Below are 71343 nucleotides of genomic sequence, written 5' to 3'. Positions count from 1 at the left end.
AATCACAAACTGCTATTTTCACAAAATGGCATGCGCAAAAGTACCGCAAATAAAACCAACAACCAAAAAACATGACAGAAAGGCACTAGCAAGCTATAAAATAATTGACAGGAGCAAAACTTGTTTCCCAAAGGCCTGACAGAATAAAAACCCCTTTTTACGACATTCCTTTTTTAAAAAATGCAGTCATATTCTAATCATGTTCTGAGTTGAAGAAGCAGTTTTACTCTTAAGCACTGTATATACAAAGAGTGACTACAGAATCCTAAATACATATGGTAGTGACTGGAAAATTATACATAGCTCTGTGTCTAAGAACAGACACGGTTTTCTGGACCGGCTTATGACAAAACAAAACAAAAAAACCCAGTTAGCCCAACTGAGGAGTTATAGAAAGTGCCCTGTCAAATACCCACAAGTCAGAACAAGCATTTTCCCTCTTCTGCATCATGGCTTCCTTGAATGAATCCTAGGAACTGCAGTTATTTTAAGGGTTCTAAGAGTTGTTAGGAGACCCGTATTTTTCACAAAGAGTTACAATTTCCAGAGTGGTTTAACAATCAGTCCCTCTTCCCAGGAAACTCTGGAAACTGAAGCTCTCTGAGGGGAGTAGGGGCATCAGACTCTGGCAAATTTAGCCTTGCAATATTTTTACACACACTGTGCAAGGAGTACTTAAGTTCCAAATGTCATCAACATCTGAGATCTTGCAATGGTACAGCAGGTGCTTGGCTTTCCACTTAACTCTGGCTTCTAACCATCCAATGTCTCTCTTTCTCCCTCTCCTGAAGGCACAGAATGAGGTGGCACAGCTTCCAGAGCTCCCATCGACCCAGCTTAAGCTCAGCACTGCTACAGATTGACTGCCAGTCTGTGGCACAGATGAACCTTCTGCAGAAATATTCCCTCTTGAAGTTAACTGCCCTCTTGGAGAAATATACACCTTCCAATAAACATGGCTTCAGCTGGTAAGGAGCTGCATACATCTCTGGGAGGCTAGTCAGAACCTACAAACAGTAAAACATAAAGTGTTCATTCCTTTCTGCCAAAAACCAGTCGACCTTTTTTTCCTTTTTTTAGGTGTGCACTGCCTTTGAAAGTTGCTTAGGCTTGGGGTTTGGGCATGGATGAATGGGTGATAGGTAAAATTGAGAACACCCTCTTATCTTTAAACATTGAGTTGGACCATATTCATGTCCAGTTATCCTTTGCCAGATAAATGCTTTCGGAAAACCCTGCATTGCCTAATCTCTGTTGCTGGTCCTGTAGGATTCTGAAGCAGTCAAAAGTACAATATAAGTTCTGTGGGGTGGTATTTGGTGTTTTTTTTGTTCCCAATTCTACTACCATCTGGTCTTTCTCCTCCTTCCTTTCCCTGGGAGTCACAGAGAGTATTTAAACTCCAGCATCAAAGCTCCTCCTGTTCAAAGACTGTTATTATGGGAGCTGTGCTAAATACAGAAGTTGTTTGTTCTGAAAGACAGAAATAAGTATTGACCAGTTTATCCTTGCATGCTTCGGATTCTCTGCAGATGTCGTAATGTGTGTTTCTTTTTTGCATTCCACTGCTGTGTGTTGTGACAAAATGCAAACTATGCGAGCGCATGTGTCAATAGCGCCGTATGTTGAAACCCTGTGGAAATGCAAATGAGGTGGGGTATTTGCACGGGGAGGATTAGTCATTCATAAACCTAAAATGCTGTTTACGTAGCTGTAGTGTGATTTTAGAATTTTATGGGTTTTGCCTGCTATGCTAGTATTTGCTCTGCGCGCCAACTTGCTTCCTAGCTGATCTCAATTTAAAACTCAGAACGGTTTTATTAAGTGAAATAGCAGGGCTCTGGAATTCTTGTGGGTAGATTTTTCCTACTCGTCAAAACCAAATGGAAAGGCCTTTTACCAAAGTGGGTGGGTGAAGTGATAGAGAAGGAAGGTGCCAGGGTGGGGTGGGGGGTGGGGAGAAACACGCCTGAAAGGTCATTTGTTGAACTGAAACTTGTTGCTGGCAAACGCCAGCTTATTACATCAGTTTCCTGCTGCAACACAGGCTGGTGGGTGGTGGGATGGGTTGGAGGGCTTTCTAAAGCGAGTGGTTAACATACAAAAAGCTCATTGTTCACATGTCTATCTTTCCCTAGAGCCCTAAAGAAGTCAGATTATAAAGGGTCATTGACTGCTAGATTTGCGTTTGACTCTTACAGGGGTTGACATGACCACCCTCATTCTGCCTGGTACCTTTTAGGCACGGCAGATTCTGGTACACAAGGTTAACTAATTAACTGAAAAGATCCATCTGCTAGTGGAAGGATTCGTCTAATTCGTTGATACTATCAGATTTATTCTGTAGCTACACGGTTAAGCATTTTTGATGCAGCCAACTTAAATAATTTGACATGGCCATATCACCAAGGAGTCGTCACCTGGGTGGCATAAATCAAATGGTTTCGTAGCAAGAGATGGAAAAGATAAGAGCTCCCACCTGCGCAGAAGTCTTGTTGCTAATGCTGATCTTGCGAACATTTTGTAATACCCTTTATTCCGCCAATCTGATGGAAGTTGATTTCCCAAATGAGGGAGGAAATTATATTACCTGGGATGCAAAGACGTTGTCTCTGTTGACGTTGGAATGTTGGCTACAACTTATTTCCCAACTTGACTCATGAGCCAACTGGGGGGGGGGGGAGGTAAAAATATAGGAGCGACCTAGGATGGGAAGATTAATCTCCTAAAAGCATTAAATTGGTGGAGATGCAAAATAAGGGCACATTTGTTTGTTTGTTTGTTTGTTTGTGGTGACTCTTCCAATACGTTGCAGTAAAAGAGAATAAAAAGCCATTCAAGTTGTCATTCTAAGTGAGATATAACCTTTGTTTTGTTATATCTCACTTCCTTCAGCATTTGGGATGGGGCAGTAGTTCTGATCAGTACATAGGTGGAAGACATCCAGGAATCCTACATACACAGCCTTGAGCGCCATGCTGGAGGAAATGCAGTATATAAAAATGCAAAAATAAGAGTAATAAAAAATGCATGTTTATTTAAGTTTTAATTTAATCAGATAAAAAGCAGGTGTCTAAATCTAAACTATAGTCCTTGTTCGCATGTCTGTCATTGGCAGCACCTGTAAAGCCCTTTTAAAATCTGTTATGCTTCTTTTCCTTACCTTGTGCCCCCCCCCCACCTTTAACATAGTGGAATGTCAACTCAGTGCCACAGTCAAGATTTCTATATTGATATTCTCAGTGAGTTTGTGTTTTCTGGTGTGCTACTTATTCGACAGCCCACAGATAGAAATAGAAATGTGAGATGTTTTGGAAAGAGACAGCATGACACACATGCACACTTGGAAGGTTGTTAGTCTTGACCGTATTCCTTCTCTTCTGCAGGGCTGTGCCAAAGTTTATGAAGAGGATAAAAGTTCCAGATTATAAAGACCGAAATGTGTTTGGCGTTCCCCTCACCATTAATGTCCAGCGTACAGGACAGCCTCTTCCTCAGAGCATCCAGCAAGCTATGCGATACCTTCGCAACCACTGCCTGGATCAGGTTAGAGTATTTGCTGTACTCCTGGGTTTCAGCCTGCCTCATGATCCCTGAACTTCATTTTCACAGGTGTTCTCAGTTCCTTTTGTTTTCTTGTTTAAGTGAGTCAAACAAATAGGTTTGGAATTGGACTATGAGCTTCAAACTCAAAAACAATTTCTGCCATTCTCCGTCCTATATCAGTGTATCCCACAAAAAGAGCTACACGTTGTAGTACTTCAAACTCTGGGGATGATGGTGGCGGCGGCATATTTGCGTGTTCTTCCACATGTGGATCAACTACTTACCTTTGGAAAGGTTTTGGTGTCCAGGAAAAGCTTGTGTGATACCTTCTTGCCTGATTGTTTGACATGGCAAACAATCAAACACATACTCTGCCACTTCTGTTCGGCAGAATATGGGAAGGTCTGCATTTCCTGCTATTTCCTCACAAAACCAAATGTTGATTTTGAAATACGTCTAGAATTCTGGTTTCAGAATCTTCACGCATTATTAACTGCAAGCACAATATACCCTCAAAGAAATGTCCCTGTTCTGTGTAAGGGGTACCTCTTTTTTGTTACATAGGTTGGGCTTTTTCGAAAATCTGGAGTCAAGTCAAGAATCCAGGCGTTGCGACAAATGAATGAGAGCTCAACAGGCAAAATAAATTATGAAGGGCAGTCTGCCTATGACGTGGCTGACATGCTGAAGCAATATTTCCGCGATCTGCCAGAGCCACTCATAACCAACAAACTTTCTGAGACTTTCCTACAGATCTACCAATGTAAGTCCTGGGTTGTTCGTAGTTTCATTTGTAGCCATTCTCAAGTAGCCGCCTCTCCTTACAATGCAGAATATGTCCCGTTTGGGACTGAAAAACAAATGTTGCTTCATACTGTGTAAGTAATTAAAAATATTTACAGAAGGTCTGACCAGGTTCTTAGACAGTGCAATAGAACGAGGCATGTGCACACCAGAATAATAACACCAAAAAAAGGCTGCAAGGAGAAATATAAGTGTAGGCTAGCTAATTCTGATTCAATTGTTGTGTTCGTAAGCATCAACAAGCATCTTACAGTTACTATTATTGCCATATTTACTGCAATTTACTGGCTCTCTATAGGTAAAGGGTTTAGGCTTTGTGTCACCAGATCATCTCCCAGCTACTGAATTCTCCCATAGTTCGGCTTTGTATACCAAGATACTCAGGGATGCTGTGTCATCTCTACAGAAACTAAAAAAAAAATCTTTCAGACAATGTCTTTCGGTATCCTGTGGTAATTCTGGGAACAGCAGCATCCCATGGAAATGATGGAGACAAGTCAACTTGTCACTCTGCTGAATAACAAAAAAAAACCTCTGGTGTTCTTGTGTGGCCTCCATCCATTGACAGAAGGAACCCATTGGTGAGACAGACAGTGAGAGGGAGATAATTTTGAGTGATTTTTTTCTGCCCTGCATCCCTTTCCCCCCATCTGCTCCAAAGGATCCCCCAATCCTCCTTAGTAGATTTAGGGTGGCTTTCAGGGGCCTGAAGTGCTGTGAGGGAATTGTTGATTCCTTACATTCGCTGAGTCCACCCTTTTAGTTTCTGGCATCTGTTGTACAGTTTCCTCTGAGCTGAAGTGTTGACGCAGTTTGCCATGTGAGAGGGCTTTTCAAACTACAGTGGTACCTCAACATACGAAGATAATCCATTCCAAAGGCGCCTTCGTAGGTCGAAAATTTTGGAAGTCGAAAAAGTGGCTTCCCCTTTAAAAACAAAACAGAAACGGAAACATCCACAAGACGAGGAAACCGCATCTAAAAGCGCCGCGGTTTCCCTTTGGAGGTTGAAAAAACGTAAGCGCGCAGCCGTTTTTGCCGCTCGTATCTTGAAAAATACGGAAGTCGAGTACTTCGTAAGTTGAGGTACCACTGTATATAAACAGTTGCAATCAAACAAAACTTTAATCACAGATTAAAATCCCATGCCTCTGCCTGGTTGATCAGTGGATCTGACACCAAGCAAAGGTTTGCAGAGCTGAGAAGACTGACCATGCAGATTTGTGTCCATTTGCAGGACGATTTCCCACCCCCCACCTGGTTTGTATCTATATCTAGGGCAGAGTTTACCTTTCAGATTGAAACTAGTATAACCCCCCCTCTCTCTTCTAAATCTAATAATATTTTCCCTGCTGTGAAATGTTTTTTTCTGGGTGCTTGGTAAAGCAGAAGGGTGACTTTTAAAATAATGGCAATAATATCTATTTCAAAATCTAAGAACCGCAGATAACAGAAGCAGGCCGTGTTCAGTTTACATTGCATTGCCCTCTCAATGACATGGGAGGGATTGAGGAGGCAGTAGAAGTCAGTTCACTATTCACCACTTTTCTGAAAGGATAGTGTGTCTCTATGGTCAGTGGAGATGCAACCTGCCTAGTCTCTCAGTTTTCATCCCTTAGTATCCACCTGCAGTTAGCAAACATGCACTTTGGTCTGTTTTTAAGTATGTAGTATCAATGTGCATATTATGAGAAATTCACATGCCCCATGATGTGAGGAGTAGGCAGAAGTGGCTATTCCTCATTTGTTTGGAAAACAAAACCATAGTGCTAGGATAAGAACAGATGTATCTTGTATCATATGTGTTTGTCCAGAGCAGTCTTGCCCAGCCTTGGCTCCATCATCTCAGCCAGCTTGGCCAATAGTACGGTAAGGGATGGTGCACATTGTAGTCCCAACAATAATGTCCAGGTTTGGATATGGCAGGTCTAGCGTTCCTCCTGCTTTCTCAGCTTGCCCACTCTTTCTAAGCCTCCTCTGCTTTCTGATGCACCCCAGTCTGGTGCCAACCATCTAGGCAGTGGGTGACCTCCATGCTATGTATCCAACATTTGTGGATTGGGGCACTAATCCCACATTGGTGGGGAGGGGAATAAAATATGACCCATCTTAAAACACACAAGAACAGGAAAGCATAACCTCATGACATCAGCTTGGGCTGATATGGGTCAGGTGGTGGGGGCACCTGCCTTCATAAATCCAATGAGAATTCTCTACTACCAGACTCCACCTTCATCATCTGAGGCTCTTCTTTGTGTGCCTTCTCCACATAAGGTCCTGAGGGTGGCAACACGAGAGCGGGCCTTTTCTGCAGTGGCCCCTCATTTGTGGAATGCTCTCCCCGGGGAGGTTCGTCTGGCATTCCTTCTATATCTTTAGGTGACAGGCGCAAATGTTCCTCTTCAACCAGGAGGCCCTTGGCTGATTAATATTCTACAGCCTTTTAAATGTGTGGGAGAGTGAGGTTGTTGTTTTGCTGTTTGTGTTCTAGCTACCGGTATCTGTTTTTGCTAATATCTCATGATTTTTATCTTGTGAACTGCCCTGAGATCTTTTGGTGAAGGTATCTAAATCAAATAAATACTAGCAAACATGTGGCCCACCCCTTTGCGTCTTGGCTGATGATGAGAGGCAAGAGCTACTTGCCTCCAGATCTATCCTTCCCTGGATTTTTGTGTTCCTTTCTTCCATGTACACAACTCCCCCAAGCGGAGCACACTCCACAATTTGAGACCACTTACATGAGTCCCTTGAGTGGCTTTTGGATATTTTTCAACCCCTGGTGCATCAAAACAAATCAAGATTTTGTCAGTCGTCCTCCCCACCGTTGTTGTTTTTTAAAAGGACATTTGCTATTGAAAGTATTTGTTGTGCTCTGTAGCCATGGATCTGTGTGAGAGTATGTGGCGGTACATTAGGGATGACTCCCCACCCAGTCTTCACTGACTACATCATTGTCCGATGAAGCAATCCTCTCTGCTTATTGAAGTACCGTCTGGATATTTTGTGGTGCCAAAGTTGGGAACCGTTTTTAAGGGCTATTTATTTTAATTGCCTCCCCAGTTGAGGAGTGTGTTTCACTGGCGTGTATAAATTTTTGCTGGGGTCCAGGTTGGCTGAGCTTAGTGTTTGCATTTTCATCACCACCCATGTTAATAAACCGAAGAAGCCCCCCCCCCCCCAAAAAAATCTAATTTAACAGCCCTTTTAGCGAGTCTGCAGAAGTGTGTGGCTCTCGAAATGAAATTCTAAATTTAACTCTGGAATATGCACAGCTTTGTTTTACTGTTGAGTCTCTTGCTAGGCAGGAAATACCTGAGGGCAGTTAAGCTGTTGACTAAAAAGGGGGGGAGGGGGAGGGAAATCTACTCGTTTGTACCATGAATGGTATGCAGCGCTCTGAAGGAAATCGCTTCAGACTCGAGTCAGAAATATTTGAAGCTAAGAGTTTGCTTTGGGACGCATTCGTGCTATATGTGTGGAAAATCAATGACTTGACGAGAGGGTTGCTAATCTTGTGCAGATGTGCCAAAGGACCAGCATCTCCAGGCGATCAAGGCAGCCATTATGCTTCTACCAGATGAGAACAGAGAAGTCCTACAGATCCTCCTATACTTTTTGAGTGACGTCACGGCCGCTGTGAAGGAAAACCAGATGACACCGACAAACCTGGCTGTGTGCTTAGCGCCTTCGCTTTTCCACTTGAACACCCTCAAGAGGGAAAATTCTTCCCCAAGGCAAGTCTCCAGGTAGCTCAGTCCTCTGTTTCTTCCTGGTGGTTTGTCGGGCACTTAAATAAGCCTTTCCTTAAGACGCTTTGAACTCTTTCCCCCTTTTTAAAAAATCCCATTTACCTTTGGGCTGGTGCAAATTCTTCCCACTGAACAGTGGAAACAGGTTGAGGGGACTTTTAAGGGAAAGGTGCTAGTGATTATGCCTGTGATGATCACGCAAGTCGTTTTTTAAAATTCTGCATTCAACATGATGATGAACATGTGTGCTAAATTCATCCGGCCATTACATTACAAATGAGCAAGATGGTTAAAAATGAAGGTCACTGTCACGGTGGCCGGAAAAGGCTACTTCAGAGTAACGACTCTACACAGCTCTGCATTTTGTCTTTTATTGGTGCTGAGTATTTACAGTGCTAATGGCAGTGCTATTTACAAAGACACATCTGTTCAGCTTGAATCAGAACCTCCAAGTGGCTTTTGGCGCGTCTTGCGCCAGCATAACAACTTGGGGAGACCCATCCTCTTCCCCCGACGCTTTCTGCGAAGTTCCGGAGTTGGGGGGACTGGCCTGCCCCCCTTCCTTCCCCCTTCCTGTCCCACCTGGGACGATGGCTCTTCTACCCTGCCAGAGCCTTGGACACCACTTCCTGTTTCCCCACTTGAGCTGGAGCTTTCCCTCTTTTCAGCCTCGCTCGGGGCTGGGCTGGAACTCAGGAGGGGAGGGGCTTCGTGATATCCCTTGCCCCTCACATCCACCCCCCTCCCAGGCCCCCCTTCTCCCCTCCCTAGAGGCTGCACGGGTGTCGGTGGTGACTGAAAGCCTAAAAACTCCGTGCTGTCCGAGCCGGTTGGTGTGAACACCTCCCCCCAGTCCCGTTGGCCCCCTCCTTCCTCCTGGGAAGAGGGAAAGCCCAAAAAGTCCGTGGCCTCAGAGCTGGTGGGGGTGAAAATCTGCTGCCAGTCCACCTCTTCTCCTGACTGAATGGACCTCGGAGATGCCCATATCTCCTCCTCCGTGTCCTCAAACTCTGCTTCCCATCTCCATGGTGAACTGCTTTCCCCCTCCTGTGCTTCCTCCTCCTCCCACTCCCGTTCCATGTGCCAGGGCTTGGGCCTGTGTGGGAAGAGGGCGTGGAATTCTTCCACTAAGAATTCCTCTTGTATCTGGGTGGCTGGGACCCATTCATTTTGGGATGGCGGGGCGTCCTCCCATGCCATGAGGTACTCCAGGCCCCCCACCCCCCTTCGTGAATCAAGGATGGCCGTTGCTTCATTGAGTGGCTCCCTGCCTCCACTCTCCCCCCCTCCCTCGGGGGTCTGTGCGCTGCCTCGGAACCTGCTACGGGTGGGCGGGTTGGGGCCGGTTTGTGCTAACTGTGCCTGGCTGCTGCCCCTTGTCTCCTGCAGCCAGGCTGTCTCGTTTCCCTGCTGTGGTGCTACGTCAGTGGGGGAGGGCACAACCGTTCCCGCCTTTCCTTGCCACTCCCTGCGGTGTGGGCAGTCTTTGACGCGATGCTGGGGGGAGTTGCAGAGAAAGCAATTCCTGCCTCTTCCCTCCTTGCGTCTTGGCGCCGCCAGGGTTTGGAAAGCCCGCGCGCGCGCGCGCTCCACCGATCTCCATCGGTTCCGGCTCTGAGCTTGGTCTGGGCGGGACTAGGGGTGGGCCCTGGGGTGGGGTTTGGTGAAGTGGTCTGTCCTGGGAGCGTGGGAACCAAGGCTTTGCTGCGCGCGTCGTTTGTTTGTCATTCCATCTGGATTCCTGTCTCACCCCCACCGCTAGCGCCGCTTTGCTTAACTCATCCATAGTCCGCGGTTTGGGACCTCTCGCCAGCTCATCCTTAACGTCTGAGTGCAACCCCAGGTAGAAGGCTGATTTCACTGGCTCACTGTGCAGATCCCACCCCAGTTTGTGCACTAGCATGGTGAACCTCGCCCAGTAGTCCCGAACTGTCGATTTTCCTTGTGTTAAGTTATGAAGCTCTTCTTTTGTGGCTTCCATTTCAGAGTCACTCGCATACATGATTTTTAAAGCTTCTAAGAATAGTTTTGCGTTCTTCATGCAATTATTTTTTTGCGCGATGAGCGGTCTGACCCATTCTCTGGCGGCCCCCGTCAAATGCTCTATGATAAAGGAGACTCTGTGCGCGTCATCTGGGAATTCTGCCGCATGCAGTTCCAGCGCATAATTTATTTCTGTCTCAAAGCCTAGGTACTCTCTCGGGTCGCCGCTAAACTTGGTGACTAGGGTCTGTCCCCTCCTCACTTGGACTAGCTGGGGCTGGGGCACCCCCCCACCTCTCGCAGCTTTTTCCTCATCCAGCTTTTTCTGTAACTCCACCACCATCACCCTTAGTTGCTTCTCAGTTTCATCTTTCGCTCTCACCTGCTCTGCCAGCTTGTTCAGCTCCTCCCGCGTTCCTCGCGCTTCCTCCTGAGCGGCAAGTAATTGCTGGTGTGCCTGCGCTGTCAGGTTCTGTAATTTCTGTAATTCCTGTGCTGCGGCTGCGGCCTCCAGCCTCCACTGCTCAGCGTCTTGCGCGCTCATCGCGGCCGCTCCAAAGTAGCCAGAGAGACTTGGAGGTTGCTGTCACGGTGGCCGGAAAAGGCTACTTCAGAGTAACGACTCTACACAGCTCTGCATTTTGTCTTTTATTGGTGCTGAGTATTTACAGTGCTAATGGCAGTGCTATTTACAAAGACACATCTGTTCAGCTTGAATCAGAACCTCCAAGTGGCTTTTGGCGCGTCTTGCGCCAGCATAACAACTTGGGGAGACCCATCCTCTTCCCCCGACGCTTTCTGCGAAGTTCCGGAGTTGGGGGGACTGGCCTGCCCCCCTTCCTTCCCCCTTCCTGTCCCACCTGGGACGATGGCTCTTCTACCCTGCCAGAGCCTTGGACACCACTTCCTGTTTCCCCACTTGAGCTGGAGCTTTCCCTCTTTTCAGCCTCGCTCGGGGCTGGGCTGGAACTCAGGAGGGGAGGGGCTTCGCGATATCCCTTGCCCCTCACAGTCACGTTTAGACCTGGAGCGCAAGATTTATTATCAGCGTTCAGGCGTGGCCCCTAGCTTTTTCATTTCATGTTACTTCATTCACACAGGAAAGCACACCTTGGTGCTCCCAATATAGTCCTGACAACTTTCTTTCATCACAACTAATTAATGGTGATTGCGTTAACAGGGTGATGCAGAGGAAGCAGAGTCTGGGGAAACCTGATCAGAAAGATTTAAATGAGAATTTGGCTGCAACGCAAGGTCTGGGCCACATGATTGCAGAGTGTAAGAAGCTGTTTCAGGTGAATATTCCACTATACAATTCTTCCTTGGGTCTTTTAATATCATGCAATATGCTAAATTGCATTGTCTAGTTATTGACCTGATAGTGCCCTGTTTGGCAACCAGTCGTATCCTGTCTGTACTTTTGAACCTCCCAACCATTTTATCCTTCTTGTTCCCATACCCTCAGATCCCTGAAGAAATGAGTAGATGTCGGAATTCCTATACGGAGCAAGATCTTCGGCCTCTGAGCTTGGAGGAACTAGGCAGAACTAATAACTCTGAGCCTGCCAACTACCGTTTTTACATCCAGGACTGTATGGATGATTTGCTTAAGGAGATTAAGGATAAATTTAAAGGCTGGGTCAACTGTTCCACCTCGGAGGAAGCAGAGCTTGCCTACAAGAAGGTATATTAGCACAACTCCAGGACTGTTGTTAAATCTCGATGCATTTCACATAGAAGGTAAAATCAGAGAGAGAGAGAATACATTTGAAAAGGGGGGAAAATAATGACTGCCTTAAACTTGGCAAACTTCAAATAACATTCCCACTCGCTAGGGCTTCTCCCAAAAGTGAGAAAGATGGAACAAACTGATCTGATCTGAAATCATTTTGCAGAGCTGGTTGCCAGCAAAACGTTAAGCTAGAGCCAATGATGAAATCATCCAAAGTTATTAACATTTCAGAGAAGGTCAAACCAATGTAGCATTTTATGGGCGAAAATGATATGTGGACTGAGGGGCAGTATAGAATTTAAGGCCTTTGCCAAGCAGAAAATTCAGGTCTGGTTTATACATGGAGTCAGAAGCCTCCAGTTGACTGCAGCAGAGATATTCCAGCTCTCCTCCTGAACTGCCACCATGGTCTACTCGCTTGCCCTCTAGCAACAGTCCTGCTGGCAGGATCAGTAAAGACAAGGGAATTGCAACCAAAGGAAGATAGTTTCTGCAATCATCAAGGGGCTTCTGAGCACAGCATTTCTTATGTGGTCCATGGGTTGCACTCTGTTCACCCCCTGCAATTCTTTAACAGTGCAGTCCTAAGCATGTCTATTCAGAACCAAGTCTTTTCATACACAGTGGGGCTTATTTCCAGCTAATTGGAGTTAGAATTTCAGCCTCAAGAGACTGAAGTCAGTGGGTCACTTCGGAATAGGAATAATTTATTGGCCAAGTTCCAAGCATACTTGGAATTTTGCTTCGACTACATTGCAATGTAAAAAACGTACCTCACACAAACACTATTCCGCTCACAATACAATACAACAGCACAGCTAAGGAACCCCACCCCACACCTGGCCTCCCCTTCCACTACCCAACTACGGGTTTAACAGTTTGATGGCACAACGGAAAAAACTGTTCCTGTGCCTAGCCGTTTTTGTGTATACAGTCCTGTAGCGACGTCCAGATGGAAGTAAATCAAACAGATGATGACCAGGATGCAAAGGGTCCGCAACAATTCCTTCTGCTCTCTTCCTAGCTCGGACAGCATAAAGTGTCTCTATTGAGGGTAAACTAACACCAATTACCCTTTCTGCAGTTCTTACTGCTCGTTGGAGCCTTTTCTTATCCAGCTTGGAGGCTGTGCCATACCAGGCAGTAATAGAATTACAGAGAACAGATTCAATGATGCTTCTGTAAAATTGGATCAACACTTCTTGGGGCAATTTAAATTTTCTTAGTTGTCGCAAGAAATACAACCTCTGGTGGGCCTTTTTAATACTATTGATGTTGCCTGAGCAATTTAAGTTATGAGAAATTATAGAGCCCAGAAACTTAAACAACTCTACTTCTACAACCATGTTACCAAGGATGGAAAGTGGCGGCAAGATGGAAGAGCGCCTTCTAAAATCGATTACCATTTCCACTGTCTTTTGGGCATTTAGGAACAAGTTATTCCTGCCGCACCACGAAACAAGATAGTTCACTTCCCGCCTATATGCAGATTCATCGTCCTCCCGGATAAGCCAAATAACTGTTGTATCATCTGCAAATAAGTGCTTTGTGGACAAATTCCCACAGATACTATCCACCAGTCATAACTTAAGACATTTGCACATTAACTACTATATATTAAAAAGAGGCTTGATCCCTTTCTTTGTTTTCAACTTGGCTCAATTTTGAATTTACACTTAATTTACAAATTAATCAGGCTTAAAGGGCTAGCTTGTCAAGAATTGTTAACTGTGTAAGCATATATGGTGACAATGGTGACAATGCTTTCCAGGTTTCCGAGGGGCCACCTCTCCGGTTATGGAAATCCACGGTTGAAATCCCTGCCGTTCCTGAAGAGATCTTGAACCGTTTACTTAAAGAACAGCATCTTTGGGATGAAGATCTTCTGGATGCTAAAGTGATTGAGACGTTGGACAGCCAGACTGATGTATACCAGTATGTCCAGAACAGCCTGGCACCCCACGCAGCCAGAGACTATGTCGTCCTAAGGTAATCTTGCAGATTTCACCCCTGACAGATTTATGAAGGACAGAGCCTGCAAAACCCTTTTATAAATACAGCTAGCTAAAATGTAGATATATTGATTCATCTACTGATTTGTTTATTTTTTAAGTACGGTACCTCCACTACCTGAAATGTATGACGCCTACATTTAAGCAAGCTCTTCATTTAAAAAGAAAAAGAAAGAAATAGGTCAGTCTGCTACGTTAAAATTAATGGTTGCTGGCTGATACATACAAACTTGTTTTCTACAGGGTAGATTTATATGTACTACTACTAGTAGCAAGAATGTTACAACCTACATTTTTGTTTACTGCAAATGAGATTTTTTAAAAAAATTATTTGGAGACATTCAGAATTTTAAGCTTTGACAGCTTGCATTTCTGGATGTTTTTGGGGTTTTTTAACGTCCTCTTGGATTTACTTGTTCTATGTTGTAAAGGCTACAGTGGAACCTCGGTTTATGAACACCTCGGTTTACGAATTTTCATTTTACGAACGCTGCGGACCCATCTGGAACGGATTAATTCACTTTCAATTACTTTCAATGGGAAAGTTCGCTTCAGTTTATGAACGCTTCAGTTTATGAACAGACTTCCAGAACCAATTGTGTTCATAAACCGAGGTACCACTGTATTGGCAGCAAACAATAAAAACCTGGCTGGCTGGCTGGCGTCTATGCAGTATTTTGTTATAAAGCTGTTCTTGTTCCTAACAGGACTTGGAGGACGAATTTATCTAAAGGCGCTTGTGCACTTTTAAGCTCCTCGGTGGACCATGACTGTGCTGCAGTCCTTGGCGTTAGAGTGAATGTGCTCTTGTCCAGGTATCTCATTGAACCTTCTGGATCAGGAAAATCCAAACTCACCTATATGTGCAGAACTGATTTAAGGTAAGCCTTTTTTCTTCACTTTTTCCTCTTCCGTTGTTTTAACCTCCAAACTCTGTTAGAAGAATTAACTGTCGTATGGCCCAGAATCAGCTGTGTTGTCCTTCCCCTTCCTCATTTGTATAGTGCAGAAGAGATGAATGTTGGTTTTAATTGATTTAATTTAGATGGGCAACTTCACAAATGATTCACATAAGAACTCCTTGCAATCCCCTCGCAGAGACGTGCAACATGTTCAAAAGCAATTCCTCTTGAAAGTTTGGTCCCTCCATCACACACCCCGCTAGTGGATTTGGGGTGCTTTCATTTGCACTTCCATATATTTTGTTTACAGTTGGTGTGCATATTTATGTGAATGCATACCCTGCTCATAGTTGCACTGTAGCATGTGATGTGGCATCTCAAATCATTAACAGAACAAGAATGTGGTTGTCTAAGGTCCATTGCCAGCTTAATGGTAAAACACCTTCGTTGCATGCAGAAGGTTCCAGGTGGGCATCTCCAGGGAAGGCAGGGAACGCCCCCAGTCTGAAATCATGGAGAGCTGCTGCCAATCACTGTAGACATTAGGCCAGGCATCCCCAAACTGCGGCCCTCCAGATGTTTTGGACTACAACTCCCATGATCCCTAGGTAACAGGACCAGTGGTCAGGGATGATGGGAATTGTAGTCCAAAACATCTGGAGGGCCAAAGTTTGGGGATGCCTGCATTAGACAGTTAGATGGACCAATGGCAGCTTCCAAAGTTCCCTATCCCTGCTCCCCAGCAACTGAATACTTGTTCCAGGGATTCCTGTTCCATCTCTTGTTTCTTCCAAGTTATGTCAGCTGTGACCAGCTTCAAGCATGCATTTTCTTTCTTGGAAACAGGGGCCACAAACCCGATTGGTACACAAAGGCTTTTGGACACTTGTGTGCAGCTGAAGTCATTAAGATCAGAGACTCTTTCAGTAATCAGAACCTGGAGACGAAAGAAGCGAAGTCCAGGTGACGACTGAAGCAGACCAACGTGGCCGCAACGTGAACATATACTTCCAGGAACTGTTGATTGTTACAAAACAGGCCACAGGGTGGCCTAGTAAGTCTTGCCATGAAGAAAGTATGTCTGGAATGGGCCCGGGATTCTCACTTCCAACGTCTGTGGCAAACAGTACATTTTCAAAGCTGCTTCCTATTGTTATTAGGCCTATATACTGTAGGCCTTGACTGGAATATATTGGATGGTGCAACCTTTTTTTTGTTTTGTTTTTTTAAAATAATACTATACTATGTTGCTTAGACAGTGTGAATTGCTTCTGAGAAGCAAAACCCTTAAGACTTTAAATATATATTTCTGGATTGTAGTGGAAATGATTCTTTCCTATATAATGTTAGGTTTATTGTATGTATCTGTGTGCCATTTGTTGAGGGACTGTTTCATCCACTGGATTTGTTGGCACTCGTCCATGGGGGTCTCGCTAAAGCAAGTGAAGGAAGGTTTGCACAGAGGCAGAGGTGTGAATGACTGTGTAGTTGTTGAGCGGAGTTGTAGAAAACAAGAGTAGGGGAATTGGAAGTGTCTGGGACACCCAAGAGCATTTGGGAAGATTTTAATCTGTGAGGGGGAGGTAGGCCTAGGAGCTTTTTGTCTGTCCAACAGACCATCGCAAGCTAGTCTTTGCTCATGTGTACTGTTATTACTTGTGTATATCAGAAAAGGAAAATAGGGGAGCTGCCCCAAACATGGCAAGGAAAGCTGAAGCTCAACACTTGCAAATGAAGATGGCTGAAGCGAATAAAATGAATGCCTGGTGCATTTCAACTTGTGTCTTTTCATGGACCTTGGGTTGTATTCCATCATGCAAGGACTTCTGTTTGCACGACAGAACTTTGCCTTCCTCTTTTCTCCCTACACATCCCCCCAAATCTGCTCCAGAGAGTTGGGGGAAACCTCAGAACAGATTTGGAGGGTTCATGGGGGGGGGGGGGAAGAGAGAAGAGGAGCTCCATTGCACTAGCAGAAATCCTTCATGAACTTTGTTGGATACCAACCCAATCCTCCTAAAGATGAGTTTCCTATTTTAAAGTTCTCAGGGCCTTTTCACCTTCGTTACACCCAGGTAAATCTGAGTCTACAAAGAGTGTGTGTGAAACCTGGAGTTGTGGTTGTTGACAGCTTCCTCAAAAGGGCACCTGCAGAAGACCTGTATTTGCCATGCCCATGTTTTATATTGGGGCTCTTCAAGCTTGGGTTCCCAGAGATGAACTGTAACTCCCTATTATTCTCTGCCAGCTAAGCCACCAATCAGAGGAGAGGAGTTGTAACTCTGACAACATCTGGGGACCCAAACTTGAAGAACACTGCTTTCCATTTGCAGCTGCACTCACTTAGAAGCCTCTTGGGCATGTTTCAAAAAACAAAATGCGTGTGAAGCTTGACAGCACCCATATTTCTACTTCTCAGATGGAGAATGTCTTGGAGTTAAGGCCCTTGAAAAGGATATACGTTGAAAGGTATTGGATTTTTTTTTTTTACTTTTAAGCGTGAAATTTCCTCTCATTTTTGCTCCACAGCCACCTTCCTGCACAAGTGCCTGTTGAAAGTATTGGCCGTGGTCTTTTAACAATCCTCTCTTTCGAATGAATCTCATAGGAATGGACGGAAAGCTTGTGGCATGAGCTGAAAATGCTTTCAGTGGCTTGAAAAGTCAGCACTGGAATATGTCATAACTGGAGCATTCTCAAGTTCTAAAGCGATTCATTGTAATAGAATACCGTGTTAGGAGTTCGAAAGTCTTCATATATTCCGCTCCACTATAACCATATAACCTCATTTTATCCACTTAGTTTGAAGGGAGGGGACCTCCAAAACCTTCAGAGGTTTGGATAAGAAAGGGTACTGTGGCTATCGGATTATGTGGTGTAGTGTAAAGGACTGCAGGCTAGGATAAATGGGAGGGTCAGAGTGATGAGGCCTAAGATGCTTCAGGTCAACCACCTAGACCTATAAACTCTAAACATCCTCTCTGGGGGAAGCAAGATAGCCATAATAAAAGAGCAACGATATCTAGGAAAGATGTGTATAGAAGATGTGCTGTTATTTTGCCTTCCTTAGAAGCTGTAGATGCAATTGTCTGGTGCTGAGGTCATGTTTGCGGGCTTCTCTTAGGCATCTGGTTGGCTGCTGTGAGGACAGGATGCTGGACTAAATAGGTCATTGGCCTGATCCAGGCAGCTTCTTATATTCACATACAGTTCAATGCATTCCAAGGGGTTGGGTTAAATGACCCTTTGGATCCATTCCAACTCTTCATTAATTTTGTGTTTCTGTGAATGTGGAATATGAAATACAGTGATACCTCTAGTTACAAACTTAATTTGTTCCGGAGGTCCGTTCTTAACCTGAAACTGTTCTTAACTAGAGGCGTGCTTTTGCTAATGGCGCCTCTTGCTGCTACCGGCACACAATTTCCGTTCTCATCCTGGGGCAAAGTTCTCAACTCGAGGTTGAGCAGAGTTTGTAACCTGGAGTGTTTGCAATCTGAGGCGTTTGTAACTCGAGGTACCACTGTATCCCCCAAAGCGGGGCTTGGACCCTTGCTGGGACTATTGCCTTCTTCCTACCAAAACCCAACCTAGAGTCCCATGTAGGTCGCGGGTTCGATCCGCATATGGAACAGCTGCCTATTCCTGCATTGTAGGGGGTTGGACAAGATGATCCTCAGGGTCCCTTCCAACTCTACAATTCTCCGTGATTCTATGTAAGGGTTGTTCTTTGGTGAAATGCAGTATTAGCACAGAGATGTGCTGAACCAATGTAAGGCGAGACTGGGGTGGGATGTAGATTGGAGAATGATTCTGTTCAAAGAAAAGTCTTTTTCTGCAGTTGTCCATAATATCTCTACACTCGGACTCTGCCCCTGGAATCCAGCCTTTTAGCCCTCCCTGCAAAAGCTAGAACAGGCTGCTCACGCTCACACAGGTGAGTCTTACGAAAGATGGAGTGACCTGCTGGACAGTTGGTTCTGTTTTGCTCACCCTCTCAACCTAGAAAAGGCCCTTGTGACCTTGTGGTTGCCTCCTTTCCCCATCCCAGGGCAGTGATGCAGCTGGAAGCAGCCCATAGTTACCATTGACAGTGTTAGATATATATTTTTTACTTTTTAAAAAAAGGGGGGGGGGTTGTGTGATGAAGAATTATGGTGCGTTGGTGGACTGTGTCTTGTTCCTACAAATCACCTATGACCACATTATTGGCCCATTTTTATTTCATTGTGTTTTATGTCACTGTGTCTCTCGTTTGCTTCTCTCTGTTCACGTTCTGCTCTTTGTATGTCACAGTAGGACACACATGCAAAGATCAGGTGAGGAACTATGAGAGAGAGAGAGAGAAGATTTGCAGTGAGGGACACCCGGCAGGCTGGGGGACTTCTTTGTTGATCTGCTTGCAGCATTTCAGGGAGAAGTTTCCAGGGACAACAGTCCTTGTGATATCTGTCCAGAAATCATGAAGAACGTAGCAGGGATTTTACTAATTCTCTGGATGTGGTTTGCGTCTCTCTACCAAACCCAGAGGTTAAATCCTTTGCCCTTGCAAGGAATACTGCCAAGGATCAGATATGGGTTGGAACCAACTGTTTCAGATGTGACCTGAGGGGAAAAGCTGTTCTAGATCAGTAGTCTTCAACTTTTCAGACCCAGGACTAGCCTTTAACCCAAACATGCATGTGGAGAGCCATTGCTCTCTCTCTCTCTTTTTAGCATATATTTGGATGGTGTTAGTGCTATTATTGCGACCCACTATAGACCAGGCCGCAACCAAGTAAAGGATCCCAACCCACCAGTTGAAGACGACTGTTCTAGATCATACCTTTAACCCTTACCCTGGGGGGGGGGGCGACCCAAAAAGTTTATTAGGCAGTAAATCCAGTTCGCTAGTTGAGAGATTACTGCCATGTATGTGTGCTAAGGATTGCACCGGTAGCATATCTCACCAATAGGGAAGCCTTGTGTATTCTTTGTATACTTTTTAAATGTTCAAATGTGTGTGTGTAAAAAAAAAAGTATGTTGTACATACCAGTCTGTTGTAAACATGTACACTTGCTCACAGTTTATTGTCCAACATAGATAAAGCATGAAAATAATTATTTAAAATATAGTTGTATTTATACCTCAGATATTCTTTTGAGGGGCAGGGTGTTTGTACCTCAAGTTGGCTACCCTCCCCCCCTCCCCTGTAAATACGTTCTATACGATTAAGGTCGTAAGTAAAAGAAGAAAAGGTTTATAACTTGCTATTATATGTCTGTACAGAATATAATCAATAAATGCACTATTAAATGTTCATGTTTGTGAAACACTTCTTTTCTCCACCTCATGGTGGATAAGGCTACATGACTACTAAGCTGCTATGGCCTATGTTCTTTCCTGCACTGTTGGAGGCAGTACATGCCTCTGTCTACCAGTGCTTGGGGATCTCAAGGGGCAGTGCTATTTTTCTAGAAAAATAGGGGCCAGAACTGAGTTCCGATGAGTTCTGGCTGGAAAAAAGCCCTGTCAAGGGAGCCGAGGGCTGTTTGCACTCAAGCCCTGATTACGGCTTCTTACGGGCATTTGCTTGGCCAATGTGAGAATAGGGTGCTGGAATAAAGGGGACTTTGGTCCAACAGGGATCTCCATGCACACTTACTCATATAATGTTGCCTATTTTTCTCGCATGCTATGAAAAGCTGCTCCCTAAACCAATGACAGGCAACGTCCCAAATATACTGCGCAGGCAATGTCTAGCCGCTCATAGCGAGGAACGACTGAAAGCAAGCTGTTTATCTAGCTATGCAAAAGAAAAAGCCTGTTGTAGATACAGCTGGTCTTCGTCTCGGGATTCCTCTCTTCATGCCCATCTAGCAAAATCCCCTCCTATTTTGGTTTAATGATCTACTGAGGCCTTCAGCTGACAAGCACTCTTGTGTGAATCAGCCCTTTTCAGTAATCTATGGATCAGATTGCGAGTTTCAGTTTATCAAACTGGGTCAGCACAACATTACATGAGGGACTTACTCCAGCTAAATCCCAATTTAAGTCCGTCCGTTACTGGCAGAGCTGTTAAAAGAGGTTTTCACAGCAGAGAGGAAACGCTGTTGTCCTGTCCAGGAAACATGTAGGTTCCTTCAAAACAAAAGGGACAAAAGACCAAATGATAAATCGGAGAAAGTTTAATGTTTGCAAAGGAAGGAAGTCGAGAACTGGAATGTTGGGCTTCATGTGTCACTTTGCAATGCTGTCAAAGAAAGTAGTCAATTAAAATGCTACTTTTGTGCCTCTAGAAGGAGAGATTCCGTTTTTGTCGCCTCCTGCGGTAACATTCTGAATGCCACATCGATAATTAAGTAGCTGCTGCTGTGCAGCAAAGAAGGCATCTCCTTTTGCTGCTGTTTTTCCAGCTGTGAATCCAAAGAAATGTCAGAGCATCCTCTTCCCCCCCCCCACACACACACCAGCACCCCACCTCCCCATCATTTCAATGGGATGTTATGGAATTATAAGGTCCAAGATATAAAATAAATGTACCAAGCAAACACATACATAAATACCGGTATATAAACCGCATGTCTGAAACAGTACAGGAAAAAGTCCTGAAACCATTTTGTCTCTCCCAAATTGACTTCAAATGTTTCTTTGCAAGGAGGGAGGAAATGAGAAAAACCTCCCCATTGTCTCCCTGCTCACAAATCCTGCCTTAAGGGCACATATAAGGTATGAATAGGGTGAGCCTGTGACCGGGACTCAGGAATTAAGTATTTATCATAACAAAAGAATAGCCAGGCTAGCCAGGTAAACCCATCAACAGGTTTAGTGTAAGACAGGATTCTGTTGTAGACCGCCCCTTCTCTGATGTATGTATGATGTATTGGGGAGTGGTCTTGGGCTCCAGGGTGGGCAATTTCAAAATGTCTACAGAAGGGCTTGCACGCCATTGTTCTGGGTCCCTCCTGCCTCCAGCGTATGGTTGTGAGCACCCTGTTGCAACAGTTAATAAAGATCAGGCTTACTAGCTACTTTGCTTCTCAATATTCTCTGGTTGGCCTCTGTTATTTTCTCCTACCGATGGAGAACCTACAAAAGGACTCTATATGGGCTCTTGGGTACCCCATAAGGGAAAAGGAGCAGTTTTTTCTTATAACAGGGACATGTCCTTCCAACAGAGGAGCTCAGGAAGGCGATAGGGGAAAGTGGTGTCCTAGATGGGTAGCCTTTTAGAGATAATTGTGATTACTTGGGAAGAGGATTCTGTTGTGCTATGAAATGACTTCGCCATTCACATAATTGCACTCATCAATCTTTTTTTCAAAGGGTAAACTTGATGCTTCCATATGGGCAGCAATGAAATTGTAATAATGAACCTTTACAACCAATTTGGGAGTTTTGTGTTCCTAAGCTGGATAAGTGAAACACAGAGTCTTGTGCAAAAGGGGAAACACTTGGTGCAATGGCAGGGCATCAGAAGTCCCCAAAAGGAACCATGATGTCGCAGCCCCCACCCAATAGGTAAAGAATGGGGAACTGGATGAAGCCCGTCGGTCAGATCCAGAACTACTACCCCTCCACCACCCACTGGCCACTTTGATAAAGGCCACCCACCATAGCTGCCAAGTTATCCCTTTTTTAAAGGGATTTTCCCTTATGCTGAATAGGCTTCCTCGCGAGAAAAGGAAAAACTTGGCAGCTATGCCACCCACCTGCCCATCACTTAACATCACCATGACATCAGGTGATTCAACTCTTATGTTCATATACAGGGTGAGTCTTTTAAAAGAGGCCCCGTGGAACATGTGTACTCTGTATCCACGGGGCCTCTTTTAAAGAACTCACCCTGTATAATGATTATGTGGTTATTGCCCAGTATCTCATTTGCCCAGTATCTCATTGTTGTGATTTAATTATTAGAAGCTTGTGATGCATACACCAAGAGAAGTGGCCACTGCTTTCTCTAGGCAGAAGAAACCCTATTTGGAAGGGCTGTAGAACCACACAGCTCTATTGCTAACCTGCAATAGAGATCAGCAAAGCAGTACACATACGGCATGATTGACTGAATTGAGCGAATAGATTATTTTAAATCCTGCTGCTGAGTAGATTGCATTGCAAACCAGCTGAAATGTGAGTTCTGCGGTCAGGGTGGAAGCATTGCTCCAACGATATTTGTTCCTAAACATATGGGAAATTGTGCAAATTCCTTATACGTTCATTGCTCCTACAAACCAATGCTTTCAAAGTGCCTGGCAACTCAACCCTGGCAACATCACCTCGGACAGATACGCTTGTGAAGACAGAATGTCATTTCTTTGTTGCCAGCATAGAATGTCACGGTTTATGACAACGTGTCACCTGCAACGATGGACACACCTCAACCTAAGCAATTCCGTCCATGCAGCAATTCCAAAGCAACATGGATATTGTGAGGGACAGGGGATATCGCGAAGTCCCTCCCCTCCTGAGTTCAAGCCCGTCCCCGAGCAAAGGGGAAAGCAGGGAGAGTTCCGATTCCAGTGGGGAAGCAGGAAGTCGTGTCCGAGGCTCAGGCAAGGTAGAGGAGCCAAGGTCCCAGGTGGGACAGGAAGGGGCAAGCAAGGGGGGAAGACCCATCCCCCCAACTCCAGAATTACGCAGGAAGAGGAGGGGCAAGAGGATGGGTCTGCCAAAGCTTTTGTGTTGGAGAAAGACGCGCCAAAAGCCATTAGGAGGTTCTGAAACCGACTGACAACATCGCTCCGTGTAAATAGCAATGACTTGAGCACTGTAAATACGCAGCACCAATAAAAGAATAAAATGCAGAGCTGCGTAGCGTCGTTACTCTGAAGTAGTCCACTCCGGCCACTGTGACAGCAACCTCCTAATCTTTTTTGGGCTACTTTGGAGTTGCCGGGATGAGCGTGTCAGAGGCGGAGAAGTGGCGGCAGATCGCTGAGCAAGCCCAGCTAGAACTGCAACAGCTGTCGCTGCAGGCGCAGGGAGAATTGAAGGCAGCTAAAGAGGAGACTAAGAAGGTCCAGGACGACCGGCTACAACTTGCGGAACAGGTGAGAGAGCTTCAGGAAAAAGAGCAGCATTTAAGGGCGGTGGCGGTAGACCTCCAAAACAAGCTGGATGCAGAGAAAAACAAGGCGGGAGGGGCACCCCAAGTCCAAGTGCTGCCAGGAAGGAGAGCCGGGACCCTAGTAAGCAAGTTCAACGGAGACCCGAAGGAGTTTCAGGGCTTTGAGACTGAGATTGTGTATGCTCTTGAGCTGCACCACGATGAGTTCCCTGATGATGAGCACAGAGTAGCGTTTATTGTGGAGCACCTTACAGGGGCGGCCAGGGAGTGGCTAAGACCGTTAATTGCAACAAGGAATCCTTGCATGAAGAATGTCAAACTGTTTCTAGAAGGTTTGAAAACGATGTATTCGTCCGATAGTCATATGGACCAGACTAAGGAGGAACTTCATAATTTACGCCAAGGAAATATGACAGTTCGCGCGTATTGGGCGAAATTCACCATGCTGGTGCACAGATTGGGGTGGGATCTGGAGTCGGCCCCGATGCAAGCGGCGTTCTACTTGGGGTTGCATGAGGAGGTGAAGGATGAGCTCTCGAGAGGTCCAAAGCCCAGTAATATGGATCAACTGAGCAAAGCGGCTCTGGCGGTGGGGGTGAGGCAGGAATCCAGGTGGAGCGACAAGCAAGCAACGCGCGCAAAGCGGGCTTGGTTCCCACGGTCGCAGGAGAAGCCACTCCCTCAACAACCCTTTCAAGCCACGCCTGGGGCCAGTCAGGACCAGGAACCCATGCAGATTGATAGCGCGCGCGCGCGCGGGCTTTTCAAACCCCAGCGGCGCCAAAGCGCAAGGAGGGAAGGGGTGGGAATTGCTTTCTCTGCAACTCCCCCCAGCATCTCGTCAGAGACTGCCCACATCGCAGGGAGTGGCAAGGAAAGGCGGGAACGGTTGTGCCCTCCCCCACTGACGCAGCACCACAGCAGGGAAACGGGAAAGCCTGGCTGCAGGAGACAAGGGGCGGCAGCCAGGCACAGTCAGCAGACAACAGCCCCAGCCCACCCACCCACACAGAGAGGAGCAGAGCCAGCCCACCCCTCCCAGAGCAGGAGTGGTTCTAGAAGTGACGCTCACGCTCCCAAATGGCTATCCCCTGACAGTCCTCGCCTTAATTGACAGTGGGGCGTCAGCGAACTTCTTCTCGAGGAACTTTGCAGAAGAGCACCAGATCCAGCTTCTGCAGCTGGATTTTCCTCTGCACGTGGCAACCATTGACGGCAGAGAGCTGCTGGGAGGGGCCATCACTCATCAAACCCCCCCCATGAGAATGACGGTTGGAAGGCACTCAGAGACACTGGCATTCAACGTCACCACCATCTCAGACCCCCCAATCGTTTTGGGCATGAGCTGGCTGGCGCGCCACGACCCCTCCATAAGTTGGCATCAGAGATGCATCACTTTTGGATCGGACTTTTGCCTGGAACATTGCATGCAGCACCAACCAGGGGAGGGGCCTCCGATAGCCACGGTGGCCACCATGCACGTCAAAGGGGGTGAGGCGATACCCAAACCATACTGGGACCTGCAGGAGGTCTTCAGCGAAGCGGAGTCCGACCACCTGCCCCCACACCGGCCTTTTGACTGCCAGATCAACCTGGTGCCAGGGGCAACTATACCCCCAGCCAAGCTGTACGCCATGTCAGACCAGGAACTGGAGGATCTGCGCGCTTTCATCGACAAGAACCTCAAGCGGGGGTTCATCAGAGAAAGCAAGGCAGCAGGGGGCAGCCCGGTCTTCTGGGTGGACAAGAAAGACACGCAACAGCGCCGTCTTGTGGTGGATTTTAGACGGCTGAATTCGGTGACAGAGCCAGTGGCTTTCCCCATGCCCAGAGTGGATGATCTCCTGACAGCGGCACGCAGGGGCAAGATTTTCACCAAGCTAGACCTGAGGGGGGCGTACAACTTGATCAGGATCCGGGAGGGGTGAAGGAGAGCTTGGGAGGGGGGTGGATGTGAGGGACAGGGGATATCGCGAAGTCCCTCCCCTCCTGAGTTCAAGCCCGTCCCCGAGCAAAGGGGAAAGCAGGGAGAGTTCCGATTCCAGTGGGGAAGCAGGAAGTCGTGTCCGAGGCTCAGGCAAGGTAGAGGAGCCAAGGTCCCAGGTGGGACAGGAAGGGGCAAGCAAGGGGGGAAGACCCATCCCCCCAACTCCAGAATTACGCAGGAAGAGGAGGGGCAAGAGGATGGGTCTGCCAAAGCTTTTGTGTTGGAGAAAGACGCGCCAAAAGCCATTAGGAGGTTCTGAAACCGACTGACAACATCGCTCCGTGTAAATAGCAATGACTTGAGCACTGTAAATACGCAGCACCAATAAAAGAATAAAATGCAGAGCTGCGTAGCGTCGTTACTCTGAAGTAGTCCACTCCGGCCACTGTGACAGATATGTTTCCTGCATATTCATATAAAGTGAATTCTGCAAAAGGAGGAGCCAAATGTGCCGATTCTCAGGTTTTAAAATCTATTGTATAGGATTAAAAATTTTTTAAAAAAATTCCCTTTGTAAAATACGTGCATCTGTGTGTATGAAAATGCAACATGGACATTCCTAAAGCTTTGGAAATTATCAGGCATCCAATACCGGTCTAGTCAAACAGCAACAGCTGATGGGCATGTACCAGCACTGTGAAGTGGATTGGGAAAACTCCCATGGCACACAAAGGGAGACAACCAATAGAGTTTATAGTGGATGGGTGTGGCTTGAGACTTGTGGAACCTACTTGTTTTTTTGCTTGAACCCTGAGATCCACCAATTGCAGCCTGGCACCAAATAATGGTTCAAGGGTGGACATACACTTACAATTAAGGGACAGGGTGCCTCTGAGCACCTTCAAATGTTTGGCAGTGATATGGAGAGGATACAACAGCGATGGGTGTGTTGAGCAACCTCCCAGTGAGTGTGTCTTAGTTGCATAACTGTGGGCTGTGACACAAAACTCTGGCATCAGTGTGGAGGGGATACCAGACTTGGGGGTTTGATTTGATTTGATTATTTCATTTCCATATTGCTTAATATATTTTTAAAAAAATATATCTCTTAAGCAGTGTACAAAAACCTGAAGCAACGACAGACAACTTAAATAAAATATTACAAAAATGTGCAGCTACGTATAAAAAGGTTACATTCATACAAAGTTACTAATATGTATAAATCAATATCAAGTCATTTTCCTGCTGACACAACGTCCCTCTCAGCCTCCAGGTTCTCACTCATGGTCCAGCAAATTCTCCTTCTGAGGTGGTTTGTGGAACAGAAACTCAGTGTATTCTTTTTTAAAGCCAGTGGCACACACACCCATATCCTAAGAGCCCATTGGTTAGGCGACAAGATTTATTATGCAAAGCATCATCTGGAATTGTGATGAGCTTATTGTTGTTACTAAGAAGTCGATGCACGTCAGGTAAGAAATATTACGTCCCAGACTCTTGATCACCAAAAGATGGGAGCTTTGACTATTCTCTAAAACAGTCTGGAAGAGGTATTAATCCTCTGTCAGGCAAAGCAAGAAAGCTAGCAAGAGCTAGTTGATGTTCTAATGCCTTCTGAATTAAATATACTGAAACTAAATTCTAACTTCTCTCTCTTGTATATTTTTGTGCCTGGGAAAGCGATCTCTTAGAGAAGAGCCGTATTACAAATCCTCCTCAATAGGCTGAGCACCCTCTAGTGGAAAATTATGTCTGTACTGCTGCCCATAGTTATAAACTATGCTATTGCACTTATTACTTCCCAAGAGAAAGTGTTTACTATGAGAAGGCTCTGCACACTTGTGGCGATTGGCATCTATAAATGAACTTTCACATATCCTGCACACACCGCAGGCATAACTTTTCAGACCATGCCCCAAACGCAATGCTGTTTCATTGTGCACATGTTCACCTGTGTGTCATTCATTCAGTGCTGACTGGCAAAATGGTGATAAATCAAGTTATTTACATGTAGGTGTGAACCACTCTCATATTATTATGAGCAGGGTTTATTTTTGAGAAATTGTGGTTTGGTGACTAAACACTAGAACTATGGGAAGAAACTAAATCAGCAAGCAGATGTCTGCAAAAGCTTCACAGACAGCCAACCTATTCGGGTGGGCATTCCGGGTCATCCCAGTTTCCAGATGGACAGTTGTTGTTTTCTCATAGCAGAGGTGAGGAATCTGTTGCCCTCCAAAGATTATTGAACTCCAACATCCATCATCCCTGACCAGTGTCCATGATGGTTCAGGGTTGATGGGCATTGGAGTCCAACCACATCTGAAGAGCCACAGATTCCCCATCCATGGCTTGTACCAGCAAAGAATCCTATTGTATATTTAATGCATTGTGACTGATGGCATATGTAAGTCATAGTTGCTGCCAATGTTTTTAGCAAAACACACAAACACTCTGATTTCATGTATGTGTATTTTTATGGTTGCAAAAATTCGGGCGTGTCTGGGTGCCACTGAGCATGTGCAGGGTTTCTTTCAGTTAATACTGAATTTTAAATCTTGCAACCCACCCTGGGACCTGCTGGTGTAACAAATACAATAAGAAGCAACAACACCATTCAGATACCATCTGTTGGCAACACCACCTTTTTGTGAGAAAAGCAGTGATTTATTTAAGGATATCCAATTTGCAACTGCCCTGAGGGCCACACTAGGCTTCAGTGCTCTTCTGAGGTCTTATAGGGAATCTCTCTTCCGAAGGTGCCGCAAGCTTGTGAGGCCAGATGCAATACCAATAACTTTCAAATAGCAGCACTAGCTGATGCTATTTGCATTAAACACACAAACAAACATACTGCATTATTAACATCAAGATGCATTTAATGTCCTGCCCAATTTGATCTTGATGCACTCATATTTTGCACTCGGCTATTTGAAGTAGCCCTGGGGGAGCAGGAAAATGCTCATCATCACCATTCCAAATTATCCTCCCGGAAACATTGTCTAGTGTTGGTAGAATATGACACTCTTGATCTTAGGGTCATAGATTCGAGCCCCACGTTAGGCAAAATATTCCTGCATTGCAGGGGGTTGAACTATGTGGCCCTTGGGGTCCATTCCAACTGTACGATTCTATGATTCTATGTAGTTGTATCTTGGTAACCTTACCATAGATGTTACATTGAAAAATCCACATTTGTGCAGCAAGGAAGCCAGTCTCAGATGCTAGAGTGAGTTATCCTTTGCCCAACTACGGTACAACTAAGAATTTATCAGTGGGTTGGGGGGCTCTTAAATATGTACAGGTCTCTTTTCAACTCTCTTCCATTGCATCAGTGCTATTATTAATGCTAACCTAAAGCCTCTTACAGGCCTCATCCTATATTTTCCCAGGTTAAATACTGAGCCAAAATGACAAACAACCATTTTTCAGTTGCCCTGTTTGTAAATTGATTAGCAAATGTACCCTTTCAGTCCAGAAGAGGGCCACCTAACATTAAGTATCCCTTTGACTTGAAAGCTTATTTATGCTGTGCTACACATGCCTCGCAGCACCTCCTGACAGCGAACTAGAGCCACAGATTTCTAGCCACCATCGCCATCAGATCATTTCCATCTGCCAAACATCCAGAGCATTTCTACTGGAAGCGCAGGACAACTGCTGAATCACCTCTTAGGTCTGCAATCCAGGTGGGTGCATGGAATAGTCTTGCTTTCAAGCCCAGAGTTCTAAAGGAGTTCGCTGCTGTTTCGAAGCCCTGAAACAAACGTGGACAAACACTTTGAATGACAACTGAATACAAGTCCCCTGGATCAGCCAACGAAATGATAACTCACCCAGACACACATTTATTTATTTTTATTGATAACATAAATAATCTTTATTAATGTACCATGGAATAGCTGAAAACCTGGACATTTAAAGTTCAATGATGTATCATGTTCTAAATGTCAGTGCGGACAGTTACAGTACACTATTTGGTATGCATTACAACACTGAATAGCTGCCAGGCTTCGTACAAGGCAAAGAATAAAATGTAATGCATTGACATTTAGCTCCGAGGTTTTATATTATTAATTAAAGTCCACACTTCTGCTGCGTTACAGGTTAATGAATATTAGCTTCTATCAGTGCATTGCTTGACCCTGCAGGGTCTAGTGTAATGTCCAACTGGGTTTTGTGCCCAGTAGTGCAAATGCAGTTGCCAAAGTAGTGCAAACAAAACCAAGCCCAATTGCTCATTAGCGCTGCCTATATCTCACGGCCACAAAAGAACTGCAAACAAGCACATGATAAATAACAAAATGTCAACACGTTGCACAAAGAATAATTGCAGCTTTGACAGCCTATTTGTGCTTTCAAGATCATCTCCCTCTGCAGCTCGGAGGGAACCAATTTAATTGCATGTTGCAGAAAGCCAATAGCTTTCCTCACGTATAAATATGTACATCTACAGGTTCATTAAAAGTAATGTAATCTGAGATTCGACATAGGTAATTCTGAAGGTGAGGTTTGTTCCACTCTAACCAAGGATGCTTTTATTGCAAGTGGCTCTTCTGGATGAGGAAACAAAAGTAGCTTGGGAACAACAAAGACAGACCATTGCTGGTTTTTATTAATATATTGCCTTTTAAGCTCAATTCAAAAAGCTGATCCCAGTATTTAAAAATCCAGCAGATTCAGACATCACTTCCATGACCCACCATGCTCTCTTAAATACAACCCATGCCAAAATAAATGCCAAAGGGCATGCAGAGAGGATTCTGGCACATAAGATGCAACTTTGGGATTGTCTTCCAGAGATCCACCAAAACCGAATCTGCACATTTTCTGGAAATAGTTATAGATTAGAGTAATTAGCATATTGTAACTCATTCCCCTATCCCTGGGACAGGGCAGACTATGCCAGATAAATACACACACTGAAGCAATACATTGAGAATAGCCAGTATGCCATGCTAGCCATGGGGACAGATCGCCAGGCTCCTGTTATCATGCAGGGTGCTGTAGGCAAGGAAGAACACTGAATGAAGGGCATTTACATCCAATGGCAGGAATCAAGAGGTGAGCTCCAACTGAAATCCGCGGAAGAAGCGACATGATCCTACTACTTTTTGGACAGGGGTGCCCAAACTTTTTTCAAAGAGGACCAGATTTGATGAAGTGAACATGTGTGAGGCCCAATCAAAGTTGCTGAGCTTTTTTTTACAATTTTTACAATTTTACCCCAAAGTTGTTGAGCTTTTTTAAGAATTGAAGTTGCTGAGCTTTTTTTTAGGATTTTACCCCAGGAGGACATATACTGCCACAGGGACCGAATTAAATCAACTGGTAGACCTGATTACGCCCCCCGAGACGGACTTTGGACATGCCTGTTTTTGGACATCGGGATGGCAAGCAAAGAGGTAGGTTGCATATCTCATGACAACTCCTGCATGCCCGCCTGCCCAAACCATTGTGTGACTCTTGAAAAATGAAGCCAGAGCACTATTAGTCCAGCAGGGCTCCCCCCACACAAAGAACATGCCGCCAAAGTACATTACAGAATCCTGCCCCTGGTAGGAGACCCACAGAGGTAAAATAGATTGCTGGATTCCCCTCCCTTTTGGCAAGTGACTGTACTGATGGGTTGGTGATGTACTAGTGGCAAGAAAGTGGAAGAGTGAGATCTTACCCACTATATTGGAGTGGCAAACACTTATGCTAGAATACGTACAACTGGCTAAACTCACTGACTCAGTAAGAGAATCATCAACACAAAAAGTATCCAAAGAGTGGAAGGTCTACAAAAAATACCTAAAAATGTATTATCCTAATAATTCCATATTGGTAGGAGACCCACAGAGGTAAAATAGATTGCTGGATTCCCCTCCCTTTTGGCAAGTGACTGTACTGATGGGTTGGTGATGTGATCGTACTGGACTATTTATTTTAAATGTTTGTAAATGATGCCAATAAAGGTTTTGATTGATTGACACAAAGAAAAAGAAGTAAAAGACAGCAAAATGATGGCCATGGTGTTGTAATAGTGCTCTGACTTCATTTGCACTCACTTTCTGCAGCGTTGCTAAGGGTAAAGGTAAAAGAACTTGGATGGTTAAGTCCAGTCAGACTTGACTATGGGGTGTGGTGCTCATCTCGCTTCAGGCCGAGAGAACCAGCGTTTGTCCACAGACAGCTTTTTGGGTCATGTGGCCAGCATGACTAAACCACTTCTGGTGCAACAGGACACTGTGACAGAAACCAGAGCACAAGAAAATGCCATTTATCTTCCGGCCACCTATTTATCAACTTGCACTGGCGTGCTTTCGAACTGCTAGGTTGGCAGGAGCTGGCACAGAGCAATGGGAGCTCACCCCATCGCAGGGATTCAAACCACCAACCGTCCGATCACCAAGCCCAAGAGGCTCAGCCAAGAGGCACAGGGCCACCTGTTCCTTTCAGGACATGCCTTCAGCAGCAGCAGACCTACAGGCATTTGCTAGTAGACTCAATAGACCTCACTTCTGAGTAGGCATGCATAGAATCACACTGCAAATTGAAAAGGAGACTATATGGCTATTATTTTGTAAGGCTCACCCATGGAAGTTGCTGCCTGTTAACTGCGGGACTATCTCACAAAAACGCAACAGGGGCATTCGACAGCTGATGATGTGGGAAGATGTAACATATAAAGGATGTGGCATCAGTTTGATTAGATGGAGGCACTCATCAGAAGGGCATTTCTATTGCAGCAAATCTCCATTTAAAAAAATAAATAGTGATGATATGAAGCAATCTCCCATCAAATTGTCAAGTATAATTCAGCCATTGAAAAGGCAGTTAAATCTCAGATACCTATGGTAAGTTATTTGCAGAGATGGAGGTCCTGGAATATTTAACCCAACTGATTTTAAGGATCCCACTCTTGGATATAAAAGCACCGGCAATCAAGTACTTCTTCACATTTATGCTAGTCATCACTTCATTGCCCAAGAAGTACTATCATAATGTACAGGATGACTGAACAAGCAAAGCAAGAGTTCATGTGAGTTTTAAAAAGAAAAAGAAAACTCAGTCTAGCTGGACTAATGGAAAAAGACTGCAGAGAAAAAACACATCGGGTGGTATTCAACTACATTTTATTCATAGTAAGTCCACTGAAGTTTATGGACCTAACTTAGCCATATTCATTTATTTTAATGGCTCTACTCTGAGGTAAAACATAGCTGAACATTGCCTACTATCTACATCCATCCATGAAATTTAAGGAGTGTTTTGTTGAGCACTACATGGAGAAAAGAAAGACAAGTGCTAGTCTACGAATAAATCAATTCATCAGCCTCCCTTAGGAAAGCAGAAATGTTTTAAGGGTCCATTTAAAGTACGGAAGACAATGTATTAAGGACTATGCAATCCAACTGCTAGGGTTGCAGCTTTGGTCTTTCCCATGAAACATTTTGTCTGCATTCAGACACAAAGCTAAAATTATGGTTTCATGCTATGTGAACATTATCACATGCAACCTCCTGTGTAGCTACCAGGAGATCAACAGTTTCAGCTTTCAACTAACGGTGATTTGTCATTATGTGTAAAACCAGACAAAATGTGCTTTGTCTTAACTGTGGTTTGATGAGATGTCATCTGGCCATCCAGACATTGTTAGATTCCCCCCCCAACTCCCACTAGCCTCAGCCAAGATGGCCAATGGCCAAGGATGCTAAGAGATGCAGTCCAGAACATCTGGAGGGCACCACATGGCCTCCCCTGCCCCAAACCGTAACAAAGCCCAACCAAAGTTCTGGGTTTTTTAGTTCACAACTAATCAGTTAGTTGAAAATGGAAGCATAAGCTTTTGCTCTTCTCACAGCCACATCGTAATTGAGCACTGTCTTAACCCAGATGCACAAGAGAATAATACAGTGATTTCATATAAAGTTCTAGTAGGCTTATCTCCCAAACACACGACACACCACACAGGCATTTAGTGTAGTGATCACACATTAGACTAATTACTTCCGAGTTCCTGGAAGAGGTCGCTCTCCCCATGGTTCATCACAGGCCCTGTTAGTTTAGCAAAAACCTCCCTTAACTCTATTCAACTCTGAACAATGACCTGGTTCAACTAAACTATATTTTAGTTGGCAGGCAAAAGTCTCGAGTTTTTGCTCCCTTTCGATCCTCTGTTAGTACAGCCATAAGATCAGAAGCTTTTGCTTCCCTTTTCAGTCCTAGTTCGTTATGTGTGAACCAGAAACTGTGGTTAGGCTTACCTACGGCTCGGAGTAGAGACAGGGAACCTGTGGCCTACCATATGTTGCTGAACTACAGTTTCTATCATATCATCATTGGTCATACTGGTTTGGGGCTGATGGGAGCTAAAGAACAACATCTGGAGAGCCAAAGATTATCTAACCCTGGATTAGAAAAAACAACCCAGAATCAGAAACCATAGCTTAAAGTTGTGTGCTTCCATAAAACCATAGTTAATCCTAACTACAATTTGTTTCGGTTCATACATAACAAGAAACCACAGTTAGCTGAAAATGAAAGTAAACCTGTTTGATCACCCCTCTGTGGACACACCCGAGATGAGACTCATTCATGTAACACAAAAACCATGGTTTTATGTTATGTCTGAATGTAGCAAAAAAATGTTTAGGGGGAAATCAGCTTGGTCCAAGTTGCAAAACAGGCCTTTTAGGCTGTTTCCATCATCATTACTTGAGTGAATATGATGAGCACAGTCGATAGCCTCAGTTTATATATGCATCACTTCAGGAAACAGTGAAAGACACCCAGAAAGACATTCCTTCTACAGGGCATGTTTGATTTTCTCGGACTCTTTTTACACTTCTTTTATCCCTCTGGTTGTCTTGATTTTTCAGTTCATCCCTCACATGTCTCTAAGATCCCACAGGAAACAGCACCTGAAACCCTCATTTTACAGTGTCCTTTTTGCTACAGTGAAAAAGTATCCTATGTATGTACAGTCTATTTGGATAGCAACATTGAAAAAGAAAAGAAAATAGAAAAGCAACATAAAAAGCAAAAGCCTTCAAATACGATGTGTGTGCTCCTCTAAGCAAAAGTCCAGCAAGTAAAATGCATGCAACATATTTCAGTGCCAATAGGCTAAGGGCTGATCTTTTCATTGGGTGAACATTCATTCATTTATTTTTGGGTAACTAAAAAAAATGCCCCGTTCCTCATCTTACAAAAGGCTTTATTTATAAAATGTTCTTAAAAACGCAAAACAGATTTCCTAAAAGCAATATAAAACTATGATGGGTGTTTGCAGAAAGCCTGCATTTCTGCAAAATGGCAAGTACCCTTTTTCACAATGACATCCTTATCCACACATTTGTTCCCACGCACAAAAGAATGGGAGATCAGATATGGGGGGGGGGGTTCTCTAAAATTCCATAGGAAGCGATATCTGAAGCCCTTGAACTATGCATGCTGTTGTTCACCTGCTTTCTTCACAATAATGCACCAGTTACCATTATCATAGCTTGAACTTATTATGTGAACCTCAGGCACATTATCCTCAAGCAGAGAGCACAGCTCCCCTTCCCGAAAAACATGGTAATAGCGCATGAAGGCTTTTGTATCCTGACCACAAGCAACTCGGTCTCCCACAGCCACAGCCGCATCTACAATAGACTCACTGGAGCTCGCCGATGATGTCCTTTTCAAGTGTTTGCCTGCAAAAGAATGACTATTTCCTGGCGGGATGTAGCTGTTGTTTACATTTTCCACAGAGCTATCCAGGAATGGCATTTCCCCATTTTTACTTTGGACTAAAGCAGGTGGCTCACCGTTGAAATCTCTCAGCGACCTTGAGGCCGCCAGCCATTCCAATCTTTTGCACGCCATATGCTTCATAAACACGTCATCATAATTATCTAGTTGCTGCTCTTTCAGCAATGGTCCTCGACAGCCTGAATCTACACTGCAGTGCCTTGATGGCTGAATAGAGACTGCATTGTTTGTCCATCCAGCTGTGCTCTTCAAAGGCTGCATCTTCTCATTCTGCTTCCCCAAGGCAGACTCGTCTAGTGATCTGGAGGAAAACCAGGAACGAAAAGATCTCCCAAGAGCACTGTAAACTCGTTTCTCTTCCTCTTCAGAGATTTTCACACAACAGGCTTCAGCTAAGCAGCTGCCAGTAGTCCTCTGGGGATATTTCTGGTCAAGGGTAATAGGGTAGCTGTATTTGGAACCCATCAGCTGGTCCGGGGACATGGTCTGAGATGTTACGGTATGAGCTGCAAGCTCCCTCTTACACGCACCCTTGCTGCGTTCAGAAAGCAACCGGGAGCAGAGGGCTTTGTTCCATGGAACAAACACATCTTGCTTCTCAAAATGCCGATTCTTTTGTTCCATGGCCCACACATAAATCATCATCTGGCCGCCAGGTACCAGCACCCTGGCCATTTCTTTTATTGCTTTGATTCGTCTTTGTTGTGTGGAGAAATGGTGAATCACTGGGGAGAGAAGCAAAATGATATTTTACATTCGTGGATGTGGGGACTCTGTGCTAAAAATATTAAAATACTGTGCCTTTTACATGTGTGTCGATGCGACTTTACAAGTGAGATGACAATTTTCAAGTTATCTTTGCACCTAATGAATAATTTCTATAATGCTGAATTTAAACAAATGTTTTAGGTATGATTTTAAAAGCCCAGCATCTAGTACTCCTGCCCTATAGGCTCTATCTCATGCAAGGCTAGAAGGAGTTTGGCGAGTGGTCTGAAAAACAAACAACCATCTAGTCTAGGCACAGGTTCTTGGCTATGTCACAAGGCTTGATCCTCAGCCTATGTTAATGACACACCAACTAGCCATGTTTATCTGCAACACACCCAGGATCATGATCTCTTCCCCCTGCTAGTATATCAAGCCAAACCTCTCTCTTCACTGCTCCCCAAAACAAAATGAATTATTCTGTGCTGTTCAGGTACGAGGGAGGAATTGCACAGATGTCAGCAAAAAGAATTTACTGTTGCAGAAATTTCCAGATTCAATCCCTGTCACTTAAAAGGATTAAATCCCCTCTTTTGTTTATACTGTACTGATTTTAGAATTAGTTGCTAGGAGAGTAAGAGAAAACGTAGATATAAATGGGGTAAAGTTGGAACATAAAACATATAAAATACAGTAAAAGTGTTTGCAGACGATGTGGTTTTAACACTGGAAGACCTGAGGAGTAGTGAAACTAAGTTACTTGAAGAAATTGATAACTTCGACAAGGTTGCAGGTTTTAAGATAAACAGAATGAAAACTAAAATGTTGATTAAAAATATGGATGTGCAGGCAAAAAATGAATTGGAGACATTGAGTGGTTTTAAGTCCAAAAAAAGGTGAAATATTTAGGCCCATGGCTTACTACAAAGAACCCCAATATATTCCAAGTTAATTATATTAAAGTATGGAAAGAAGTTTTAAAAGACTTGGAAGTATGGTGGAGAATGAATTTATCTTTGCTAGGAAGGATTTCAGCTATAAAAATGAATGTACTGTATTGCCAAATATGTTATTTTTATTTATCTTCATTTATGGCAGGAGGATATCTCTAGATTTATCTGGCCAGGGAAGAAACCAAGAATTAAATATAATATATTGATTGACACTAGGAAAAGATGAGGCTTCTCACTGGCAGATTTGCATTTATATTATGAAGTAGCATGTTTGTGCTGGTTAAGACTGGATAAAGTTGGAGAATTCTTAACTGCTACACTTGGAGGGGTACGGTGTTAAATTTGGTTGGCATGCATGTCTATGGTATGGTAAAGCTTCATTACATAAGAATTTTATGAATCATGTAATTAGGAAAAATATTTATTGTATTTGGGGAAAATATAAGAACCTGCTATGAAGGAAAACACCTTTATGGCTTTTACCCATCCAAGCATTCTTCAGTTCTGTAATTTGTACTTTTGTACTTTTATAAATAAACTTTTGTACTTATATAAATTCATATTGTATTTTTTTTTAAGGATCAGGTAGTGGGTGACATGAAAGACTTCTGCCAGAGATCCTGCTGCAAATCAGCATAGATCAGTGGTTCACAATTAACTAAGTACTATGGATCCCTTAATTATCAAAAGCCAAGCTCTGGACCCCCTTCTGAAATTTTTTGATACGTCTGTGGTAGTTTTTGTTATGTGAATGGTGCCACAGACCCCGAGTGAGTTACACAGACTCCCTGGGGATCACAGACCACCAATTGGGAACTACTGGCATAGATAATACTGAGCTGAGTGGACAAATAATCTTATGTGCTATTAGGCAGCATCCTAGTGGGCAACTTTTTAAAGCTAGATTTGATTTAAATTTTGCATTCCATTTTTCCAATAACAGATGTTGAGCTCCAAGCGGCTCACAATAATCACACTAGCATTTAATAATGATGATGATGATGATGATGATGATAATGCAATCAGAGCTGCATTTCCTCCTGGGCAACATTACAAGGGCCATGTGGATGTGGTGGGCAGGTCGACAGGCAATGTGGGTGGAGCAAGAAATGCAAATTTTACCTTTGTACAGTTTCTATGCAAACTCATGCACCCTTCTGTAACCCTCCATCCACAGAAGAAAGTGCCATTATCAGAGTTCTGGGACACATTCCAGCCATGGAAAAACACTTGGGGGTGAAAAAGGACTGGTAAGGGCTGTGGCCTGGAGACAGGGGGTGTGGCCTAGGAAGAGGTCCAAGAGCCAGATGTAAAAGACCTGGGGGCCATATTCAACCTCTGGACTTGAGGTTTCCCATCCCTGCTCTATACTATTCTTCATATTCTGGACAAAGTGAGCAAACAGCAGTGCAGAAGCACACATTGTATGGTGAACATATTTTACTTTTTTCTTTCTTTCAAACATCCAGACTCTCTTACCTCCCACAGAAATGATCGCGTTGAAGCACTGACCCCGGAAAGGGAGATTAAGGTTATCACAGATCATCACTTCGCAACCGTTATTTCTTGCAATCTCTACCAAAGAACCGCAGTAATCACATCCAAGATTATACACCTGGCTATTGACACCAAGGTATTTTCCAGTCCCACAACCTTTAAAAAATAAAAATAAACACACTCACACAAACACCAAATGTGGTTACAGAGGGACAAAACATTCTCTATTGTTCAAGTGTTCAGCTAACGGAGTAAAACTGTGTTCTCAGAGTGAATATAGACCACTGAAACAGACAAATACAGTGGTACCTTGGTTTTCATTTTTTTTTCGGATTAAAAAGAATTTTATTAATTTCCATTTAAAAATCACATTGCACAACAGTATTACAGAGGCAATAGATCACAGTATACAAAAATACAAACAAATAAAGAAAAACTAAATGGAAAAAAAAAGGAAAAAGCAAGGGAAAAAAGAAAAAAGAAAAAAGAAAAATTGAAGTTGACTTCCAGTTACTTCTCTGTACCTCATCAATTACATTCTTTTTTCATGGCACGATTCTTAATTTATCTACAACATTAGTCTTCAGATATTCTATTTTGGGCTCAGGTACGCTCTGCTGGTTGGCTTAATTATTTACTATTTAAATTGATTCTAGGTATTCATAAAATAATCTCCATTCCTTTTTGGTTTTTTGTTTCGTCTGTCCTCTAATTCTTCCTGTAAATTTTGCAAGCTGTGCATATTCTTTCATTAACGATTGCCACTCAAGTTTGCTGGGTATGTTGTTGCTTTTCCAAATTCTCGCTAACAGAATTCTTGCCGCCACTATTCCATACATCATCAACGTTCTGTTAGCGCTTTTAACATTTTCAGGTATTATATTCAATAAGAAAACCTCTGGTTTCTTTTTAAATGTTGTTTTTGTCATTTTCTTAAGTTCCTCATAAATCATACTCCAATATTTATTTATCATGGGACATTTCCACCACATATGTATTTGTGTACCTGCTTCTGTTCCACACCTCCAGCATTTATTTGATTGGTTTTTGTACATTTTGGCTAATCTATCTGGTGTTTGATACCACCTGTACATCATTTTTAAGATGTTTTCTTTTAGATTGTAACAGGCGGTAAACTTCATGTCCTGTTTCCACAGCCTCTCCCATTGCTCCATGAGAATGTTATACCCAAAATCTTGGGCCCATCTCACCATTGATGTTTTGGTTTGTTCTTCTATAAGGTCCCACTCAAGCAATAAATCATATATCTGTGAGATATGTTTCCCTTCCTTATTCATTAGAATTTTTTCAAATTTAGACTTTTCTTTAGCGATGCCCAATTTTTTGTCCTCATTAAATCTTTGATTTATTTCAAAATATTGGAGCCATACTGAAAGATATTCTTTGATTTCCTCATATTGTTTCAATTTAATTTCATTTTGATTTATTTCCAATAGATCGTGATAGGTAGCTTTTTTCTCGTCCATATTGGTTTTTTTTGACTGTTATCATATTTATTGGGGAGGCCCACAGAGGTATGTTTTTTTCTAAAATTCCTCTATATTTTATCCAGATTGTATATAAAGATTTTCTTACCAAATGATTTAAGAAACCCCTGTGGGCTTTAACCTTCTCATGTAGCAAGTAAGAATGCCACCCAAAGCGATTATCAACACCTTCCAAGTCTAGAAGTTCTGGGTTTTCCAGGGTTATCCATTCTTTCACCCATACCAACCCTGCTGCTGCGTGGTATAATTCAAGGTTAGGCAGCGCGAAGCCCCCCCCTTTCTTTTTTGTCAGTTAGTAGTTGGTATTTAATACGGGGTCTCTTACCACTCCAAATGAATTTTATTATGTCTTTACGCCATTCTATAAAGCATTTCATTCCTCCCAGTATTGGTATTACCTGAAATAAATACATTCGCCTAGGGAGTACATTCATTTTGATTACTGATATTCTGCCCCATAGTGATAGTTGTAGCTTACTCCACTGCTCCATATCCTTTTTTATCTCGTTCCACACTTTTTTGTAGTTGTTTTCATACAGATTAAGGCTCTTAGCTGTAATCCAGACCCCCAGATATTTAACTTTCTTTCTTATTTCTAGGCTTGTTAGTTGTTGTAATTCCTCCTTTTCTTTTTTGTCCAGATTTTTTGTTAATAACATAGTTTTCTTATAATTCACTTTTAACCCTGCTACCTTCCCATATTCGTTAATGATTTCTAGTACTTTCGGGATACATTTAATAGGATCTTGCGATGTTATTATTATGTCATCCGCGAAAGCACGAACCTTGTATGACCTTTTGCCGACCGTTATGCCCTTTACCATCTCTTCATTTCTGATGTTATTTAGTAATATTTCCAATACCATTATGAATAGCAAGGGGGATAATGGGCACCCTTGTCTTGTGCCCTTTGTTATCAAGAAACTATCCGTCACACTTCCATTCAGTATTATCCTGGCTTTTTGTTGATTGTAAATAGCTCCTATGGCATTTTGTATTTTCTCCTTAAACCCCATCATCTCTGTTTGTTTTCTTAAGAACTCCCAAGAGACATTATCAAATGCCTTCTCGGCGTCTAATAACAGTAATACTGCTTTTTTATCAATTTTAAATTCCAGGTATTCTAAAATATCGATTACATTTCTTGTATTGCTCGCTATCTGCCTCCCTGGTAAAAATCCTGCCTGGTTTGGGTGTATTACTTCTTTAATGATGTTTTTAATTCTTTGTGCTATTATCCCTGCGAAGATTTTATAGTCACTATTTAAAAGGGATATCGGTCGGTAATTTGCTATTATTTCTGTATCTGTATCTGTTTTTGGCAATAACGTAATATATGCTTCCTTCCACGACTCCGGTGTTAATCCCTTTTCTAGTGTCTGGTTCATCAGGTCTTTTAACGGGTTGAGGAGAATACCTTCCAGTTTTTTATAATACTCTACCGGGAGCCCATCAGGACCCGGTGATTTTCCTGATTTGCTTTTTTTCATTATATTTTTTATTTCCTGTATTGTAATTGGGCTTTCTATCTCTTTTGTTTTTTCTTCTATGTTTATTTTCAATCTATGTAGCTCTAAGTATTGTTTTATTTCTTCCCTATCCTCCTCTTTTTGCTTATATAGTTCTCCATAATATTTTACAAATTTTTTCATTATCTCCTGTGGCTTATCAATTGTCTTTCCCCCTTCTCTTATTCTATTTATCAATCTCTCACTTTTTCTTTTTTTTAATTGCCAAGCCAAATATTTACTAGGTTTATTACTAAATTCGAAGGTGTTCTGTTTCCATGATCTTATCTTCCAATCCATTTCTTGTTCTATTTTAGCTTTATAATCTAATCGTAACATATTAATTTCTTTCTTTAATCTTTCGCTATTCGGATTTTTATTTAGATCTTTCTCTTTTTTCTCTAGCTCTTCTATTATTTTCTTTTTTTCTTTTTCTTTGGCCTTATTTACTATGGCATTTTGTTTTATAAAGTAACCCCTGATTACTGCCTTGCTGGCATCCCATACAGTTCTATTTTCCACTTCTTTGTTGTTATTCAACTCAAAAAAATCTCTCAATGTTTCTTTAGCTCCTTCTATTATTTTCTCATCATACAACAAATATTCATTCAATTTCCACCTCCTCATTCCAGTTTTCCACTCTGATTTCAGCTGTAAAGTTATTGGGTTATGGTCTGATATAGTTTTGGGTAAGATTTTAACCTCTTGTATCCTTCCTAACAGTTCTGATGTCAGCCATATTGTATCGATTCTACTTGCCACATTTTTTGCATTGGAGAAATAAGTATATTCCCTCTCAAATTCATTTTTAGCCCTCCAACCATCTATCAAGTCCAACATCTTAACCATCTCAAAAAATGTCTGGGGTAGTTTCCCCGTCTTTTTCCCTTTCCCGGTCCCGGTTTTATCTATCGTTGGATTGCAGACTCCGTTAAAGTCCCCCATTAATAGCATTTTCCCTTCAATACATTCTAATATTTTCTCCTCAACCTTTTTGTAGAACTCCGTCTTTCTTTCATTTGGTGCATATATACCCGCTATGCCTATTAATTCTCCCAAATATTTAATTTGAATTATTACTATCCTACCTTCTTGGTCTGCATATAATAATCATGGTTCTAGGTTCGCTTTGGCATAAATCACCACCCCTCTTTTTTTCCTTTCGTCAGCTGCAATAAACTCCACTCCTAATTTTGGGTCTATCAACAATCTTTGATGCTCTTTTTTGATATGTGTTTCTTGAAGACATATAATGTCTAATTTTTGTTTAATTAATACATGCCTTATCCTATTCCTTTTCTTTTTATCATTTAAGCCATTAACATTCCACGTAGTTAATTTAAGGTTCATATTGTTAATTCCAGCACACGTTACCTTTCACAGGTTTTATTTATTTATTTACTCGTTTATTTATTGGTTTAACTTAAAAAAAGAGAAAAAGCAAAAAAAAAAAACCAGTTAGAGCTCTTCTATTCAATTTCTTCGTTTTCCTCCCCTTCCTCTTTTTCCTGATCCACTTCTCATTCTATTGGAGTTTTTTCTCCACCTAGTTGTGATTTGTATCTCCTATAAAATAGATCAGCGCTTTCAGGGGTTACAAATTTTCTCCACCTCCCTTTGTAACTGAATGATAGACCCTGAGGGTATTCCCACTTAAAAAAGATCGAGTTGGCTCTGAGTACTTTGGCAAGGAACTGATATTTCTCCCTCTTTTTCAAAAAGCGGGGAGGCACCTCCTTCATCACTATTATTCTTTGTCCTCCAATTTTTAGTTTCCTCTCCTTTTTTTTCTGCAACATTCTGTTTCTCAGTCTTTTTGTGTAGAAAGTGATTAAACAATCCCCCGGCCAGTTGTTTTCCTTAGCTTTCTTTGAGTTCACTCTGAAGAGTGACTCCACATTTCCTGTCACCACTTCTTCTTCTATTTCTAACCATGCCGCTATTTCTTTTATAATTACCTCTTGCAAGTTCCCTTCTAACTCTTCTGGGACCCCCCTCAATCTGAGCGACTTCTCCTGGGCCTGCATCTGTAGCAAGGCCAACGCATCCCATGTGGCTTCCTGACGTATCCTTTGTTCCTCTCTTTCTTTCCTAGCTTTTTCCCACTCTTTTTTGCCTTCTCTTACTTCTTTCAAGGTTTTTTTTGTCAAATCATCCACCTGCTGCACTTTATCTTTATTCTCTTGGGTTGTCTTCCCCAATTCTTTATTTTCTTCCTCTATTTTTTTAACCTGCGTTTCCAATTCTCTTATAGACTTTGAATTCCCTTCTATTTTTTCATTCACCTTATCCAATTTTTCCTCCAACCCCCTCATCTTCTCATTAACATCTAATTTAAGTTCACCAAATTCTTTTCTCATCTCCATTATATCTCCCCTCAAACCTAGAATCAGTTCTTTCACCTCCATATCTCCTTCTTGCCCGGAATTCCTTCTTGTTTGTTGCAGGTTAAGCAATGTGCTTTGGTTTAGTTTTTTACTTCCCATTTTAAACCTCTCTCACTTCCACAGGGTCCAGTTGATACTTTACTCCCTTTGGTAACACTCTTGCTGCAGTTCTGGCTATGGTCACTGGTGTCGCTGCTCTGCTCTCCCGTCGTTTCACTTTTCTGCACAGTCTCTCTCTTCCCTGCAATTCCTCTCTACGCCTCTGATGTCGCTGCTTGGCTCTCTCGACGTTTCGTCTTTCTACCCAGTCTTTCTCTTCCTCTCCGTTCCCCTCTCTTGCCTCTGACGTCACAGTTCTTTGTTGGTCCTTTATTTCCCTGTTCATTCTAGTAGTCTCCGCCCAACTCTGTCCCACGCTGCTCCTGAAGGTAACGCTTTCTGCTTTTCTCTCGTTCTTAAGTTCGAGTTTTAATAGCTCTCCATTCCAAATCCCACACCGTCTAACTTCGCCACTGTGCGGGACCCTTTCTTTATTATTACAGCTTGCAGGCGATACGCTGTGCACTCGTCTACTGCAGTCACAAATAGTTCGTTAACATTAACGGCAGTTTGCGCTCTCCAAATTTAAGCTCTAATCCAGAGAGTCTTTCTCTTTTCAACCTTCAAATAAACACTGAGCCTCTGGTTTTCGTGCCCGATTGCTTTTATATACAGAGATAGTAAGCTCCTTTAACAATCACTGTCCCCCGGTATTAAAAAGTCTTTCTTCTCTGCTCAGCACCTTTTGTTTTATCTTTTCCTTCCTTTTTATGCATTCCAATTATCCTCCATGACTCTTCACCACCCTTATTGTTTCACAGTGCTGAGTACGCGTCTTGGGTTTAATATTAAAAGGGGTTTTTACCGCTCTCACGCCGATTCTGGCTTAGGGGCTTCTTGCTGAGAGGTGTTTGATTCCCTTTTGCGTCTGGGTCTCTTCGCTCTCTTGCCGCTGGCTGGAGAATGCCAAGAGTCCCGTCCAACGCCGCTGGAAATGATCAACCAAGGGTCACCCCCTTGGCTTTTTTTGGGGTCGCGCAGCCCTCGTTACCCCCAAAAATCCTCTCTCAGCAATCACCCTGCTGCGGAGCTCGCGAAGGGTGCTGCCGTCTCGGTGGCGATAGAAACCGGAAGTGTGGTACCTTGGTTTTCAAATGTAATCCATTCCAGAAGACCGTTCGAATTCCAAAATGTTTGAAAACTGAAACCTCAATAGCCGACAGCTAGGCCTCAGGATCTTGCATTCAGTGGAAGCTGCGTGGCACAATCGACTTCCGAGGCGTGTTCGAAAACAGAGACATTTACTTCCGGGTTTATGGAGTTCGAAAACCAAAATGTTTGACAGCAGTGACGTTCGGAAACTGAGGTACCACTGTTACCGTTTCTTACAAGAATCGCCAGTAAAGATAGGTTTAGATTGCTAACATCATGTTAATGCTAAAGCTGTCTTCTTCAATCCACCCTGCACTTACAACTTTAGGGGACTCAGCATCCATCCACAGAAACAGCTGGAGTCAATTCCTGACCTATAGCTCTCTTCATTCTAGTGACAGTCTATGTAAATGGCAGTCTCATTACTACAAGTGTCATTCTGAATATCCTTCAAAGCTACATGGACAAATAACTGGGTTTTAATATGATGTGTATGACATTCTGCCCTAATCCACCTCTAGTCATGGATTACAACTGGGATGGATAGGATGTAGATGAGCACCCCCATCTGCATCCAGAGATCCATCCCAGTCAATCCTAAGAATGAATATTGGGATACAGATGTTCATTCAGATTAACATTAACAATAATATGTCCACATGAAGCCTCCATCACAGATCTCTGTTGCTGGATTGCAGCATTCTTCCATAAAAATTACTGCTACTCATATGTCAAGCTTTAGGAGTGACTACAAAACGTATCTCCTTCCTGTGCGTAGGTTCAAATGGAAAGCCAAGAAACAGTAGCACTCTAATGCAAAACCATTCAAAGAAATCTTTTCAAAAAAAGTGCCTGAAAACTGCTCCCGGCAGTCAGAAGGCGAGTGATGAAGAATAATTTCTGCCAATTTTCAGCCGGAGAGATGCAGGTAAGCAGCAAAAGGGACTAGTTTACTACAGTATAAGGAATTCAGATGAAATGCTTCCGATTGCCTTAAGAAACAGCCCTGAGTCTTTCTGACCTGCTAATAGTGTTAACAAAAAAAACTGTCTCCCAGTCACTACAGAATGACAATGGAGCATCTTAAATAGTAAGAAAGCAAACATTCAAAGTACAAGCCTGCATACTTCTTTAAGCATACTATTGAAAAATGAAGGCTGCAATCCAGCACACAGTAGTAGACATTGTCATAGTAATATGATGATCATATTTGGCATTTATAGAGCACTTAGGGAGATAATTCAGACTGTTTCAAATGTTTTCATAGCTGTTCGGTTTGCTTAGTGCTGGGTAGGGGTGAGGTACTGGGGTGGAAGACAGACAGCTCAGCTAATGGGGAGGATGGTTGGACAGGTATAGGCTACCCATCATTCTCCGAGCCTGGGATTTCCTGGATGCTATGTCACCAATCCACCAGTTCTTAAACTGCAGCGGTGTTCCAGGTCAGTAATTGGTAACCATCTTCCATCCAAGATTTAATCCTAGAAAGGGATGGCCAAACACCACCCTGCTCACCTCAAACCCCATCTGAATTTTGCAAGAATCCCCACATGGTTTCACCCACCTCAACCCCTGACCCCCCCACCCTTCTTTGCTTCAAAAGCAAATAAAAAACTTACCATTGCAAGGAGGTAACCAGAAGCAGGAGGCATCCAGGGTACTAGTCAACAGGCCGGCCACCCTACCCACTCAACTGCAGAAATTAATTGATGCTTCTGGGCACGCTCACAGAAATTTATCCATTAACATCACCAGAGGGTGATGTGAGTAAAAGAAATGCTTGTATTGAGCTGTTCTCTTCATCAAAGTCAACACGAAGATATTGTGGACTCTTGTCACCACATCAGAGCTGAGGGCTGGAGTTCATGTAACTTGTGGTGGATAAATAAATGAATAAATAAATGTATAGTCTCCCCCCCTCCTTTAAATGGGACTCGAAATTTAATAGATATAGGCACATCCAAACTTCGTACATAAGTCCTACATTATTGTGTACATAACAGGATGTAAAATCATTTTCTCCTATGTTCTTAAAGTTATAAGGATTCTTTATGCTGTCTCTCTATCTGTATACACATCCATGCATCCATGCACACAAACATACACGTACCTATATCAGCAATGAGGCTGCCTGGCTTTTGCTCTAGGAGAAACTGTCGGACGCGAGGCCATGCTTTGCCCTGCAGATCATTGAAATAGGCAGCTGTGCTTTCATAGACGTTGTGCACATGTTTCTTTTCTAGCTGGGAAGCCTCATGTTCCATCCTTCAAGAAACAAACAGACCAAACATGCACTGAACAACATGTTCCCGAGTTAAATTCCAAAAAAGAACAGCCATGAAGAGATATACGGCAGTAGAACAGGCTCTTGCGAGAACTCCCCTTTGAAAAGTTACAAGGGAAGGGAGTTCCCAACTTTTCCAAACAACATCTCCCACCCCCCAACCATTTCTGCATACAAAAATGCATTCTTCATTTGCTTCCCAGTCCCAACATCTTACTTTGGATGGAACGCTGCTTGTTCTCTTCTCTTAGTCACCCTGGTTAGCAGGCCTCCCTTTTTTCTCTACAAGTGCTGCCTGTTAATAGCCTCTTGCAGCAGAGTGTGGTGCTATAACCAGATCACTCCAGGAAGCAACATAGGCAACCTACTCAATGCACCACAACGTCTCCATTTGCTACTATTTTGATCATTTCCTATGTTACCAGGGTGGCATAATTGTCCCTGTTTCCATGTAAGTCAGGCTTCCACACTGCTGCTATAAGATACGGTACCTACATTCCAGCCACAAACAGGGGAATCCCCACTTAAGCGGGGGTTCCATTCCGTGCTGCTGCACGTGTCATCGGGATGTGCACAAGCAGGGATTCCTCCTTTCCACCCCTGCCCCCTTTTGGGTGGGGACTTCCCTGTACAGTCACTTGGACTGTTTGATTAGGAGCCACTTTGAAGACACTGGTGTGGACAACTCGCCTAGTTGCTACTTCCCACTGCGTCTCCTCCCATCCATTTGCAGTACCAAAGTGACCTTTCTGGGACTCCACTCCAGATTTGTGTAGTGTTTACTCCTTAGCCTTTTTTTCTCCCAAAAATGTCCTGTAAGTCAGGGGGTATGACAGTTCTTTGGGGTTTACTCCCAAGGCTTTTCTCACAAATGAGTGTAGCTGCAAGGCAGCAGAGGTTTAGGGTCAGAGATTTCCTTCTCCTAGGTGGGCTACTTTCCCAGGTTGACAAACCCTATTTGCCCCTCACTTCCCTTTACACCCCATGCAGAAATGGCCTCCTTGACCGTGGGACCCACTATTGGTCTTGTCCACTGAGTCCACCAGAGTCTGTCTTTGCATGCAGGGCAAGTCCCTAACTAAGGTGTGGCCGTTTCTTCTTTTCATCTATTCTCCAAGAATGAGCTGAGCTAACTTAAGTTTGTTTCATGGAGCCTGAGGAGTTTAAATGCCAAAGTGCCTGGGCTGCAAATACTTAACTGGAGCTTTCTTTCAGTGTTAAAAAAAAGGCCAAGGCTACAATTGTTGCTTTACCCCAGAAAAACCAAAAGCATGAAAAAGCCACTACCTTTCTCTGGCCAGAGAAAGCTAAAGCTTGTTTACCCAATCGTCTCCAAGGAATCCAACAATACATAAAAGAAACACAGGGGAGGGTGTGGTTTTCGGGAATTATTCAGAAGCACTAAAACATAAATCATGTCTTAATTTGCAGAGACCTCCACAGACTGAATGCCTGGAACCATATTTTTAAAAACTCCTGTACTATCTCCTCTGCTGCTTTTATAGTCCATTAGTGTTACAGTTTAAACTAGCACAACCAGCAGAAACATTTGATTGCTAAGGATCCCCTAAGCAAGTTTGCAAGACTCTTGGGCTGGGGTATTGTTTAGGAGTGAGGGGATTCTGGGGGGTGTTATTGATATTAATTTTTTGTATCTTAATTTTAGATCTTATGATTTATGTAGAAATTGTTCAATTTGGTTGTGCTTTTTGATACTTTATTTATTGTTTATGACTGCTTGTGTTATGCCTGTACCTTCAATCCCGAACGCCTTGCAAGTCGAACGTTTTGGCTCCCAAATGCCGCAAACCCGGAAGGGAGTGTTCTGGTTTTGCGAACATTCTTTGGAACCAGAACATCCAACGTGACTTACACGACTTCCGATTGGCTGCAGTAGCTTCCTGCAGCCAATTGGAAGCCACACCTCGGTTTCCGAATGTTTTGGAAGTCAAACGGATTCCGTTTGACTCCTGAGGTACCACTGTAGTTAGGTTTATTTTTAATGTTGTAAGCTGCTTTGAGCATGATGGTAACTATGGAAAGGTGGCATACAAATAAAATTGTGGATGTATGGATGGATGTTTGCTTGGAAGCAAATCCCACTGAGTTCAATGGAACTTATTGCCATAAAAGTATGTAGGACTGAAGTATTCTGTTTCGTTCCCTGCATTTTCACCTTTTGCAGCGAGGGAACTGACAGAAGGCCCTCAGAGCTGAACCTCAGTGTCCATGCTGAACAATGGGGATGGAGACACTCCTGCAGGTATACAGGACCAAGGTAGTTTAGAGCTTTAAAAGTCAACACCAACACTTTGAATTATGCTTGGAAATGTACTGGTAGCCAATGCAGATCCTTTAGGACATATGGTCCCAGTGGCAGCTCCCAGTCACCAGTCTGGCAGCCGCATTCTGGATTAATTGTAGTTTCCAAGTCTCCTTCAAAGGTAGCCCTGCAGTTTTCACATTGAGCACAATTGCAAACCACTTAAATTTTCCTGTGGTCAAGCCTGCTTGATCTCAACAAACTCGGTAGGAACAAGCCTTCATACCGTAAGTGGTTTGTAAATAAAATGTGTTGTTTCCACTGCTTGGAACCCTTTCCTTTCTTCCATGCATGTCTTGAACAAGAATAGAAAGCACATAACTGCAAACCACTTTACAAAATTGCCAGCTTCTGCCAACAATGCATTATACTAACTTGGCTGAAGGTTAAAGTTTTCATGCAAAGCCCAAAGTCAACACAAACTTGATCCAAGAGCATACACTGGAATTTCCAGAAGAGGGGCGAATGATCTCTTTGGGAAGTGTGGGAAACCTCAGTTGATCCTCATCAACTGCAGATTGCGATGAAGCACAATTCATAAAAGGCATTGAAGGAGAGTATGTCGAAATTCTTGGAGAATTTCAGATATAAATTACAATGAAGTTCCTCAACTGCAGATTGCATGACCAAAAGCTACACAGAATTAAAGCAACAAAAGCTTAGAACTCACGCCTTCAGAACTAGGTTGCTTGGACCTCCCTGAGGATCAGATGTGACACATGATATCCATGAACTGGTTCTTCTAAGATACTTTTTTAAAGCAACTGCAGGAGGACCAATTTGGATTTGGACCATATTGCTGGGGAAGCAAGGTTTAACCCTTCTCCCCTGCTATGGTTGGGACCAGTCAAAACTGAAAATTGGCCACCTTTTGTTTGTCATATAGTCCATAATGTCAAGTGTAGGTAGCAGATTAACTTTTTTGCTGCATTATGGGGAATGGGGAACCTACGAGCTTCTAGATGTTGAATTCCAGCTCCCACCATCGCTGACCATGCAACTGGGGCTGGTAGGAGTTGTCATTCAGTATATTCTGATTTTATTCTGTGAGACCTGCGGGTATAGGACAGTATAATCAATAATAATAATAATATAGAAGCCAGGTTGACAGTTTGTTCTACACTACTGTCCAAGTAGAGTAATTTTGGCTTAGCTCAGCAGCCGGTCAATATTCTTCCTCCCCTCGCCTCTCAGTACATGTCAGAAGACTCAAGAAAGGGAGGAAACTGGTTTCTCATATCAGGCTGGGCTCTCTGCAGCAGAAAAAAGCAGGGCAAATTTCTGGCACAGGAGGGTGGCGGGGACTTTGGTTGCCTCTGTCACATTACACTTTGGAGCAGGCAGAACATTCTAATGTTTCCAAATCTCAGAACAGTGTAAGAGATATTCCCCAACGGAGAACTTGGCGCAGGACGGAGGGCTGTGTGCTTCTGAGCAGCATCTGACAATGTCAAGTGGCAGGGGGCGCTTGCTTTCAGCAAACTGGCAAGCAGGGGCGAATGAAGGCTGACACCCGGGGCAGGGCAAACGGCCAGCTGCACACGCGTTGCGTCACTACGTACGACGCATGTGTGCCGTTGCTATGTAGGGCACATGTGCGCAACACCACACATGTGTTGTACGTAGTGGTTTGCCGCCGGCGCCGCCAGAGCGTTGTAGAAACGGTGGTGGGATCCTCTGCTCGCGGCTGTAGTGGTGGCAGAGGGATCCCACCGCCGTCTGTACAGCACTCGGGCAGTGCCGGTGGCAAACCACTATGTACAGCACATGCGTGCGACACCATGCATGTGTTGTACATAGCGGTTTGCCGTTGGCGCTGCCTGAGCGCCATACGGACGGTGGCGGGATCCTCCACATGTGGCTGCGGCGCCACAATGGCTGCTCGCGCTGCCGCGCCCAGGAGTGGCGGGGAAATCACCCCGTGGAGTGCCTTCTTGTCACCCCTCCAGACATAAACGATAAATTGCAAGAACTCAGGCCAAAAGAAGATGAATTTCAAATAAATCTTCACAAGGTTTTATTGATGTGATACGGAGTTTAAATGGGAATCAATCCCAATGTTGAAGGCAAATAAAGGTAAATTCCAGTAAAAATCAGGACAAGGCCCTGTTTCGACTATTCTTCGTCAGCAAAGATTCACAGGTCAAAGTGTACCAAATATGTTTGCCTCCCTGAAACTGCTGCTCTACAGGAACCACCATCTCAGTTAAACCAAAATTTGCTCTCTCTGTTGCTTACTTGCAGACCATTTCCCTTGCTGTTCCCCCGTCACTTTAATGTGGTAACAAGGGTGGAGAATTGGAAGCAAGGTTGAAGGGCATTCTAGTGTCCTGCGTCTTAAACAAGCCTTCTGGTAGAACTTATTTCAGTTTGACTTTTTAAGCCAGTTATTGGAACTCATCTTATTTTTATACAGTGCCTAGTGGTTTCAGGAACAAGATGATAATAATTAATTATCAGCAGCTCGTTCCTTTCAGACAGAAGTCTGTTGCTTCAGTGCACTGAAATGCTTAAGGACATTGATCACCCGAGAGCTCTTCCATATCATCTGATATTCTGTCTCCCTGTTTATTCAAAATTATTCTATGAGTTACAAAAGGGGGGGGGTGTTTAGCCTCTCTGTGAAGTAAAAGCACATTGAGTAGCATGAATACTGTTAATATTTGCAAGGCTTTTCTTTGAGGAAATGAGTCATCAGGCCTGAATGTGTAATTATAGCAGAAATGCATTATTCTTTGTTCACTGAGAGGCTATAACTACATTTCACCTCTCCCTGCAGAGCTTTTTTTTTGGGGGGGGGTTTAAAAAACAAAACTTACCACTGAATCCCTAAAAGTTGGAACTGCAACTTCATGAAATATCATTTTCCCACAGGAAACCATTCTGCCCATCCCCACCTTCATTAAAGTTTAAATCGCTAAAGTTTCAAAGATGCCTCTTTAAAAATACATATTTTTAAAATTTTGTTAGCAATTTTTTTGTTGTGAGAGAAAGGTGCGTTTTTCTTTTTTTAATTAAATATTAAATTTATTACATTAACACGTTGTAACATTAACACGTGTGCATTAATAAACCCACATAGTATCTTAATTAAAGTGATATCCTACATACAATAATTATGATATGCATAATTTGTATCTTAAGAAGATTACCTTTCAGTGTAATCAATTCAAATTGTTCTAGGTCCATTTTGCGACAGGCATTTCATTCGTGCGAGCAGTTTCTGAGCTCTGGGCACAGTACTGCACCTAGGATTTCACATTAAAACTGCAGAGTGGAAGAAAAGGAGGACCTTTTTCTGCCTCCCCACTTCCAGCTACTCTCTGAAGACTAGAGAAGAGACCCTCTTAAGAATATTAGGGGGGTGGGCAGGAGAAGGATTAGACCATGTGAAAAATGAACATAACATTTTAGCTGCAGCTCATTCATTTTCAGCTTTGTATTCTTGTTCTGAAAAAAGGGTGCCTAGAGATTCCGTTGTTGCGCCCATAACCTAGGTTTAAGGTGTCATTTAGCTCCCAGCTTTCATACCTCAGTTTCTAACACTGTTACCTTTGTCTTAATGCAAATCAAGAGCAAAGACTGTATTTCACCCAGTAAAATTTATTATTATTATTATTATTATTATTATTATTATTATTATTATTATTTACACCCCGCCCATCTGGCTGGGCTTCCCCTGCCACTCTGGGCGGCTTCCAACAAACATTAAAATACATCAAATATCACAGATTAAAAACTTCCCTAAACAAGGCTGCCTTTAGATATTTTCTAAATGTCAGGTAGCTGTTTATCTCTCTGACCTCTGATGGGAAGGTGTTCCACAGGGCGGGTGCCACTACCGAGAAGGCCCTCTACTTGGTTCCCTGTAGCTTTGCTTCTCGCAGTGAGGGAACTGCCAGAAGGCCCTCAGTGCTGGACCTCAGTGTCCGGGCAGAACGATGGGGGTGGAGACGCTCCTTCAGGTATACAGGACCGAGGTCGTTTAGGGCTTTAAAGGTCAGCACCAACACTTTGAATTGTGCTCGGAAACGTACTGGGAGCCAATGTAGGTTTTATTCCTTCTTAAACTTCATTATTCCAATACAAAAATAATTAAAATGATTCCAATTCTCTGACAAGAGGTCAAAGGTGGGGAGGCAGCAAGAGAAGTAGCATCCAGTACAATTAAGAAAGATGGGAGCTCTGGAGTTTGGGAATGCAGATTATAGACTCTGCAAGCTGGCTGGGGCGCTCGGCGGGCCACATGACGAGGTCTGGCGGGCCGGATTTGGCCCCCGGGCCTTGTGTTTGACACCGATGCTTTAAATGTATGTTGTGTACACAGCCCAGGTTCTCTGGTGATGTTCCTATTTAGGAAGGACTTTGGGGGAGTGAACTTGCCTCTTTGTTTGGCTTAATGGTAGACTTTTTAGTGTTGTGGTTGTTTTCAACATCATTTTTAACTGTAATCATGTGTTGAGCTGTACGTTATTGTATTGATTTTTTAAAAAAATGATATATGTCCCAAGAGTCTATTCACTCAGAGGGAAGTGTATGTCTCCTAATTTTTAACAAATTATGAAGACCTGACCTGATCTCATAAATGTAATGGAAGCATTTATCAAATAAGTGTTTATTAGGAGTTTGGGAGCACAGTGCCATCAGTTTGCTCCAGGAATCAGGAGAGCCTGTGGAAGCTCTGGACCATTGGTAGACTAGATAAAGGAGATCCCACCGTGGGCCAGATCGCGTGTGCGCCTGTGATTTCTAGCGTCTGCGCAGGTGTGATTTCCGATGCTGTGGAAGCGAGTCCCCGCGCTGTGCCATTTTAGCACAGCACACACGGACTCACCGAGCAGGTTGCTCAGTTCGGGGGTGGCTCATGGGCCGGTTAAACGACCCCCGTGGGCCGCTTGTGGCCCATGGGCCTTAGGTTGCTGGGCCCTGACCTAGAGACTAGATTCCTGCAACACACTTTATGAGTGGCTGCCCTTGGGCCTGGTACAGAATGCTTTTTGCCCCTGGGTCCCTTCACGCTCTTTTCTGGCGCTGAATCAAGGCGGCGCCCCCCCCTTCCCTTTCTTTCTTCCTCTCTCTTGTTCTTATTCTTTCTTTCCCTCTCCTTCCTTCTTTCTTTATCTCTGTCTTCTCTCCCTCTTTTTCTTTCCTTCTTTATTCCTTCTTTCCTACTCTTCTTTCTCTCACCTCTTTCCTTCCTCTCTCCCTCCTGCTCCCTCTTTTCTTTCTTTCTTTCTTCCTTACTTCCTTCCTTTCTTCCTTCTGTCCTTCCCAACTTTCTTCCTCTCCCTCATTCTTATTCTTTCTTTCCCTCTACTTCCTTCTTTCTCCCTTTCCGTCTTCTCTCCCTCTTTCTTTTTCTTTCCTTCTTTATTCTCTTCCTTATTTCCTACTCTTCTTTCTCTCCCCTCTTTCCTTCCTTCCTTCCTCTCTCCCTCCCACTCCCTCCCTCCCTCCTTCCTTCCTTCCTTCCTTCCTTCCTTCCTTCCTTCCTTCCTTCCTTCCTCCCCTCCTCTCCCTCTCCCTCTCCCTCTCCTCAGAAACATAGGATGCTGCTTTATACTTCTGGCCCTTAAACCCTGGAACCAGGAGAACAGCTCCAGTGAGTCAACCTCAGCCAGTCCCTTTGGTGAAGGGTGGTGGCTCACTGGCAGAACATCTGTCCTGCATGCAGAAGGACCCCAGCATCTCCAGGTACTAGTAGCTCTGCAAAGGTCCTGCATGAAACCCTAGCGAGCCTCCACCACCCAGTGCAGTTACCAAAAATCATTTTTCAATAAATTGTACAATAATTGTACATTTGAATATCTACTTGCCATTATTCTGACTATGTTTCTGCTTTCAGAGCTAGTTATTACTTACATTATTACAAAAAACAGTAATAATTGAATGCAGTGACAATAATTTATGATAATAAAGAGTGGACTACAGATACAACCGGCCCTTTGAGGGTGACCAAACTGCTGATGCGGCCCCTGATGAATTTGAGTTTGACACCCCTGATTTAAAGCATATTTGCATGTGACTTCCCCCAAAGAAGTCTTGGAAGTGTAGTTTGTTAAGGGTGCTAAGAATTGCTGTTCTTTAAGGGTGTCCTGATAATTCTCAGAAGTATCAACAATCTACAGTTCCCAAGATTCTTCGTGGGGAGTCGTGGGGAATGTATGGTGTATATGCAGACCTGGTTAGCAAGATTCTCTGAAACTGAGTTTTTTTACATCCTTGGAACTGTAGTTTTTATATCCACAGGACCAGATATTCAGAGCACGGCAAAAATACCAAATACAACTATAGTATATGAGAACCATATAAATGCATCTTAAAATCTGTTTTAAGTCAGTAAAGGAAGAGAAAGCAGCAGAAAGATTTTTTAAAAAACAAACAAACAAACATAATGTATTTTTTAAAAGCACTGAATTTAAAGAATTTGCTAAGGGAGAGAAATCTGAGTTAGGGAATTCCATCCAGCTCAAAAATGAAAGCAAGGGACTCTATTATAGAGTATTTTCATAATATATTATAACAAGATGCAACAAATGTTTTCCTATTTCTAAAAGCCATTATGCTCTGTCATCTCATTATGCACACTTTCATTATAGAATAACTATGTGTTGTTTTAACTATCTACTGTCTCGGATATATTGGTTTGCCTTTAACAAATTTCCTTTCACTCCTCAACGATTCCCCACCACACCAAATCAGCTTTACAAATATTTCTCCCCAAACAGGATGGTTTAAGAAGAAGTGGTGTGAAGCAGCCTTGAAAGAAAGAAAGAACATGGAAATATATAGCTGCTGAGAAACTGGATGAGCCAGGCACAAGTTAAAGACAGGAGCATATGGCTACCATGTTCTATGGAAGGAAAATGTACTTGGTGCACAGATATGCAAACACAAAAGTGCAGGCTAGCAACAGAAGGGGAAGCCAGCAAGGCATCACCTGGCCACCTGCTACTCCTGGCAAAGAGAGCAGCACAAACACACCCACATGCACGCAAGATCACTATCACATTTCTGTCTGGAAATTAAATCGCACCACTGAACTAGACTGGATGAAATTATTCCACCCTGGCTTCTCCAGCTGGACTAGATTTGCATTCCCTTAGCACCTCTCATGATGACACTGCTGATAATTTCCCCACATGAATATCACTTCTGGGGAGCGGGGGGGGGGGGGGGAGAGACACATTCACCATCACATGCAGCAAACCCCTGCCACTTCTGGCGGCTGTAAACATGTCAATACTGGCATGTGCATTCGTTACACAAATCCAGAATTTTTGTTAGGGGGCAGGCCTTTTGTTAGGGGAGGTAGAACCTCCGTTTGCTATGTATTTTTATTTTTATTGATTGATTTGGGGTGGGGGGGGGTGGCAGCTGTCCCTCCCTGCTCCCACTTGGCTAAGCCCGTGCACGGAGCTTCACATCTTTTCCAATGCATATGCAATATCCATGCAGAGAAATTGGCAGGAGACTTCAGGTCAAAAGAATGAGACAAAAACTGAAGGCAACCGCATGAAGTTCTCCAAGTCAGCTGAGAGGGCTGAGGCAAGATCAGAACAGGGTGGTTGCTGTTTTCTTTTTAACAGTCTCCAGCCATGAGGATGCTACAGAGAGCTTCTTCAAGAACAAAACAAACGAGCCTCAAGGCAAGAGTTACACCCCCACCCACTTCTATTCAAACATCTGGTCTATTTTAAGGTTTATTTATTTATTTATTCGTTGCAGAATGCAAAACAGCTACAAAGATCGAAGGAGGGAGGTGGGGCCACTGCTGCCGCCCGTATGAAGACCTTTCAGCCCCAAACAGCAGAGAGGCGTCCAAGCAAGTGGCGAGGCGGAAGAGGAAAAGGGAGAAGTTGTGCCGAGCGGGATGGCATCTAAAATCAGCATCTCTGTTGAATTGTTGGACAGGGGAATAACAGGAGTTTAATGGACGGGTTTGAACATGCACCAGCGACGGGGATCGTCCTGCACGTGCGGTGTGCATACGGTATAGGCAAAGCATGTGCAGGCAAGCAGAGGCAGATTTATTCTTAAGCCAAACCGACAATGTCTGTCACCCCCACCCCCACCCCCCTTTCCATAGCCCGATCCCAAACATGTCGGGAAAGTAACCCTCGCTGCGTGCAGCCGGACTCCCCTACCCGAGTCCGCTTGGAACAGTCGCCCCAACTCTTCGAAGCGGGAGAGTCGGGAGGGCGCATCGCCAAAGGGGTGCGCGGGATTATACAACGCTTCGGTCGGTCTACCGTATGCATCCTAAGAGAGCCGCGAGAGGCATTGCTGAGAAGCCGCGGTCTGTGTCTGCCTGCCTGCCTGGCGAGCGTCCTGAGAGCCGTCTCGTTTCCTGCCCTCGCCCCCGTTTACCTGCACCCGCCAGTAGGAGGCAGGGTGGACGAGAGCCGCCTCATGCGCCTTCTCTATCCGCCGCGCGCCTCAGGCTGCCGGCCGCGAGCAGCAGCAGCAGCACCGCTACCAGCCGCCGCCGCCGCTGCCTCTGCATCCTGCCCGGGGAGAAGGAGGAGGAGGCGGTGCCTAACTCGGGCTACGTCGGGGGCTGCGAGGCTCCCCTCGGCGGCCGGGCTCATTCCTCCTCTCTGCTCCGGCTCTCCCTTCGCGCCTCTCCGCTGGCGCGAGGGGGCGCGGAAGCTTCTACTGAGAAGATGGGAAGGTGACGGGGAGGGAGGGGGGAAATAGAGAGGCGAAGGCGGCTCTGGCGATTCACGAGCAGGTGAGAGCGCGCGAGAGAAAAAGGTCCTCGGCACTACGACGCAGGCGGAATGGCGCGCGAGAGGAATGCGAATAGGCAGCCGGGGAGGCTGCGGGAGGCGGAGTGGGGGGGAGACGCCAAGGGCGCGCCAGGGAGGGAAACCGAAGGCAAGGGCAGCAGACTTTGTGGGCAGGATGCGAGCCAGGACACACCCCCAGGGAGACGAGACCCAAGGCATTTGGGCACCTGAGGTGGACGGTGGACCCCACCATTGCGCCCTCGCTCCTTGCCAGGGAATAAAGGGAAGGGAAGATCTACATCAGAAGGGGGGGGGGGGTGAGGAAGCTTGACATCAAGATCTGTTGTCCCAGTGGATCCTGTCACTTGAGGTGGTCACCTCACCATGCCTCATGGGTGGGCCGGCTCTGGGCAAGCTGCCCTGCCTCACTCAGTGCCGTGGGACTGGGTTGCCAAGCCGCCATTTTATATTACTGGTTTGCACCCCTTTTTCCGCCTCCAGGTTCTCCCCCTTCTGATTTAATCCCTCACAACCAGGGCTATTTTTCTAGAAATATTTGTGCCAGAACTCACCGTGAACGCCTCCCTTGTTCTCTCACATTACAGAGCCCACCTGAGAGGTGAGTTCCGGCTAGGGGGAAAAGGCCTGCCCACAACATTTAGGCTGAGACACAGGAACTGGGCCCTGGTCATCCAGTGAGGTTCACGGCCCTGTGGGGGTTTGAACCCTGGCCTCCACACACACATACCCCCAGGGCCTAGTCCCACACACTGAACACTATAGCACACAGTGCCCCTCCAGGCAATTCTACATGAGGAGCGCTGTGGGAAATTGTGACACCTAAGCGTGTGGTGGGGCTAAGGCAGCCATTGGTGCAAGCACCATGCCTGATACCCATAGGTTTGTGACAGGGCGTTTTTCTTGTGGCTCTACATTTGGTCTCCCACCTGTGAGTGAACCCCTACGTGCTTGGCCCTCATTGGGCTGAATGTTGTCCATTTTTATTATATTTAAGCAATATGATGCAGTAAGTTGATTTTATTTTTACAAATATTTCTAGACCACCCCTCATGCAAAATATGCCTCTAGATTACAGTTGGTCATTGTTACCTGTAAATCCACTAAAATCAATCCTATATCTTTGCTATATTGCAGCAGTGCAACAGACTCCTGTACAGCAGTGGTTCCCAATTAGCTACGGTAAGTACTGCAGACCCCTTGTTTTTTTTCTTCAAAAGTCAAGCCATGGACCCCCTATTTTTGAAAATGTTGATATCTCTATGGTAGTTTTTGTAATGTTAATGGTGCCACAGACCCCATGGGTGGGTTGTGCAGACTCCATGGGGTCCACAGACCACCAGTTGGGAACAACCGCTGTTCAGGTTTACTTGGAAGCAAGTCCCACTGAGTTCATTGGGGCTTGCATTTAGCAAGTCTGTTTGAGATTGCAGCATCCTAACTGCATGCAATAGGGAATAAAGGACCCCTGACCATTAGGTCCAGCCGTGACCGACTCTGGGGTTGCGGTGCTCATCTCGCGTTATTGGCTGAGGGAGCTGGCGTACAGCTTCCAGGTCATGTGGCCAGCATGACAAAGCTTCTGGCGAACCAGAGCAGCGCACGGAAACACCGTTTACCTTCCTGCTTGGAGTGGTACCTATTTATCTACTTGCACTTTGACGTACTTTCGAACTGGTAGGTTGGCAGGAGCTGGGACTGAGCAACGGGAGCTCACCCCGTCGCGGGGATTCGAACCACGGACCTTCTGATCAGCAAGCCCTAGGCTCTGTGGTTTAACCCACAGCGCCACCCGCTGGGAGCAAACCCTGTTAAATGGAATAGCAAACGTGCATAAAATTGTGCTGTTAGTATTGGTGTTCTTAAAGGCACCAGATCACCTTAGCTAATCCTACAGAATTACATGTTTCCTGCTGCAGTAAACTGAGCTGAAACGTACTTACAGACTTTGAGAGGAATAAGAGGGCATGAAATTTGATGCAGAACTGCGGACCAGTTTAAAGGAAATCACTTCCGTTCCAGATTCTGAATGGTGGATCTCATTAAGATATCTGTGTGAGAGAAAGTAAGAGAAACAGAACCTAGACTATTTATATGTAGCAGGCAGGGGTGGGCTTTGGTAATATGGTGCCTTGAGTGAGACAAAAATTTGGGCCCCCAAATGTATCTTCTCAATTATGGATCTTATCAATTTGGCACCAGCTCAACACCCTGCATGGGAGAACTTCCACACTGCCCTAAATCTGATGCTGCAGCAGGGAAGGGGGGAAACCTGTGGCCCTCTAGACATTTCAGCATGATCAGAGATGATGGGAGATGCAACCCAACCACAACCAGAGGTCCACAGATTCCCCATCCCTGACATGAAGCATTTAAGGATAGAAGCAGGCTTGGTTCTCAGTGGCTACAATCTGGGACACAGTTGTGGGGAGACGAAATCTGCCTTTTACCCCAGAGAGTAGGGCCAGTGAGGAATATACAGACCTCATATGCAACCCTTTGATTTCTCTCATATAAGTGAATTGCTGCCATTCCCCTGGTTTAAAAACTTGACATTCATGGGGGAGGTGGGAGGAGACGCGGGGAAATGAAGTGCTGCCTTTGGAGACAGCACTGCCATGGCCTTTTTCCGATGTGATTTGATTGCCTACTGTGCTTTCTGTGACCCAGACACCTGACCGCTTCATGAATAATCCTTTTAATAAATGAGAAGCCACATGTCTGACCTAAAGTGATACTGGAATACATTGCAAGAATTCGTGCAGAAACAAAGCAGAAAATTACAACTTATGCTTTTTTAAAAAAATCTGTAAGTGTTGCTCTCGTGTTCATTGCTGGTGAATATCGTGCCGGGGTCCTCTGTGTAACCACTCTTGGCACCCATTAAAGCATGGCAAAAGATACCCGTAAACATCTACAATGCTTAGCATACAACAACATTAATACCCATCCATCAACTGGAAAGGTTGTGTCTTCAATGGCCCTGTGCCTTTTTCATCACATAGTGTGCTGCTGTAGCAACCTCCCCTCTTCATTGGCAGCTTCATTGTTCTTGATAGGGACACTGTGTTTCAGAACCTTTGCCCAGCGTAAGTTCAGACCTGGTGAGGAAAAGATATGACAACCTTTTGTTAGAGATAGATGCTGGTGAAATCCAGAATTCTGCAGCCTTGGGGACTTCATACCAAAGCAAGGGTGGGGAACCTCAGCCCTGAGCCAATGGAGGCCCACTGGTCAACATCTTAGCATTATCCTGTCTCTAGTGTTCGAAACTCCCATTGTTCTAGGCACATTTTCAATAGGGAATTTCATTAGCGTGAGCAGTTTCTAAGCTCGGGGCACAGTACTGCGCCCAAGATTTCAAATTAAAGCTGCAGAGTGGAAGAAAAGGAGGGCCTTTTTCTGCCTCCTTTGATTATAGCTATAGATTAAAAGCATTTCCCTGCTTCTGATTAAGAGCTCTTAATCACTTAAGCTCACTTCATTCTTACAAAAGCCATGAAATAACCAACCTCTGAATCATGGGCGTAGGCAGGGGGGCAGCTGCCCCCCCCCTAGAAGCAAAAAAATTAATGTATTTTACAGACCATAACCAGCACTTTTCCCCTCCAAAAACTGAAGTGGAAAGGGCTTTGCTTTAGCAAGAGCAGCTAAGTCTCCGCTTGCTGGGGGGGGGGGGACACAGCTGTAACAAAAACACATCAAATAAATAAAGCAAAGTGGCTACCAGTAGTTAAGCAGTTAAGACAATGGAGCATATATCCCCAGGCAAGATTTGATATCTGACCATTTCACCCTATTGTTCTTAAGTGGGAGTTGTTAATGAGCATTCAGGAGCATTAAGAGTTCTATTGGCGATTTAATGAGGGTGCAGACTCAGAGGATTCAATTTAACTAAGGTGGCTCTGCAAGGCTAAAAGGAAGTGAATAAGAAAGGGGGGGCTGTAGCTTTGACAGACACAGTGATGTTTATAAAAAGCAGTGGTGTTCCAGTCTGCCCCTCCTCCTGCATCTGTATACTGTAAATCAGGGGTGGCCACCTCCCAAGAGACTCTGATCTACTCACAGAGTTTAAAACTGGGGGTGATCTACTCCCTTTTGGGGGGTTCAGGTCAAAGCTGTTGAGTTTTTTTAAGGAAGGGAAGCTCTGTTTTTTGGGGTTTAGGTCAAACTTGTTGAGCTTCTTTTAGGAGGGAGGGAGGCCCATTTTTTGTTTAGGGCTTCAGGTCATAGTTCAACTTTTTTTAGGGAGGAGGAAAATTTTGGGTGAGCTTTTTTTAGGGGTGCCAGTGACCTACCAGTGATCTACCACAGACATCCAGTGATCTACTGGTAGATCACAATCTACCTGTTGGACGTGCCTGCTGTAAATCAAGCAAGGGAGAGGCACCTAGGCCTCTAGGAGTTGGCTGCTATGCCTAGGAGTAGGACAATTCAAGAAAGCAGAATGATGCATATGCTATGGTAATATATCAATAGAATCATAGAATTGTAGTCGGAAGGGACCACAAGGGTCATCTAGTCCAACCCCCTGCAATGCAGGAATTTTTTCCTATGGTGGGGCTTGAACCATGGTTGAAATATTATGCTGATATGCAGCAACGCCTCGGAGCCGTCGTGGCTGCGGCCATGCCTTGCCTCGCCCTCGCCCGCCCTGCCACCCCCTCTCGCCTGCCCGACCCTCCCGTCCTCTTGCTGCAGAGTTCCAGCATCACAGCGTCATCCAGAGACACCCACAAATATGAGTTATCCCTCTCTCTATTTCTTCCTTCCTTCCCTCCCTCTTCCATCCTTAATAAAATAGGGGGGGGGGCAGATAAGCCCCACATAGAAAGCCCATCAACATGGGGGGATGACTCTTTCAAATACGGTATTTACCAGTAATTTTTTTTGGGGGGGGAGAGGCACCTAGGCCTCTAGGAGTTGGCTGCTATGCCTAGGAGTAGGACAATTCAAGAAAGCAGAATGATGCATATGCTATGGTAATATATCAATAGAATCATAGAATTGTAGTCGGAAGGGACCACAAGGGTCATCTAGTCCAACCCCCTGCAATGCAGGAATTTTTTCCTAAGGTGGGGCTTGAACCATAGTTGAAATATTATGCTGATATGCAGCAACGCCTCGGAGCCGTCGTGGCTGTGGCCGTGCCTTGCCTCTCCCTTGCCCGCCCTGCCACCCCCTCTCGCCTGCCCGACCCTCCCGTCCTCTCCAGCCAAGCAGGGTAGCCGCCAACGCTGCCAGCCCCAGAAGCACAAGGTGGCCGCTGCCGCCGCTGCCACAATGTCATCAGGCCCGCTGGCCCTGTAGCCCCGCCCACATTCCCACTTCGTGGCCCCTCCCCTCCCGTGCCTTGGCCCCGCCCCTGAACGACCATGGCTTGCCCCCCCCCTAGTTTTGATCCTGGCTACGCCCCTGCTCTGAATGGTAAGGTGTAGTGTTTTGGAAGTTTGGTAATTAACCTCTTAAGTACAGTATTGGAAGATCCCATGGTGAGGTCATTGTGGTTGCAAATAATCTCATGTTTGAATTGAAATGAAAAAGTGCGTACCTGCTTTGATTCTGTTATTTGCATAGTTGTTAGGTTGTTACCACTTGGCATCATTACAGTAGTTTTAGTTTCCTCCTTTGTGTTTTCTATCCTAGTCCAAGTTGCTTCTGGTTGCATAGATTCTATCTTTAACAAGTTTTTCTTCTTCAGGGGGCTTTGTTGATAAATGCTGACTTTTATAGTTGGTTCTTTGTAACTATTCAGTTCAGCCAGATAGCTTTCCTTATCTGTTCTGAAATAAGTGACATGTCACTGAATCAGACAAAGTTGAAGGAAGGAGGCCAATGCTTTATAAGGTGTTAGAATGAATGGGAGCTGGAGGATGACTAATATCCAAATGCAACCTCACATTTCAAGAGCTGTGAACCTCACCTGCTCCCCTCCTCTGTTTATCTGTAGTATTTTAAATACTTTTTAAATAAGATTTCTTACCTGCCCTTCACAATACAGGCCAAGGCAGATTGCAGCAATATAATCATAATCATATAGATATAAAAACAAATACAAAATATGCAATCATAAAACAAGTAAAACAGTCCCAACCAAAACAAAACAGTATAGATTCAACAACAAAAAGCTGAAACTGTCAAAGGACTCGGTAAAGGGGTACATCAGTATACTAAAGAAGATGTGAAAAGAGGATGCTAGAGACATCTGAGTAGTGAAGGAGTTCAATAATTTAGGGGCTGCCACCAAGAAATCCTTCTCCCCTCTCCCGGTACTTTGATATTTGGGGGGTGAATCCCATTCTTTTCCAGACACCTTTGTTGTTGTTTAGTCGTTTAGTCGTGTCCGACTCTTCGTGACCCCATGGACCATAGCACGCCAGGCACTCCTGTCTTCCACTGCCTCCCGCAGTTTGGTCAAACTCATGTTGGTAGCTTCGAGAACACTGTCCAACCATCTTGTCCTCTGACGTCCCCTTCTCCTAGTGCCCTCAATCTTTCCCAACATCAGGGTCTTTTCCAAGGATTCTTCTCTTCTCATGAGGTGGCCAAAGTATTGGAGCCTCAGCTTCACGATCTGTCCTTCCAGGGAGCACTCAGGGCTGATTTCTTTAAGAATGGATAGGTTTGATCTTCTAGCAGTCCATGGGACTCTCAAGAGTCTCCTCCAGCACCATAATTCAAAAGCATCAATTCTTCGGCGATCAGCCTTCTTTATGGTCCAGCTCTCACTTCCATACATCACTACTGGGAAAACCATAGCTTTAACTATACGGACCTTTGTCGGCAAGGTGATGTCTCTGCTTTTTATGATGCTGTCTAGGTTTGTCATTGCTTTTCTCCCAAGAAGCAGGCGTCTTTTAATTTCGTGACTGCTGTCACCATCTGCAGTGATCAAGGAGCCCAAGAAGGTAAAATCTCTCACTGCCTCCATTTCTTCCCCTTCTATTTGCCAGGAGGTGATGGGACCAGTGGCCATGATCTTGGTTTTTTTGATGTTGAGCTTCAGACCATAATTTGCGCTCTCCTCTTTCACCCTCATTAAAAGGTTCTTTAATTCCTCCTCGCTTTCTGCCATCAAGGTTGTGTCATCTGCATATCTGAGGTTGTTGATATTTCCAGACACCTTACCCCTCCCTAAATGGTGACCCATGGTAGCTGACATATCTTCTCTTTCCTTCCTTAAATTTTAGCTAGATCCCTCCTTGTCTCCTCCTTCCCAGTGTTCAGAACTCCTCCTCCATGTGTCTCTTCGGGAATAGTCTGTTCTCATCTCAGCAGAAAGGCACTTGCCACTTACATTCCCTCAGGGAACATTTTTTAAACCATATTAAAAGGGTTCTAAAGAACCCCATATAAAATAAAATGAGACTAGTTAAAGGGAAGCAGGCATTTTTGCTTGCTTCTCAGTGGTTCTGGGGCATGATCTAGTAGGTCCTGTATTTGTGAAGGGCTAGGAGTCCTGGATGAGCTGCTCTGTACCTTGCTTGCCTTTTCCCACCTGGCCTGGGAGAGCAGGGCCCTGACTGACTCCGGCTACAAAAACTAAGGTTGCTGAACTGACTCATGTGCTGGGGTGTTATTTAGAGGGAGGTTGTTGCAGTTATTGATGTTAACTTTTTTGTATCTTTATTTTTAGATCTTATTACTGGAAATCAGTTTAGTTGTGTACTTTTTGATGTGTTTTATTTATTGTTTACAGTTAGTTTTGTAATGTTTGTAATTATGTATTTTTTCATGTTGTAAGCCACCTTGAGCCTGGTTTTAACTATGGAAAGACGCCTTACAAATACAATAATGAATGAATGGGGATGCTGGCCCCCAAGGAAACAAACAAACAAAAAAGTCACAACCAACTCCATCGTGAACTCCTGACCCCATGGCACTTCTACATTATGCTAAATATATACTGTATATCCAAGCCCTTTTTCTACCTGATTTCCCTCTACCATGGGAAAAGTAAATGTAACCTTTCCCACAATGTTTTAAACTTTTTAATTGTTTTTGTCACAGTGGCCGGAGCGGACTACTTCAGAGTAACAACGCTACGCAGCTCTGCATTTTATTCTTTTATTGGTGCTGCGTATTTACAGTGCTAAAGTCATTGCTATTTACACGGAGTGATGTGATCAGTCGGTTTCAGAACCTCCTAATGGCTTTTGGCGCGTCTTTCTCCAACACAAAAGCTTTGGCAGACCCATCCTCTTTCCCCTCCTCTTTCTGCGTAGTTCTGGCGTTGGGGGGATGGGTCTCCCTCCCTTATTCGCCCCTTCCTGTCCCGCCTGGGACCCTGGCTCCTCTACCTTGCCTGAGCCTCGGACCCGACTTCCTGCTTCCCTACTGGAATCGGAACTCTCTCTGCTTTCCCCTGTGCTCGGTGATTGGCTTGAACTCAGGAGGGGAGGGACTTCGCGATATCCCCTGTCCCTCACATCCACCCCCCTCCCAAGCTCTCCTTCACCCCTCCCCAGGTCCCCCCCAGGTGTCGGTGACGACTGGAAGCCTAAGAACTCAGTGCTTTCCGAGCCCGTTGGTGTGAACACCTCCCCCCAGTCCTGCAAGCCCCCCCCTTCCGCCTGGGAGGATGGGAATCCCAAAAAGTCCGTGGCGTCAGAGCTGGTGGGGGTAAAAATGTTCTGCCAATCTGCTCCTTCCTCTGACTGGGTGGATCTCGGTGACACCCATACCTCATCCTCTGGTTCCTCAAACTCCGCTTCCCAGCGCCATGGTGAACTGCTCTCCCGTGCTTCCTCCCCCTCCCCCTCCCTTTCCATGTGCCAGGGCTTGGGTCTATGGGGAAAGAGGGCGTGAAATTCTTCTACCAGGAATTCCTCCTGTATCTGAGTGGCTGGGACCCATTCATTCTGGGACGGTGGAGCATCCTCCCATGCCATGAGGTACTCCAGTCCCCCCACCCCCCACCTTGAATCCAGGATGGCCGTGGCCTCATTGAGTTGCTCCCTGCCTTCCCTCTCCCCCCCTCCCTCAGGGGTTTGTTCGCTGTCTCGGAGCCTGCTGCTTTCCCTGTACGGCGACAGCAGCGATCTATGAAACACAGGGTGCACCCTCATGTCCTCTGGCAGTGCCAGCCTGTATGCCACCGGGTTGACCTGTTGCGTGACCGTGAAGGGGCCCAACCTTCTGGGCGCCAGCTTTTTGCATCGCCCTCTGATGGGAAGGCCCTCCGAGGACAACCACACTTTGTCCCCCACCCTAATGACCTCCCCCGGTCGCCTGTGGCGATCTGCCCCCTTCTTGTACGCTTCCTTGGCTCTCTCCAAGTGTTCTCTGAGCTGCTGGTGCACCGTCTCCAGTTCCTCTGCCCAATCCTCAGCCTGTGGGCCCTCCTCCTCCTCCTCCCCCTCCCTCTCTGGGAAAGATCTGAGGTCACGCCCGTAATTGGCCTTAAAGGGCGACACCCCTGTGGAGACGTGCACCGCATTGTTGTAGGCAAATTCTGCCAGTGGCAGGCGATCCACCCAGTCCGTTTGCCGCTGGCTGACGTAGCATCTCAGGTACTGCTGCAGAATGGCGTTGACCCTCTCCGCCTGTCCATTGGTCTGCGGGTGTCTAGCCGTCGACAAGCTGACCTCCACCTGCAGGAGGTTCATGAGCCGCCGCCAGAACCTGGAAACAAATTGGCGGCCACGATCCGAAATAACCCTTAAAGGTAATCCATGCAGTCTGAATACGTGATCCACAAACAGTTTGGCTGTCTCTTCTGCAGAGACCGCCCTGGCACACGGTATAAAGTGGCACATTTTGGACATGAGGTCCACCACCACCAACACTGCGGTCTTGCCCCTGGATGAGGGCAGGTCTGTGATGAAGTCCATGGACACTACTTCCCACGGCCTGTGCGGTGTGGCTAAGGGCTCCAGCAAACCTGCTGGTGGCGCTCTGACCACCTTTGCCCGCTGGCAGGTGTCACAGCCCCTTACATAATCCCTCACATCCTCCCACACCCCTGGCCACCAGAAGTGTCTCATGACTAGGTGAGTGGTTTTATCCCTCCCAAAATGACCCGCCGTTGGGTTGTCGTGCATCTGCTTGAGGACCGTACGTCTGAGCTGGGTGGTGGGCAGGTACAGTGCACCCTTGTAGAAAAGCAGCCCCCTGCGTTCTGCAAAGTCTTTTGCCTGCTCCCCCCCCTCTCAGTTCTCTGAAGATGCGGTTGGCAAACTCATCCGCTGCCGTCAGTGCTGTGAGTTCTGCCTCGCTTACCACTGCTGCTCCGCAGGACCAAGCTGACGGGGGGAAGATGTGCCTGGGTGCCGGTGGCGCCTCCTCCTCCATGTACTCTGGCTTGCGGGAGAGGGCATCCGCCCTGACATTCTGCTCTCCCGGGATGTAGTGTATGGAGAAGTTGAAGTTCGAGAAGAACTCTGCCCACCGTATCTGCCGCTGGTTGAGCACCCTGGCAGTTCTCCAGAACTCCAGGTTCTTGTGGTCTGTGCACACCTGGATGGGGTGCTTGGCGCCCACCAGGAAGTGTCTCCAGTGCTGGAACGCAGCGTGGATCGCAAGAAGTTCCCGATCAAACACCGTGTAGTTTCGCTCTGGCTGGGTCAACTTCCTGGAGAAGAAGGCACAGGGTCTCCACTCTCTGTTGGCGTCCAGTTGCAACAAAATGGCGCCCACAGCTTTATCAGAAGCATCTGTCTCCACGCGTAGGGGCGCGTCCTGAACCACGTGGAACAGGTTCTGGTCTGAGGCGAACACCCTCTTGAGGCTTTCGAACGCTGCTTGCGCCTCTGGTGTCCACCTGAACTTCTGCTTGCCTCTCAGGCAGTCAGTGATGGGAGCCGTAACGCGAGAGAAGTTCTTGATGAACTTCCTGTAGAAGTTGGCGAAGCCTAGTAGGCGTTGGGCATCTTTGCGCGTCCTGGGGCTGTGCCAGTCCAGGATGGCCTGCACCTTGTCCTTGTCCATCGCCAGCCCCTTGTCTGACAGCTTGTAGCCTAGGAAGTCCACCTCCTTGGTGTGAAACTTGCACTTCTCCAGCTTCACATACAGGTGGTTCTCCTTCAGGCGCTGCAACACCTCCCTGACATCCTTCACATGCTGCACTGGGTCATCGGAGTAGATAAGGATGTCATCCAGGAAGACCAAGCATTTCCTGAAAAGGAGGGACCCCAGGACGTGGTGCATGAAGGCCTGGAAGCATGCTGAGCCCCCTTGCAACCCGAAGGGCATCACGAGATATTCAAAGGAGCCCAGAGGCGTGAACATCGTGGTTTTCCATTCATCGCCTTCCCGGATCCTGATCAAGTTGTACGCCCCCCTCAGGTCTAGCTTGGTGAAAATCTTGCCCCTGCGTGCCGCTGTCAGGAGATCATCCACTCTGGGCATGGGGAAAGCCACTGGCTCTGTCACTGAATTCAGTCGTCTAAAATCCACCACAAGACGGCGCTGTTGCGTGTCTTTCTTGTCCACCCAGAAGACCGGGCTGCCCCCTGCTGCCTTGCTTTCTCTGATGAACCCCCGCTTGAGGTTCTTGTCGATGAAAGCGCGCAGATCCTCCAGTTCCTGGTCTGACATGGCGTACAGCTTGGCTGGGGGTATAGTTGCCCCTGGCACCAGGTTGATCTGGCAGTCAAAAGGCCTGTGTGGGGGTAGGTGGTCGGACTCCGCTTCGCTGAAGACCTCCTGCAGGTCCCAGTACGGCTTGGGTATCGCCTCACCCCCTTTGATGTGCATGGTGGCCACCGTGGCTATCGGAGGCCCCTCCCCTGGTTGGTGCTGCATGCAATGTTCCAGGCAAAAGTCCGATCCAAAAGTGATGCATCTCTGGTGCCAACTGATGGAGGGGTCGTGGCGCGCCAGCCAGCTCATGCCCAAGACGATGGGGGGGTCTGAGATGGTTGTGACGTTGAATGCCAGAGTCTCTGAGTGCCTTCCCACCGTCATTCTCATGGGGGGGGTTTGATGAGTGATGGCCCCTCCCAGCAGCTCTCTGCCGTCAATGGTTGCCACGTGCAGGGGAAAATCCAGCTGCAGAAGCTGGATCTGGTGCTCTTCTGCAAAGTTTCTCGAGAAGAAGTTCGCTGACGCCCCACTGTCAATTAGGGCGAGGACTGTCAGGGGATAGCCATTTGGGAGCGTGAGCGTCACTTCTAGAACCACTCCTGCTCTGGGAGGGGTGGGCTGGCTCTGCTCCTCTCTGTGCGGGTGGGTGGGCTGGGGCTGTTGTCTGCTGACTGTGCCTGGCTGCTGCCCCTTGTCTCCTGCAGCCAGGCTTTCCCGTTTCCCTGCTGTGGTGCTGCGTCAGTGGGGGAGGGCACAACCGTTCCCGCCTTTCCTTGCCACTCCCTGCGATGTGGGCAGTCTCTGATGAGATGCTGGGGGGAGTTGCAGAGAAAGCAATTCCCACCCCTTCCCTCCTTGCGTCTTGGCGCCGCTGGGGTTTGAAAAGCCCGCGCGCGCGCGCTATCAATCTGCATGGGTTCCTGGTCCTGACTGGCCCCAGGCGTGGCTTGAAAGGGTTGTTGGGGGAGTGGCTTCTCCTGCGACCGTGGGAACCAAGCCCGCTTTGCGCGCGTTGCTTGCTTGTCGCTCCACCGGGATTCCTGTCTCACCCCCACCGCCAGAGCCGCTTTGCTCAGCTGATCCATATTACTGGGCTTTGGACCTCTTGAGAGCTCATCCTTCACCTCCTCATGCAACCCCAAGTAGAACGCCGCTTGCATTGGGGGTGACTCGAGTTCCCACCCCAATCTGTGCACCAGCATGGTGAATTTCGCCCAATACGCGCGAACTGTCATATTTCCTTGGCGTAAATTATG

The 71343-nt window shown here is 45.1% G+C and overlaps 2 protein-coding genes across 11 annotated transcripts in view; one reads left to right on the top strand and one right to left on the bottom strand.

The window, feature by feature from the left end:
* The window catches only part of DLC1 (DLC1 Rho GTPase activating protein), a 296053-nt gene extending 276549 nt beyond the window's left edge, over positions 1-19504 (top strand). For 6 of the 8 annotated variants that reach the window (XM_060278816.1, XM_035114152.2, XM_035114153.2 and 3 more), the window contains 9 exons: positions 792-968; positions 3387-3546; positions 4111-4309; positions 7874-8099; positions 11266-11380; positions 11551-11769; positions 13589-13806; positions 14537-14710; positions 15578-19504. In XM_060278816.1, coding sequence (XP_060134799.1) covers positions 792-968; positions 3387-3546; positions 4111-4309; positions 7874-8099; positions 11266-11380; positions 11551-11769; positions 13589-13806; positions 14537-14710; positions 15578-15698 — 1609 coding nt within the window. In that variant the 3' untranslated portion in view covers positions 15699-19504. The remainder of the gene's footprint in view (positions 1-791; positions 969-3386; positions 3547-4110; positions 4310-7873; positions 8100-11265; positions 11381-11550; positions 11770-13588; positions 13807-14536; positions 14711-15577) is intronic. The other 2 variants (XM_060278815.1, XM_060278818.1) reach the window with 1 other exon arrangement.
* A 6936-nt stretch (positions 19505-26440) lies between these two features.
* Positions 26441-58511, bottom strand: TRMT9B (tRNA methyltransferase 9B (putative)). Of its 3 annotated transcripts, none has more exons than XM_060278810.1 (4): positions 58182-58511; positions 47315-47469; positions 38593-38766; positions 26441-36177 (listed from the first exon to the last, which is right to left on the bottom strand). In XM_060278810.1, the coding sequence occupies exons 1-4, from the start codon at positions 58223-58225 to the stop codon at positions 35141-35143; spliced, it is 1410 nt and encodes a 469-aa protein (XP_060134793.1). In that variant the 5' UTR covers positions 58226-58511; the 3' UTR covers positions 26441-35140. The 3 variants fall into 3 exon arrangements, with proteins under 3 accessions (XP_060134793.1, XP_060134794.1, XP_060134795.1); XM_060278811.1 differs by lacking the exon at positions 58182-58511 and adding an exon at positions 57959-58170; XM_060278812.1 differs by lacking the exon at positions 38593-38766.
* Positions 58512-71343: the final 12832 nt, after the last annotated feature.

This window comes from Zootoca vivipara, chromosome 9 (genome assembly GCF_963506605.1).
Source record: "Zootoca vivipara chromosome 9, rZooViv1.1, whole genome shotgun sequence".
Lineage (NCBI taxonomy): Eukaryota > Metazoa > Chordata > Lepidosauria > Squamata > Lacertidae > Zootoca > Zootoca vivipara.
Note: the sequence above shows the minus strand (reverse complement) of the source record. Positions and strands in the feature narration are given on the sequence as shown.

Bases quoted from the DNA above. Each gene is read 5' to 3' on its own strand.
- TRMT9B (XM_060278810.1), bottom strand. From the start codon at position 58,225: ATGAGGCGGCTCTCGTCCACCCTGCCTCCTACTGGCGGGTGCAG. The intron at 47,470-58,181 runs GTAAACGGGGGC...TGTTTCTTGAAG, and splicing joins CCTCCTACTGGCGGGTGCAG to GATGGAACATGAGGCTTCCC. The intron at 38,767-47,314 runs GTACGTGTATGT...TATTTTTTAAAG, and splicing joins CAGCCTCATTGCTGATATAG to GTTGTGGGACTGGAAAATAC.